Below are 72089 nucleotides of genomic sequence, written 5' to 3'. Positions count from 1 at the left end.
GTGTCTCGAAGAACACCAGGGCCAGCCACTTCCACACTCCCTCCTCCGTCGGTCAGAACCCGTCAGCTCCCCAGAACCAGCCAGCGAACCCATGCAACTGGACAACTCTCGCCTCTCTCCCACCGAACGTAAACGAAGGCTGACCCTGAATTTATGCCTCTATTGTGGTTCTCCTGGGCATGAACTCTCCGCATGCCCAATCCGCCCTCCAAGACCTCTGGTGAGTGCCATCATTCCCTCCATAAAAAAGATGAAACCACTCACCACTGTTGTAAACCTTACTGCTGTAAATGTATCTGTTCCAGTTGTCGCGCTCCTCGATTCAGGGTCAGCCGGGAACTTCATCTCCGGTGCCCTCTGCCGTCAACTCAAGCTCAAAACCTCGCCCTCGCCGTCCATCTACCAAGTCCATTCCATCACCGGAAAGCCTCTGAGCCACAAGAAAATCAGTCGTTGTGTGGGACCGCTGCAACTCCGTGTCGGGATTCTACACGTCGAGGATATTCATCTGCTGGTTCTGGAGGAATCCACCGCTGACGTGGTTCTAGGGCGCCCGTGGCTCGAGCAACACAGCCCCACCATCTCCTGGCGCACGTACGAGATCCTGAAGTGGGGCGAACACTGTTTCTCCAACTGCTTCTCCGGGTTTCCTATTCCTCCTTCTCCACGTCCAAAAGAAATCACTGTCTGCGCTACCTCCATCGAGAGCCCCATCGAGAAGCGATCCATCGACATCCCTTCCTGTTACGCCCCCTTCAGCGACGTCTTCTGCCCGCAACGAGCCTCCAAACTACCTCCACACCGGCCATGGTACTGTGCCATCGATCTGCTACCGGCTGAGCCAGTGCCACGGGGAAGGATCTACCCCCTTTCAGCGCCGGAGGAGAAGGCCATGGAGGAATATATTGAAGAGGCCCTTAATCAAGGTTACATCCGCCCGTCTACTTCCCCTGCTGCTTCCAGCTTCTTCTTCGTGGCTAAAAAGGACGGAGGCTTGCGGCCCTGTATTGATTACCGGTCTCTCAACAAAATCACCGTCAAATTTCGTTATCCACTTCCCCTCGTCCCAGCGGCCCTGGAACATCTCCGTGGTGCCACTGTGTTCACGAAGCTGGACCTCCGCAGCGCATATAATCTGATCCGGATACGCGAGGGGGACGAGTGGAAGACCGCCTTTGTCACGCCCACCGGCCACTACGAATACCTGGTCATGCCCTATGGACTAGTCAACGCCCCCTCCGTATTCCAGGATTTTATTCATGAGGTGCTCCGGGAGTTTCTCCACAAGTTTGTGTTGGTATATATCGACGACATCCTCATTTACTCCCGGAGCATGGCCGAACATCGCCACCACGTTGCGGAGGTCCTCAAGCGCTTACGGCAGTTCCAACTGTTTCTCAAGGCGGAAAAATGCTCCTTCCACCAGTCATCTGTTTACTTCTTGGGATACTTGATATAATTAATTCATCCTTAACACTAGGATACGTGCCAAAAACCTTTAAGCAGGCTATTATTAAACCTCTTATTAAAAAACCTCAACTAGATCCGAGAGATTTAGTAAATTACAGGCCAATCTCGAATCTACCTTTTCTGTCAAAGATACTAGAAAAGGCAGTTTCAACACAACTGTGCTCCTTTTTAGAAAGAAATGGAATCTGTGAGGATTTCCAGTCAGGATTTAGACCATACCATAGTACTGAGACTGCTCTCGTTAGAGTTACAAACGATCTACTCTTATCATCCGATCGTGGCTGTATTTCTCTATTAGTGTTATTAGATCTCAGTGCTGCTTTTGACACTATCGATCACAACATTCTTTTAAAAAGACTTGAAAACTATATTGGCATTAGTGGAACTGCTTTGGCATGGTTCAAATCGTACTTATCTGACCGTTATCAGTCTGTAGTAGTTAATGAAGAGATGTCGTATCGATCACAGGTTCAATATGGAGTACCACAAGGCTCAGTACTAGGACCGTTGCTTTTCACTCTGTACATGCTGCCCTTAGGACAGATAATTAGGAAGCATGGTGTTAGTTTTCACTGCTACGCTGACGATACTCAGCTCTATATTTCCTCGCGCCCTGACGAAACCTACAAATTCACAAAACTAACAGAATGCATAGCTGACATTAAAAACTGGATGACAAGAAATTTCTTATTATTAAATTCAGAAAAAACTGATATCCTAATCTTTGGACCAAAAACTTCCTCACGAAAAAACCTTGAATACTCTCTAACACTTGACGGGTGCTCCATTAAACCTTCGTCCTCAGTTAGGAACCTGGGTGTGCTCTTTGATACCAATCTTTCATTTGAAAGTCATGTTTCTAGTATCTGTAAAACCACATTCTTCCATCTAAAAAATATATCTAAATTACGACATATGCTCTCAATGACAAATGCGGAACAGTTGGTTCATGCATTCATGACCTCAAGACTAGATTATTGTAACGCTCTACTGGGTGGTTGTTCTGCTCGGCTTTTAAACAGACTACAGTTGGTCCAAAATGCGGCAGCTAGAGTTCTTACTAGAACCAGAAAGTATGACCATATTAGCCCAGTTCTGTCAACATTACATTGGCTCCCTATTAAACATCGTATAGATTTTAAAATCTTGCTACTTACTTATAAAGCTTTAAATGGTTTAGCTCCCCAGTACCTAAGCGAGCTCTTAATGCATTATAGTCCTTCACGTTTATTGCGATCTCAGAATTCAGGCCAGTTGATAATACCCAGAATATCAAAATCAACTGAAGGCGGCAGATCCTTTTCCTATTTAGCACCTAAACTCTGGAACAATCTTCCTAGCATTGTTCGGGAAGCAGACACACTCTGTCAGTTTAAATCTAGACTAAAAACACATCTCTTTGCTCTTGCATACACATAACACATTATCAATACACTAACATTTTTCAAATCCGTTAAAGGATTGTTACGCTGCAATACTTAGGTCGGCCGGAACCGAGAACATTTCCTATAACACTAGATATACCTGTACATCAGAATAAGAATGGCATCTACGCTAATATCTGTCTCTCTGCTTATCCTGAGGTTTGCCGGGTGCTGGATCCAGGCCGTATCCAGATCAGATGGAGAACCTGTGTCTGGACCTGCCTACAATGTAGCCCAGGAGACAATGGGCCTACAGATCCAGTTCTGGCTGCATCTATAATTCTGATTTTTAATCCCCGTATCCGCTTACATATATTTATATATAATCTACTTTTAATCTCTATAATAAAATGTATAATTCAGATTTTGATCTCCATATCCATTTACATATATTATATATATCTTCCAAGGGGTTTTTTCCCTCCTAGGACTTTTTTCCCAGTGTTAGCACGCTGGGTTTTTCTCCTAGGGGGTTTTTTCCACCCCTGGGAGTCAGCCGACATTGGCTTAATGTACCACCATCTTGTATATGTTACATATTACCACGCTTGTTGTACAGCTTATTTTTAACCACTTCCCTTTTTTCTGTGCTTCTAATATGTAAAGCTGCTTTGAAACAATTACCAATTGTAAAAGCGCTATATAAATAAATTTGACTTGACTTGACTTGATACTACATCGATCACAGTGGCATCCGGATGGACGAGGGGAAGGTTGATGCCATCAGATCCTGGCCCACACCTACAACCATAAAAGAACTCCAACGCTTCCTAGGCTTCACCAATTTCTACCGCCGATTCATCAAAGGCTACAGTTCCATCGTCTATCCATTAACCAACCTCCTCCGTCATCAGCCCAAGTCTCTGTCCTGGTCCGAAGATGCCACACAAGCCTTCGAAGCCCTCAAACACGCCTTCATCACCGCTCCCCTCCTCGTCCACCCTAACCCTGACCTTCCTTTCGTCGTGGAAGTGGACGCGTCCACCACAGGAGTGGGAGCGGTCCTCTCCCAGCAGCAGGGGCAGCCAAGTAGACTCCATCCATGCACCTTCTTCTCCCGTAAGCTCAACCCGGCGGTGGTCAACTACGACATCGGTGACCGTGAGCTCCTGGCCGTCAAGCTCGCGTTGGAGGAATGGAGGCATTGGTTGGAGGGAGCCAAACACCCCTTCCAAGTACTAACCGACCATAAAAACTTAGAGTATCTCAAGGCTGCTAAAAGACTGAACCCTCGTCAAGCTCGCTGGGCTATGTTCTTCTCAAGATTTGACTTCACTATCTCCTATCGTCCTGGCTCCAAAAATCTCAAGGCTGATGCCTTATCCCGTCTCCATGCTCCTGACGAGAAAAATGAAACTCCAGAACCCATTCTTCCAGAATCCCTCTTCGTGAGTCCCATCCAGTGGTCCGAGGAAACTCTGCCCTCCTCCAATGCCTCCAACCACACTCCGCCGGGTTGCCCGCAAGGACTCCAATACATCACCCGAACACGACACACTCCACTAATCCACGCAGCTCACTCTTCACTTGGCACTGGTCACCCGGGGGTCAATGAGACCCTCTTGCTGCTAAAGGAGCGCTTCTGGTGGCCCAACTTGGCCAGGGATGTCAGAAGGTACGTGCAGGGCTGCAGGGAGTGCGCCATCTCCAAGAGCCCTCGTCATCTGCCGGCCGGCAAGCTCAATCCTCTGCCCGTTCCTGAGCGACCATGGTCACACCTGGGAGTGGATTTCATAACGGATCTCCCACCTTCAGACGGTCACACCTGCATCCTCGTGGTAGTGGATCGATTCTCCAAAGCCTGCCGACTCATTCCTCTTCAAGGTCTACCTACCGCTCTAACCACTGCAGAACTAATGTTCAACCACATCTTTCGTTACTATGGAATCCCCGAGGACATCGTATCTGACAGAGGGCCCCAATTCATCTCCCGAGTCTGGAAAGCCTTTCTGTCCCTCCTGGGTGTGACCGTAAGTCTGTCTTCAGGATACCACCCTCAGATGAACGGGCAGACGGAACGGAAGATCCAGGAGATCGGCCGCTTCCTGCGTACCTTCTGCCACGGCCACCAGGACTCCTGGAACCAGTACCTGGGTTGGGCCGAGTACGCCCAGAACTCCCTCCGTCAACCTTCCACCGGATTAACACCCTTTCAATGCGTACTCGGTTACCAACCCCCACTGTTCCCCTGGGACGGAGAACCCTCCAACGTTCCTGCTGTCGACTACTGGTTCCGGGAGAGCGAGAGGGTATGGGACTCAGCCCACCATCAGCTGCAGAGGGCCCTGCGCAGACGCAGGATGACAGCCGACCTTCGTCGCTCCAACGCTCCCAACTACCAGCCAGGGCAGAAGGTCTGGCTGTCGACTAGGGACATCAGACTGCGTCTGCCATGCAGAAAGCTGAGTCCCCGCTTCATTGGCCCATTCACCATCATCAAGCAGATCAACCCCATCACGTATCGTCTTCAGCTCCCTCCACAATACAAAATTCATCCCACCTTCCATGTTTCCCTGCTAAAACCTCACCACCCTTCTGTCTCTCCCTTCACAGAACCTGACGTGGCAGCCGCCGAGCCCCCCCTTCCACTTCTTCTGGAGGATGGAGCTGCATACGAGGTTCGTGACATTCTGGACTCCCGGCGCCGTGGTGGTCTCCTGGAATACCTCGTCGACTGGGAGGGCTACGGGCCAGAGGAGCGGTCGTGGGTCCCGAGAAACGACATCCTTGATCCCAACCTGCTACAAGCCTTCCACACCAGCCACCCGGACAGACCTGCCCCACGCCCTCGAGGTCGACCACCACGACGTCGGGGTCTTCGGCCCTCAGGAGCGGGCCGTGGGAGGGGGGGTACTGTCACAGACACGTCAGGTTCCACCTCCCTGCAATACCCATGCACTCAATCACCAGAGTTCTAATCACCGCCACCTGCACGTCATCACCACAGCAATTACCAGCACTATATCTGCCACAGTCACACACACAGTCATTGTCCGGTCTCGTACGTATCACAGAGTAATGTATACTTACCTCAAGGACTCCTATCTGCTACTTACCTGCTTCCAACGTCTCCAGTGTCTCCAGTCTTCCTCCTGTGTGCTTCTCCGTGTGTGTGTATGTTCCCCGTCTTCAGTCATCTGGTTCATCTTCAAGGAACTCCATCTACAAACCACAAAGGACAGTATCATTCTCCTATCATCTCATCAAACTCTCCATTTACCATTTACTCACCTGATCTCTGCTGTTATCAATAAAACTGCCATACTTGCTTTTACATCTGCCTCCGTGCCGTCTGTATTGTAACAGTGATTTCATAATCTCAATTAGCCAAATCGTTTAAGAACGAAATGTTATTTTTTCGAATTGTAAGAAGTCTGAAACTCAGTGTGTCCCACGTAGCCAGAGGAACTCTGAACCTCACAGTGATTCAGAGAGCTGAATCTGGTTCGTCATCATGCTTTATGATGACTATCCCTTTAGAACGTTTGCGCCTCAGAAATGCAGTGCTAAACGCAGTCTACTCCCCAGAGATGCGCGTCTCGTAATCAGACGTCCCAACCATTTTTCAGAAAAATTTTCGGAATTCTGTCTCGTTGTGTTAACCCTTTAAGACCTGAAGGCTTTTTTAGAGTTTTTTTTTCTGAGCGTCACACACAAAAGTAAAGACTCATAACTCCAAAACTCTAACAAGGAGAGTCAAAAGGTAGGTATCATTTGATAGAAAACATTTTAAATTTTAAGAAAATATAAACTACATGACATTTGGACATTTTCTTGCTGAGAAACAGCTGATAAATACAAAAAATATATAAAAAATTTTAAAAATAATTTTTCTTTTTTTTTATTTGACATGGAATAACTCAGGAACACAATAAGATCGCTAAAAAATTCTTTTTTGGTGATGCTCTCCTATATGTGAGCTGCATCTGGTTCAAATTTCGTAGTGATAGCATAAAGAATAGTTTGAAAAATTGTTGTTCATTTTTTCCGCAGCCAGGTGGCGCCAACGGGCGGTAAACTCCGGTTTAGAGGTGCTTCTCAGCACTCTGAGTTAGGAGTTTTTCAAAATGGTTAGATGCATTAAAAAGATGAGATTCTAAGCTTTAAAATGATATCTATTTTGTGTTATTACACGTTGGAAAACGAACATGGATGTGTCCGGGAACATTGGATACACACTGCATCCCGGAGAGATGAGAGACATGTTTTTAGCCAAGTATGTTAAATCATTCCGTGAGTAATATCTAGTGATCAACGCAATATATTATATTGATTTTGGATTCATTTTAATCTTGAGAATCTGATATTTAAATATTGATGTGCAATTTTTTATGATCTGTGCATTTTTCATGAAGTTATGAGCACGTGAAATATACATACTTGTATTCAGTTAGCGGCTTTGCTATTTTTGTTGTAAACGCATATTACTCAGACTCATTAGAGGGTGAAAACAACGCAACAGAAGCATGTTGGAGGCTTGATATGAAAGATTAAAGTCTCTGGTTTTGTATTATGTGCTACCTATATGGATTCAATTTTTATTGGCTTTTAAAGAGAGACACGCAAATGGGAGCGCCGACGCTCCATCCGGTCTTAAGGGGTTAAAGCTCAACAAACAATAGTCTTTCACATCATAATTCCTAAACAGGAGGCAAAAATCACTTACTAATAGTTAGTAAAACAAAACAACAAGATCTGGATTTCTCCGTTTCACCTACTGACGCAGTCTGTCATATTTCTCTGCCTTCCTTTCTCACAACAGCCAGTCGCCATCACAAATACCTTTCTAGCAGGAGGGATTTACGATTCCTCGTCCAATAACAAAAGAGATGATCAAACTTGATTGTAAAAACAAGTTTCCAGCAAGTACATTTCAACCAGACAACAAAAACGTTTAAAGGAACAGCGATCGATATGTATGGATATTTGTGAATAACAGTAAACACAGCATACATATTAAATACATTAATTACCCCATATTTATCTGAAAAATTTCACCCAGGTTACATCAGTGTTATGATACAGAGGGGTCGGACACAGATGTAATACAGGTAAGATGATGGCAGAAGATGGCAGTGCAGGAGTGATACGATGATGATAGAGATAATGGTGGAGATGTATGGTGATAGTTACAGTCCTTTTGTGATTGCAGGTAGAGGAGTCTGTGAGATCGCTGGAGCTGGAGAACGTAGGAGACGTGGGAGCACTCACACTGAGACGAAGAACACACTGGGAGATCGGGATGCACAGGAGACAGGTAAGTAGAGAGCGGGGAGTCCTTGAGGTAAGCATACATGTAAGTATAGCAAAACGAGACCGGACAGTGAGTGCTGGGTGTGAGTGCTCTTTATGGTGGTGTTGATGAGAGAGATAATGAAGTGCAGGTGGCGGTGATCAGTACTCCGGTGATTGAGTGCGTTGTGATTGGTGCATGGTGGAGCCTGACGTGTCTGTGACAATCAGTATCTACCAAAAGTGGTCCAAGGAAGGAACAGTGGTGAACCGGAGACAGGGTCATGGGTGGCCAAGGCTCATTGATGCACGTGGGGAGCGAAGGCTGGCCCGTGTGGTCTGATCCAACAGATGAGCTCCTGTAGCTCAAACTGCTCCAGAAGTTAATGCTGGTTCTGATAGAAAGGTGTCAGAATACACAGTGCATCACAGTTTGTTGCGTATGGAGCTGCATAGCTGCTGACCAGTCAGGGTGCCCATGCTGACCCCTGTCCACCGCCGAAAGAGCCAACAGTGGACATGTGAGCATCAGAACTGGACCACGGAGCAATGGAAGAAGGTTCCCAGAATTCCCAAATTCCCCAGATCTCAATCCAATCGAGCATCTGTGGGATGTGCTGAAGAAACAAGTGTGATCCATTGAGGCTCCACCTCACAACTTACAGAACTAGACACCACAGCACACCTTCAGGGTCTAGTGGAGTCCATGGGTTAAGTGTCAAGGAGTTAGTGAGTTGGAGCTCACTATAGATTACTTTTGGCTTAGTAATAGTGTGCTTCGCCATTCAGGCAAGCACCACTACTTACTTAGACAATTAAGCTGCATGCTGGTGCATGCTGGGAGTAATCACACTAAGCAACATTATGTCCAAAGGCTCTTCTGAGGAGCCAGAATGAAAGTTTTTATGATTTTTTATTTTTTGACATCTTCTGCACGTCCGATATAGACTTTCATGGAACCTCCGTACATGGTAAAAAACACCTCCGTACAACAACAAAAAAACACCTCAGCCACAGATCCATCCATAGGCAGTAAAACACACATTAGACAACTTAGCATCTGTAATTCACACATCTTTGGATTGTGAGGGAAACCAGATCTGAAGGAAAGACTTTCTTCCTCAGCTGGGACTCGAACCAGAGACCTTCTTGTTGTGAGGAGACAGTGTTTTCTACTGAGACATGTGTGCTGCTCTTAGACATGGACATAACTATTAAAAAACTATTACTATATAACTCTTTTTTTCATGTTTGTATGAAAAAATTAAATAAAAACATTTACAGGTACAAAACTCTGTTTGGAGAGATGCTGAAATGCACAGCATACACAGCAAAATCCTCAGAGAACACTGATCAGTGTTTATATGAGGTCAGTCTCCACAATGTTAAGAGAAACATTGAAACAGTGTTAATGAGATAATAAAGTGATCAAATAACTGATGTTTGAGTATTTGGTAAAATCAACTGCAAGTAAAAGACATTAAATATCTCAAGATCTCAGCAGAGAAAGATTTAACATCTCCACAAACAGCATTACCAGCTTCACTTATTACTAACCAGACTGACTTTATTTCTGTCAGACATCTACAGAAGTTATTGTTGAGGATTAACAGGTTTAGATGTTGATGTTTCATTTCAAGTCACCATTATGATGATCGGTGTTTGCTTTAGTTGGGATCTTGGCCCTCGTACTTCTTATGTTAGCTTTTATTAAAACAAATACTTATTTATATTTCTAATTTGCACACATCATAATTGTACATACAAATTGTCTATATTATATATTGTTTTTTGCACTTGTCTATCTTGTATATTTGTATATTATTCTTTTATTCCTTTTATTATCTGTGTCTTGTCTTGTCTCTGTTGCACTGTGGAGCTTCTGTCACTAAAACAAAACAAATTCCTAGTGTGTGGAAACATACCTGGCAATAAAGCTCTTTCTGATTCTGATTCTTCTGATTATTTGCCCGCTGTAACTGTGTGTTTGTAAAACACATTTGTTAAGACAAAGAAAGCCAAGATAAAGTGACATCAGATGTTATCAGCTCCTTGTTGTTGTAACTTGTGACATGCAATGTCCAGTGTGATGGTGGCCAGTGACGCCAGTTATGAAAATCTTTGTCTGCGTTGTGGTTGTTGGAAGCAGACACGGGACAGCAGGCGGCAGTTTTGCTGGAATATCTGATAATCTGATGAAACAAATAAGCAGCCTCTCAGATGAAATTGCCCTTATTCTTTCTCTCCCATTAGGTTACATTACAAAAGGGCAAATAACAGCAAAAAACATGAACATGACAAAATTGAGAAAAATATAAAGAAAATATCACAACATAGAAAACATACATGATACACAAAGAACAAATAAGTGTCCTCTCAGATGAAATTGCCCTTATTGTGCTCCATAAAACAAATGTGTCGTAAATTTATCACCATGTGCTCACTTCCACAAATTAGACAAAAAATAATGTTGAAAATTGACCCATTTGTTTCCTTTTTTTTTTTGCATTTATTTTGTACTACATTTTACACTTTGTACTACATTTCCAACAAATCCCAGCAACTTACATTACCATATGGTGTCCTACATTACCCATAATCCCCTGGTCAAGGTCTATAAATAGACCTCATTTCCTTTCTTTGTTCTTTTGCATTGGTGAGGTGTGTGTGTTTGAATGGACACCCAACCATGTCTTTGAGTCCTTTCCTTAGGATGCGTTAATGACTAAAGATTATCCATCCTGTTAATCCTGTCCTTCTATTAACATCTGTCATGTGAATTTGCTCCCTGTATCTCCATGTGCTTTGGGTCGTCCAAAGAATTCAATAAATTATCTCAATAAATTAAAGACTGTAAGGACTAGAACTTTTTCCAGTGTTTTAATCAGACACACACATCTACAATTCTGATGAACTTTGGATATTTAACATCTGATATCCTATATATAATTAAAAAAGTTTAAAATGACAAAAATAATCACACAGATAAGTGAAATAACATTATACACAAGATTTGAGTGAAAATTTGTTTTGATTTGTTTATTTGATAGGAACAATGCATGTTAATGAACATTTGTAAAAATACAAAATGTAAACAAGCCAGATTATAGCAACATTGCTGATTTACATCCGCAGTCCGTAGGCAGGTACACACAAAGACACAAACTCAAATACACACACAACACTACATTAAAGACTAATACCCCAACACATATTTAAAACTTCTTAGTCAAATGTTTACACAACAGATTCATCATAAGCCACTTTTTAAGATGATCTTTGAAGGGGGCATATCATTTTCCCATGTTTAAGTGCGATAATCGTGTCTCTGGTGCATCTACCAGCACAGAAAATGTGAAAAAGGACAACCCAGTAACTTTTTTTGGTAAGCCTTTTTCTACAAGCATGAGAGAAATCGAGCCGTTCTGATTTCGCTCCCCTTGTGATGTAGGAAGGGGCTCTTATTATATATTACCACCCCCTGAATCTGTATGTTTCCACCCACGGCGCCGCCATTGTTTTCTGAATTGGCACGAGTAACACTGGTCCAGGAGTGCAGCAGCAGCAGCTGTCCCGCAGTTTAGATGCAACCCTGATCAAACACACATGAATGTCTTCAGGATTACTAAAGTTACGTGAAGGAAGGTGAGTTATGTCGGAGCAAAACTCTGCAGGACAGCAGCACTCAAGAACGTCCCTGAGCTTGTGATATGTCTCAACATTATCACTGATCTGTTAACGGTTATAATAGCAAACATATGAGTCTCCATAAACTCCTGGCATCTGAGCCACTAAGGACGCAGTGGTTTAATTTTATTTATGAAGGGAATATGTCCAGATAAATTCATATACCAGTATGTGTAAGTCATTAACATTAGAATGCTGCACACGATCGTCAGTAAAACACAGGATTTGCACAGAAATTCATTCTCAAAGATGGATCAACTGATCCAATTTCAAATATTTATTTCTTTTAGTCATATTTATGATGTTTGCTAATTGTCTTTCTGAATGTGTTTAGTTAGCACGTTGCTAATGTACTGTTAAATGTGGCTAAAGTTACCATAGTTTCTTACTGTTTTCACAGAGATCAGGGCCATGTCATTATTTTCATTTTTAACCCGAACGAGTGTTAAAACATTAAAGACATAACATTCAATTCAATTCAACTCACATTTATTTGTATAGCGCTTTTCACGATACATATCATTTCGAAGCAGCTTTACAGAGAATGCATGTCAACATCACAATTTAAAGAATGCAGTTAGCAAATAATGTAATAATTTAGGCAATTAATTTACAATCACTGTTAGCAGTTTAACTGAAGGTAAGCAATGACCTCCTGGAAAAATGAATTACATTAACAATAATTAGGATATAGAAATTGTGAGTGTGCATGTTGATCCAGATGATTGCGTCTTCTGAAGTTGATCTGATGCGTTATGTGAATGCTTGGCTAAAGAGATGCGTCTTTAATCTAGATTTAAACTGGATGAGCGAGTCTGAGCCCCGAAAATTATCAGGAAGGCTATTCCAGAGTTACGGAGCCAAATGTGAAAACGCTCTCCCTCCTTTAGTGGACTTAGATATCCTAGGTACAACCAGAAGTCCAGAGTTTTGTGATCTTAAAGAGCGTGAAGGATTGTAGGGCGATAGAAGGTCGGTTAAATACACAGGAGCTAAACCATTTAGAGCCTTATAGGTCATTAGCAATACTTTATAATCAATACGGAACTTAATGGGTAACCAGTGTAGAGATGATAAGATTGGTGTTATATGATCATATTTTCTTGACCTGGTAAGAACTCTAGCAGCTGCATTTTGTACTAATTGTAGCTTGTTTATTGAGGAAGCAGGACAACCAGCTAATAATGCATTACAGTAATCTAGTCGAGACGTCATGAAGGCATGAACTAACTTTTCTGCATCAGAAATAGATAACATATTCCGTATCTTAGCAATGTTTCTGAGGTGGAAGAAGGCTGTTTTTGTAACATATGAAATATGATTTTGCTGGGTTGCTGTCTAATATAACACCCAGGTCTTTAACTGTCGAGGATGGAGTAACAGCACATCCTTCTAAATGCAGATTGTAGTCTAAGAGATTCTGTGTACAGGTTTTTGGCCCAATAAGTACTTCAGTCTTATCTGAATTTAATAGAAGAAAATTACTAGTCATCCAACGTTTTACTTCTTTAACACACTCTGTCAGATTGGATAATTTAGAGATTTCATCTGGTTGTGTTGAAATATATAACTGAGTATCATCGGCATAGCAGTGGAAACTAATTCCATGTTTTCTTATAATATTGTCGAGTGGCAGCATGTAGATTGAAAATAGCAGAGGGCCTAACACTGATCCTTGCGGCACTCCACAGTTTACTATCGTTATCTTAGATTTTTCCCCATTTATATAAACAAAATTGTAACGGTCTGATAGATACGACCTAAACCACCGTAATGCCTGGCCCTGAATACCAGTGTAATTTTGTAGTCGATCTAGGAGTATTTTATGATCTATAGTGTCGAACTAGTATTGAGACACAGTCTTGGTCAGAAGCTAGAAGTAAGTCATTTGTAATTTTAACGAGCGCAGTTTCTGTGCTACACTGTAAAAAAAATCCCAGTAAAATTTACGGTAAAAAACCGGCAGCTGTGGTTGCCAGAACTTTACCGTAAAAAATACAGTAGCAACGTAAAAAAATCTGTTAAATTTACGGTACAATAACGTATTTCATTAACTGATATAATGTTAATTTACCAACCTAATGATGTTACAATAGGACCAGGCAGGAGACAGAAGATAGGAATAACAGGTTGTTTATTGAACACAAGCAGAGTATAACGATGCAGACAGGTGAGTAGCAGATGCACTTTGGTGATGTACGAGTGATATGGAGAATGACACAGTCCTTTGTGTTTGCAGAGTAACAATGGAGAATGATACTTGCTGAATGGAGTTGATGACTTCAGACAACACTTCACGCCAGATAGGAATCGAGGAGAGGAGCTAGGAAACCCGGAGTACAGGTAAGTAGCAAGAGGAGTCCTTGAGGTAAGCATTCAGGTAAGTCCTTTGATGCAAACGAGACCGGACAATGTGACTGTGTGTGAGTGTGTCTTAAGTAGTGCTGGTGATGAGTGTGCTGATGAGGTGCAGGTGGCGGTGATCAGAACTCAGGAGATGGTGTGCGCTGTGATTGGAGGGTGCTGGAACCTGGCGTGTCTGTGACAAATGAAGTACTAATATCTGTTTTGTACCTTTATAATACACTGACAGTCACCAAACACAGTGGTGATAAGAGTCACATGATGAATCAAAGTTCATCACAAGCAGATTTTCCACAAGCTGAGAAGGACAATACTAATATATAGAAGGTGCACACAGTGTCATTCACACACACACACTAAACACCATCATGGTAACATGCATGAAATTTTAAAAATGCAATAAACATTAATTTAACAACATTAGATGTAACATAAAACCCTAATGTACATAACTGATTATAAAAAAATGAGAAAAACTAAGAAGAAACAGAGTTATTTTAACGAAAATATATCAAATGTGAAGTGTCACGCAGGGAATTGTGGGAATGTCAATTTACGGTTTTTCACTGTAAATTTTACAATGAATTGTTATTTTTCACTTCCAAAAACTGTGAATTTAATGGTATTTTACCGTAAAATTACATTAAATGTACTGTTAGATCTATTACAGTTATTCACCGTATATAGTACGGAAACTTTCTGTAAACCAATTGACAGTTTTTCACCGCAGCATTTTTACAGTCTTTTACTGTTAAAATCACAGTCATTTTTTACAGTGTATGATGAGATCTGAATCCTGACTGATATTTTTCATAGATAGCGTTTTTTTGCAAGAAGGAGCACAATTGGACCGACACCACTTTTTCTAGTATTTTAGACATAAATGGAAGATTTGAGATGGGTCTGTAATTTGCTAATACGTTTGGATCTAATTGTGGTTTCTTAATGAGAGGCTTAATAACTGCTAGCTTGAACGGTCTTGGGACGTGACCTAGAGATAAAGACGAGTTGATAATATTGAGAAGAGGCTCTTCTGCTACAGGTAACAGCTCTTTCAGTAGTTTAGTGGGTATTGGATCTAGTAAACATGTTGTTGGTTTAGTTTATTTAGCTCTTCCTGTCCTATAGTTGTAAAGCACTGCAACTGTTCTTGAGGGGCGATAATTGAGGTTGAATCATAAAACTCTGTTAAAGTTTGTACATTTACAATTGTATTTCTGATACTTTCAATTTTCTCAGTAAAGAAATTTATAAAGTCATCACTATTAAACTGTAATGAAATGTTTTGTTCTGGTGATGTCTGTTTATTTGTTAATCTAGCCACTGTACTAAACAAGAACCGTGGATTGTTTTGGTTATTCTCTATGAGTTTGTGGAGATGCTCAGCCCTGGCTGCTTTTAGAGTCTTTCTATAACGGGACGAGCTGTCTTTCCACGCGATTCTGAAGACCTCTAAATGAGTTTGTCTCCATTTGTGTTCTAGATTGCGAGTTTCTCTTTTGATAGCGCGAGTAATACTGTTGTACGAAGGTACAGTATTTTTCTCTCTAACCTTTTTTAATCTCATCGGTGCAACAGTATCTAATGTACTAGTGAAAATGGTGCACATGCTGCTAGTCATTTTCTCGAGATCATTTGTGTGTTTAGGTACGATGAGCAGCTGAGACAGATCAGGCAGGTTATTTGTGAATTTATCTATAGTTGTCGGGAGAATAGTTCTGTCTAGTTGATATCACGGCGCAATTTGACAAATATCATCAGTATGCAGTACGCAAGTTACAAGGTAGTGATCAGAGACATCACTTTGCGGTAGAATTTCTATATCGGTTGGATTGATTCCATGTGATATAATTAAATCTAGTGTATGATTAAAACGGTGAGTGGGTCCAGTGACGTTTTGTTTGACCCCAAAGGAGTTTAGTAAATCTGTAAACGCAGCCCCTAACGCATCATTTGTATTGTCTACGGCCCCGTTCACACCGCAAGTCTTAATGCTTAATTCTGATTTTTTGCTCAGATCCGATTTTTTGTTTGGCTGTTCACATTACCTTTTAAAATGTGGTCTATATCTGATTCCAGTGTGAACTGTTTGAGGTTTCAAACTAACCCGCATGCGCAAAAGAACAGTAACAATGACGTCAGACGCAGCACGCTGTTGCACTAAAGTTCGGGAGGTTATGGAGGAAGTAAGCATTTTCGCTTTTATTTCAAAATGTTTGTGTAATGGAAGCTGTAACATTAATGAGCAGGTGCTGAAGAGGAGAAGAACGAAGAGAAAGAGCGTTAATAAAGAAATTGGTTATTTTGGCCTTTTGCGGGTTTATGGCTGCAAATTCACTACAGAGGTCTGTGTGGATGCGTAGACGAAGCCAGGAGTGGTGGGAATGTGATGTGAATAGTTTCACTGAGACGCTGTTTTTTGAAAACTTTCGGATGTCGAGGGCAATTTTTGATTATCTCTGTCAGCGCCTCTCCTCAAGACTCCTACGGCAGGACACACAATTTAGGCAACCTATCTCCGTGCGGAAACGTGTAGGAGTTGGGCTGTATTGGCTGGCAACGGGGGTCAGTTACCGCACGATGGGTAACCTGTTTGGCATTGCCAGGTCTTCTGTGTGCGCGATTGTGCACGAATTTTGCAAGGCCGTGCGCCAAGTCCTCATGCCCGAGTTCATAAAACTGCCCGAAGGAGATGCCCTCCGGGAGGTCCTACAAGGCTTCCAAATGAGGTGTGGTTTTCCACAGTGCGCTGGAGCAATTGACAGGAGTCATATCCCCATCATTGCCCCGGAAGAAAATCACGTTGACTACTTCAATCGCAAAGGATGGCATTCTGTCCTTCTGCAGGGAGTGGTAGATCATCAGTTCTGGTAAGCCTGCTACAATTATGAAATAATCTCTCCTGGAATTTTTTTTTACTTTACTTAGTGCTAACTGTCATTGAGTGAAAAGTCTGATTTAGGTTTATAAAATAGTTAAATAATGCTGCCTTGTGATACAATTATGTGGTATGGCTATGGCAAGCCGCTTTAACATTTAATCTTTTAAACCTACTAGTCTCTATTTTCATGCTAGCACTTATTTTTTAGATACTAGTATCTATTCCATTAAGTACTAGTACTTATTCATTAGCTAAATAAATACGTACTAGTACTTAATGGAATAGATACTAGTATCTAAAAAATAAGTACTAGTAGCATGAAAATTTAGACTAGTAGGTTTAAATGACTAAATGTTAAAACGGTTTGCCATAGTATGGCGTGTCGGTACCCCTACTGAAATTAAAATATGATAGCCGCTCTGTGTTTACAGTAACCATCTGTTTGTTTTGTTTTGCAATCACTTACAGATCATTTCAAAATTAGCCTATATTTAAATGTTTCACAGTGCAGTAATGACTGATTTGTGTTTCTTTTCATAATTGTATACATGGACAAAATTATAAAATAACACATCACATGTCCTCATAACAGTTTCACCAACATCTACACGGGATGGCCTGGAAGTGTTCATGACGCCAGGGTTCTTAGGAATTCCTGTGTCTTTGCAATGGCAGAGAGAGGGGAGCTTTTTCCACCAGTAAGTTGTTCTATCACAGTCATGCACACATGTACACACACACACACACAAATCCTATTTGGAAACAGTACCATCTTAGTATAAAGGAGATTAAAATGTTTATAGAAACATATTAGAACATCTAATAAATTAAACTTCTCTTATTTTCCATTGCCAAAGGACACAGTGGAGATCAACGGTGTCCAAGTACCGATCATGCTGCTTGGTGACCCGGCATACCCCATGCGGAGCTGGCTTATTAAAGGGTACACTGACACAGGGAACCTGACAGAGCAGCAAAGGTACTTTAACGAGCGACACAGCAAAGCCAGGGTGACGGTGGAATGTGCATTCGGCCGATTGAAGGGGCGGTGGAGATGCCTGGGGAAACGGCTGGATGTGGACATCTCCACTGTCCCTACCATCATAAGTGCATGCTGCACTCTCCACAATGTGTGTGAGAAGCATGGTGAGGCCTATAAGGGACCTGCTCGAACTATTCTTTAGGACAACAGGATAGCAGAAGGAGGGGCACAAGATGCTGCTGAGCCAACAAGAGTCAGAGAGGCACTGACAGAGTTTTTTTTTTACAGCCAACGCTGATTCACAAAATAAACTTTAATGGACTATATGCACGGAGTGTTCTTTAGAACTTCCGCATTAATATAAGCCAGCTCGAAAACTTCCGGTGAGAGTCATTTGCTGGTGTGTTGAGCATCAGTAGTGTAATACTTAGTTTATAATCAGAATATAGTCACTTAAATAGTCAGGCATAGCATTAATTTAGTTATTCAAACATAAGACAGCATAGAAAATAAATAAAGACGTACCTCATTGTTCCTCCTCGGCTAAATTCAATTCGACCATTAGTTTTCACACTTTTATGTGAAAAAAAGCTTCAAAAATTAAATATTTATTGTGCACTTTAGTTAGATTAATTGAATAAAATGTGTGTTTTCACAAGTGTGCTGAAATCATTGATCTTGCGCTGCACTGACTGACAGCTGCTGTGATTACAAAGGGAGAGAGGTGCTCGCTTTCTGTGTAATTAATTCACAATAAAAGTTATTGTTTTTCATAAGATTTTGTGAGTATTTCATATTTCACATTGACAAAATGAATTTTAAACCTAGTTATTTTATGTTTAATATTTAATCAAAAACGAAGTGAAAAATGATTAGAGGAAATGGCTGATATGTGTGCAAATAAATGCTACTTTGCCGCCACCTGCTGGTTAAAGTGGTAATTATTGTCTTTTTTATTTTTAAATAAGTGTTTTCTATCAAATGTTAAATTTCCTACATTTTTAAACGTTCGGTTTTACAATGGGGACAATCTCAGAAGGATGAACAAATAATGTTTGTGGTCATCACATTAAAAATAACATTTGAAGTGCTGGGGAAAAAATGTGTGTGTGTGTCTAATTACAGGCACAGCATATTTAAACAGTCCCAATAGCTTCGTCTTTATTGCAATCAATAAAACTGGTTTATTGGCAAATTAGGTAAATGTGATAACTGCATTAAAATATAAATACAACCACTGTTGGGAACGTTACTTTAAAAAAGTAATTAGTTATAGTTACTCACTACTTGTTCCAAAAAGTAAGTGAGTTAGTAACTGAATTACTCTATAATAACAGTAACTCGTTACCAGGGAAAGTAACTATTTGTGTTACTGTTAAAAAAAAAAGTTGCTATATGTCAAAGAATTTGTATTTTTTTTAGCAGTTTTCACAAGTCAGTTGAAATGAGTAGAACAGACAGGTGTTTGTACATAACTTCTGATATTTATTATTGCACGTCAACAGACAGCAAGAGTTTTATCCTGCACTTCAAGTATTATCTTTGTAAGAAAAGTAAACAGTTACACCATATAAAGTGCATTTAACTCTAGCAAATTAAATCAAACTATCTCAACCTGAGACAACTGGTCAAGTAAACAACCTGTACTTCCAAGTGTTTTGTTCACAACAAAAGTAAACTTTTAAACAACAAAAAAGTGTGTTTAGCTCCGTAGTCTTATTCTTAATTAAATAAATCAAACTCCCAATGTCAGACAACTGGTCTGGTAGACATTCTGTACTTCAAGTATTTTCTTCAAAAGTAAACAGTTAAATAATATAAAGTGCGTTTGCAGTGTAGGGCATCGCTCAACAGAACTTACCAATGACTTTATCAATGAACAACGTGATCGAACAAAGCTTCATTTGACAAAGCATTCATTTGCTGACACCAAAATCCCCAGGGGCACTGGATAGCTCCTAATTCCAGCTAGTCAGCATTAAGAGAAGTGGTAACGTGACTTAAGAACAGAGAATATCTGTTCTGAGGCCTTCCTGATCACATTAAATTTATAGACGCTCACAAAATCCTTTTGTATCAAACGAACAGAACAGGAAACACTAATTAAACGGACCTGAAAAGAACAACGGATCCACACAGACATCCTCCTGATTAGGAGTCCGTTTTGACCCGGTCACTTGTGACTCTGGTCGCTGTTCAATGACTCTATGCTTACAGACTCAATCTTCAATCTCAAAAGGACAATTGTTGATATTTTAAAATATTAACTATATCTAGAATAACACATGCTATGATGTGATTACTAACATGTTGGAGTCAATGCATTATATGTTTGTATTCCCGTATGCATTTTTTTTTCTCTTGTAATCATTGTTTTAATTAGGTCAGTCTAGTAATATGTGTGTAAGAAGTGTGTCATGCTTGAGTTCTAAATACAGAATTTATAATTCTCTGTAATTCTGTGTGAAATTCAAATTCAAATTGAAATTCAGTATCAGGAAGATATTAAGAAACGTTATAAAGTTGTTAATAAAACAGGAGAATGTGCCGTGGATATCACGCAATGTAATCAATAGACAATAGACGGGGCGTGTCTAATCTCCGTAGCAACGTCTCATTGGAGGATCGCATCTGAAGGATGGAGCCAACTTGCTCCTTTAAAGGTCCCGTTTTTCGTGGTTTTTTGAAGCTTTGATTGTGTTTATAGTGTGCAATATAACATGTGTTCATGTTTCGCGTGTAAAAAACACAGTATTTTTCACATAATTTACTTATCTGTATACCGCTGTTTCCACTGTCATAAAAACGGGCTGATGACTTCCTTGTTCTATGAAGTCCCTCCTTCAGAAATACGTAACGAGTTCTGATTGTGCCAGCGGTTCCTGTGTTGTGATTCGACAGCTCTGAGCGCACCGTGCCCGGAAAGGTCACGCCTCTTACCATAACGTGGAGATGCATGCGCTCAGTGTTATTGTAAACATGTCTTTAATTTTACCCTATCAATTTGAGCCGGAATCAGACCCGGTGATTGGACTGCGGGATGAAAATAACAGCGTTTCGACGACATGGCGACAAACACACTCTACAAACGCAACTCTTGTGTATTCCTGTGGGCGGAGGTTAGTCAAAAAACTGTTTTAGTGACATCATTAAAGAAGGAAGTAGAGGGATGTAGTCCAAACTGGCCGTTCGATGTAGGCGACTTCTGTTAAATAAAATATCTCGCTTGGCATTGAACTTTGAGCTTTAAAATTTTACAGATTTTATTTATACTCTAACAACAACATTACACACTAACTAAAGTTTGAAACATGGGATCACGAAGAACGGGACCTTTAAAACTATGCTGTTCGAAGTCGTAGTCATCGAAGTCGGTCAGTTGAAGTTGAAGTTGAAGCACAGTAGTTGAAGAACCGCTACTTTGACCACGGCTGAAAAGTTGCTTGGGTCATGCTGAAAAGAAGAAGTTGAGAACTGATCCTTTACTGGGGCTGATTTTCCATCTAACAGTCGCCGACTTCGTCCACGAGCCGCGCTCGAACAGCCGTCACATCCAGACTCCAAAACACTCCGTGAAATATCTGACCAAAGTCTCCAAAGAAGAAAACTGCTCAGAACAGCGCGTTTCACCAGCAGGCAACTTCCTTCAAAGCTTCCGCGCTAACCAACGAAGGGCTTCCCTGAGAAGACGTCACCGCAACACAGCCAATCCGAGTTGGGATTCCGCTCAACAAGAGCCACGAAACACCCACCTACCTCAGCTGTCAGAGTGAACGCAGGTACAAGCCAAACTTCTCTCTCTCTCTCGCTGGAAACTGGTGAAACTCCTTTAAACCGAAAGAATCAAGCCAAAGCTCTGCTTTTGTGATTTTCCTCAGGTTGCGATGTTTAGTTAGTATTTCGGACTTTCTTCATAACTCATATCAACTCCACGAATGTGTATGTGTGTGTGTATGTATGTGTGTGTGTTTAGCCTTAGTTTCTTGTAATCATTAGAAGTAGTCAATAAAGCTTGTTTTGATATTCACATATATGAGTTTCTTGTGCTGTGTGTCAAATTACTGTCTTAAACTCAAAGTTAAGTTACCTCTTGCTTATAATAATCATAATAAAATATTGTTACTGTTGGCCACAGAATAATATTTTATCCAGAATTGGTAAAATACTTTAACCTCAATTTTTCGCTGGATGAATAATTGATGAAGTGTTAAATATTAATTCTGAATCATTTACAGTGAATCAATTATAGTTGATTCGATTCTTATTCCCTAACTTAATTAACCCAGCTCCTAGATATTCATCTACCCATCCAAACACTCATCTATTCATGTGTCCGTTTTGTATCCAACTGACCCATGTAGCCTAACCATCCTACCCTTCAAACCACTGATTGTATCTAAGAAGCAGCAGCATTTCAAACCTCTTGTCTGTCAGCCTGTTTCTCTTTGGGGTGAAGACCAGCTTCCCCAGGCTAAATAGTCTCTCTGCTGGGGCACTGGATGGAGTGGCTGCATTGTATTTAATTGAAATCTGTTTAGAGTGTCCATCCCTTGTGCTCCTGATTTTAAATAGTCAGCGACTTGGCTTTCCACAGAAGCAGAGGTGTCCTCCTCATCCTCAAAGGAAAAGAATTCATCTATGGCTGAGTCGGTGCTGAGGCTGTGCGTTGGTGCGTTGGTGCATTGGTACCTGTTGGCTGGTCTTCTTGGGCACTTTTTCGGCACTCCGCCAGCAGACATGCCTTGGCATTGTCCTTCCTTTCTTGTGTCTGCAGCCAACGTAGTTTAAATCTGGGCAGTGTCACCGCAGCCAAGATGGCAGTCTCACTTTCCAGCACCTCTGCAAATCTATTTCTGATTGCCTGAAATGAGACAGACACACACATATTACATTAATGCATTTGGCAGACGCTTTTATCCAAAGCGACTTACATTGCATTTCAAGGTACACATTTACATTCCTCTCAGTTCTTGCTTTCCCTGGGAATCAAAAACACACACACACACACACACACACACACACACACACACACACACACAGAGACAGACACAGAGACACACAGACAGCTAAGAGATATACATTTCATTTTACTTTGATTTCATAATTAATACATATTTCATGTATGAGAGTATGTATTCAATGTATTTACCTTGACAACAGCCTCTGGAAGGTCACCAAGGATTTGGAGGCCAGTCTTCAAGTCCAGGGTCTTGGAGATCAATGTCTCCAGTGTGGGTAGAAAGGTGCCATAGAAGCAGTTGTCTTCGCCCTGAAGAATGTCAAGGGCTACCGTTAGTGGCTTCATCACTGTGCAGTATTCCCTGAGGAACAGGTACTCCCGATCTGTGATGGCCTTCAACCCAAAATTGTAGGAAATGGTGTTCAGCTCGGCGATTGGGAATTCACAGACATGAGCAACGGCATCATGAAAGGAGTTCCATCTGGTCGTACATGGGACAAGGAGCTTCCTTTCAAGGACTTCATCCACGATCTCTGCAGCCACTGTGGAATGGCTGGCCTTGTTCCACAAAGCTGTGCATTTGGAGGTGGCACTTCTGTACACAGCTTTTATGTCTGGCCTTGAAAGTAGCCACTTGTCCACATCAGAGCATGAAATAAGGTTTGCTGTGTGCGATGCACATCTGTGGTGTGGTGGCAAAGTCACAACATCCTCTTCCACACCCTCTTCCACATTCATGTCTTGTAAGACATCATGAAGGTCGACAAAAGTCACATCATCATCATCTTCTTCCTCCCCAGAGTCATCTCCCTGAACGGGCTGGTAAACTTTAAAGGCTTTCACAAAATTCGAACCATTGTCTGTGACAGTAGCTGTGATTTTGTTAGAAATACTAAAGGATGAGTGGATATTGTCCAGTTCAGTAGCAATGCTGTCATACGTATGACGGCCCTTGAAACGTCTGCAGGCCAAGGCTGCTTTCTTTCGCTCTAGGCTGTGTGGATCTAACCAGTGGGCAGTCACGCCGAGGTAACTGCGGTTGTGCGCAGTCCAAATATCTGCAGTTGTAGACAAAAACTCCAACTCTTCAAAACTCTTTTTAAGCTCTGTGTTCATTTTGGCATACTCAACATCTAGGTATTTAGCAAAAGTCTTTGAGCATGGCATACAGACCCCTGCTTTCCTAGGTATTTTAGCAATAATGGCTCGGAATGAATCATCCTCCACCGTCGATAATGGCAACATACTTTTAACAACATACCTGCCTATCATACGGCTGACTTCAGCCTGTGTCATCATAGGTCTTTGTTGTAAGGCAGAAAGATCTAGTTTTTGCTGCTTGGAGGACTTTGCTCCGAGTCCTTCTTTGCTAGTGGATGGCGAGCTATCATCTGTGGTGGAGGAGGTATCGGTGTTTTTGGCCACTAGCTTTGTAGATGCGTGTGTTGTTGTGAGATGCTTCATTAAATTAGAGTTGCTTACAACGGATGTCGACAAAGTCTTCGCTCCTGGACATAATTTACACATTACATGCACGTTCTTGCCTTTGACCACAATGAATTTGAAGTAGTGCTTATATCTCCACCTTGAAAATGCCAACTTTTCATCGGATTGCTCCTGACTCGCCATTTCTGCTGCTGCTGCGAATCTCTGTTTAGCTGTTGTGTGTGTGTGTGTGTGTGTGTGGCGCCGCTGGCGCGTGTGCTGGCATGTGTGTAAAAACACTGGCTCTGATTGGCTACCGTGAAACACATGACTCTGCCTTAGCCCATCATAATCGCTTATCTCGTTATTAACCCACCTCCTCACTAGCTGTGTGAGCCAGGGACGTTCGGATTACACAGTTTATTCAATCAATGCGTAGTAACGCACTGCATTTAACGTCCAGTAATGTTAACGGCGTTGTAAAAGTAATTAGTTAGATTACCCCGTTACTGAAAAAATAACGTCGTTACCTAACACTGTTATTCCAAACACTGAATACAACATTAAAAAGTCAACCATAGATGGTTTTGTGTCGATGTACAACGACTAGAGAATGAACAGCTAACAGTTCACCGGAAGTGCCCGAGCTGGCTTAACGACAACCAGGAAGTAACCCGTGCATATAATCCATTGACAATGTTTAAACATAACATTCTCGAAGTGTGGAGTAACAAAAAAATGTTTTCAACACTAATGATGAAATGGTCAGTTTTGTTCTGAAAAAATAAATAAAAATGAAATGCATCCCTGTAAAATTAGTTGTGCAGGTGTATGTAAACAAATAATCCATATAAAAATAGTCATCAAATTTTCCACACAAGAATTTTTCTCGGCTAAAAAATAAGAAAACCTGCTAACTTCCATGTTCTACTTTGAATAATTACTCTGAAAATGTTCATGTTCAAAATAAAAATTATTCTGCTATAGTGCAAGTCTCTGTCGGTTTAATAACACTACATAACGTTCAAACTGTAACCTGAAATCAAACTGTCAAATATAATCTGAACTGTAATTAACCTTTATAATGATGGATACACTTTGCATAGATTGACCAACAATACTGAAAGCAATTCACAATATCGTGATCTAATTTACTTTTCCTCATCATCTGGAGGTTGGTAGAATGGTGGATGTGCTGACACCTGGCTGAAGGACTGAGGTAGATCTGGAGGATGTGCAGGAGGATGGTTGAAAGGTTGAGCCAGATCTTGCAGAAAAGATACTGGCTGGTTGGTTGTCTGGTTACATGGTGGAGGCTGAGGAGAACCCATGCTAAATTTCGGGGGCTGAGTAAAGTTTGTAAAAGGTAGGCTGAAGCAACAGTTGTCTTGGGTTGTACTGTGAGGGCTGGACTGGTGCCTGGTAGATAGGTGGAAATGGGGAATTTGATCTTGCAAGAAACTGTGTGAACATTGAGAGCATTTTGAGCTCATGCTCATGCTGTGCTGCTCAGTAATACAGTACAGTACAGTAATAACAGAATACAAAAATAGTAATGGATAGGTTAGCTAAGCGAATACTTTACTAATGATTTAGCAACAGCTTGATAAAAACATGATGATTCTTACTTCCAGAGGACTTGGTGGCTGTTGTGCTTCTTCCAGTGGTCTCTGTAATGCCTGCAGCTGATGAGCTTTCTCCAGATGTAGATGGTGCAGAAGACACAGAAGATGCAGATGGGAGTGACTCGGTGCTTGTATCATCTGGTGCAAGCAAACATATCATGTAATGCTATAATGTGATGTATTCAATTCAAATATTATGAGCTGGTTCACGTTACCAATTGACATAACACCCTCAACACACACGTTACCCTGAGAAGATGAGGATAACATGGTAGCCCCCCTCCTTATATGTTAGGTTATAATATGGGATTTGGTTCTGCAGAGCCAGGTTACCGGTGCACTGGATCAGATCGTAGATAGACTGTGTACATTTTTGAATGACAAGCCCGATCTCATGAAAATGCGTATCTATACCAGTAATTCATTGAGGGATTTGTCAGTGTGATTGATAGATTAAGTATTTCAAATGTAGGCTATTATATACACACACACACAACGTTTTTTTTTCTCACCATCTTTTGGGGGTTTCTTGCTTTTAGACTAGTCGACTAGTCGGATACAAAACTTCCGTTTAAACGACAGTAAAATTAGTCGTCGCGCACATCCCTAATAGATACGCACTTTCATGAGTGTTTGGAATGACAGTCACGTAAAGGGTACTAATCTCTGCTTCTCTGGTGGGTTTCCGAGTTGTGCAAAGAATACTGGGAGCAGCAGACTGGCTCGTTTATTCTGTGTCCGATAACAAACACGTCAACTTTCTAGTCTCTTTCTACAGTATATGCGTAGGCTATGTATGTCAAGACTGAAAACATACCCGTCTCGCCATCTATATCCAGGCTGTCTGCCGAACTCCTCGGAGTTTCAGGCTCCTCTTCACCTGCTTCGTAGCTATCCAGCAGCTCCAACGGCTGACAGCTGGGTTTATTGCCCATAACACGGCTAATCTCGTTATAAAATGGGCAGGTGATGCGACCATGACTGCTTCGGTTGTTAGAATCATTTGCTTCTTTAAATTTACCTTTAAGACTCTTCACCTTCCTTTGGCACTGAAGCCACGTTCTTCTGTGTCCCCGTTCTTCCATTTCGTATGCTATTTTTTCAAAAACGGAGCAGTTATGGTAGGATCCTTCTAGTTTAGCTTGAATTGAAGTATCTCCCCATATACTAATTAGGTCTAACACCTCACTCTCCCTCCATTGACTCGCTCCATCGCTGTTCTCCATATCTAGTCAAGTTTTTAATGTTACTGTCTGTGTCTGTTGTGTCTAGGGCTAACTCGCCGGCGCATAATTGTGACAAATGTCGACGTAGATTGAGGTAAAGGTCGCATCAAATCCGCCTTGGTTGTTGTTCACACTGCGGCTGCATTGAAAAAAATCAGATATGGGTCTGATTCAGGACCACATATGTATGTGGTCTAAATCTGATTTGAAAAAATCAGATCTGGGCAAGATTTGAGTGTTCACACTACCTCTGAAGAAGTCTGACCTGGTCACTTGACCCCCCCCCAAAAAAACGGATTTGGGCCACTTTTGCCTGCAGTGTGAACGTGGCCTACATGAATGTTAAAATCTCCAACAATCAGCGCTTTATCGACGTTGACCAATAGGTCTGAGAGAAAGTCTTCAAACTCTTTTAGGAAATCAGCATAAGGCCCTGGAGGTCTATAAACGGTAGCCAAAGCAAGAGATAGTAGCGACTTTTTACTTATATCTGAGAGTGTAACATTTAGCATAACAATTTCAAATGAATTAAACCTGTAGTTTGTTTTCTGAGTAACGTTAAGATTATCTCTATAGATTGTTGCTACACCACCGCCTCGGCCAATCAGACGGCATTTATTTTTATAACAGTAGCCAGGTGGACAAGACTCATTAAGACCGAAATAATCATTTGGTTTAAGCCATGTTTCAGTAAGGCAAATTACATCAAGACTATTATCTGTGATCATTTCATTTATAATAACCGCCTTAGGTGTCAGTGTGTCACGAATACGGTTTCTGTGGCTCCCTCCGATCGCCACCTGAGGGCACCCTCGCCCGAATACTAACCTGTCTGGACTACATTTCCCAACCACGTACCTGGACTGATTACACACACACCTGTTCCATATCTTCCCCGGACTATTTAAGACTGCCATTCCCCATCATGCTTCGCGAAGTCTTGTTCTGCCTAGTCTGACATTTCTGAGCGTTTATCCTGTTGTTTGATTACCCGTGTATTACCTTGGACTGTTTATTACCTCTGCCCCTGGACCGCTGCCTGCCTGATTACCTCTGCCTGTCTTACTGGATTCTCCTGTCTTGTCTGCCGCCTGTCCTGACCCATTGCCTGGTACTGATTCTGATTACGTCTTGCCTCTGACACTGTCTCTGCTGTTCTCTGACCCCTGCCTGTACGACCACGATTATTGTTAATAAAAGCTGCACATGGATCTCTCTGAGTCTCCCGCCTTGTTACAGAAGACTTCGCCAGATCACGATCCAGCAGCTATGCATCGTCTGTCTACGGAGCTATCCACTCAAGCCAGCGTGTTAGCTGTTCACCAGCAGCAGCTCACTCGACTCACCTCTGTCACCGAGGAGCTCGTCAAGACGCTGCAAAGTATGCGTCTCGCTCACGCCGATGTAAGTCCGCCATTAGCCACGCCGCCCGCGGCAGCGGTCCCTCCACCAGCCAACACCACAAGCAACCCTCGTCTGGCTTTCCCCGAGAAATACGACAGATCGCCGGCTCGTTGTAAGGGGTTCCTGCTGCAGTGCTCTCTTTTCATCTCTCAGCAACCTGCATTATATCCCTCGGACGAGAGTCGTATTGCTTTCATCTGTTCTCTGCTGATGGGTAAAGCTTTGGAATGGGCAACCACGGTGTGGATTAATGGTCAAACTTCGTTTTCAACACTGACGGAGTTTCTGCAGCGGTTCCGCGAGATATTTGAACATGCTGAAGGAGGGAAGGAGGCTGGGGAGTTATTGCTGGCGCTTCGCAAAGGTAAACAAACCGCGGCAGAGTATGCTCTCACATTTCGCACATTAGCGGCACAAACTGAATGGGTGGATGACACGCTCAAGTTGCTTTTCTGCAAGGGCTTAAACACTGAACTTCAATCTGAGTTGGCTTGTCGTGACGAAGGAAAAACCCTGAACAGTATTACTGACCTGGCTATTCGCATTGACAACCTGATCAGATCTCGACGCCCAGGGAGAAACTCATCTTTGCTTCCCGTCACCACGCCAACCACCTCCGAAGTCGAGCCCATGCAGGTCGGGACCACTCACCTGTCCCTGGCAGAGAGAGATAGACGGGTACAACAGCGTCTGTGTCTATACTGCGGTCAACCAGGCCATATGAGAGCTTCGTGTCCCACTCGCCCCACCACTCGTAACCCCACGGCAGTGAGTTCAGTTTCATCCTCTCTCAACATTGAAATCTTAGCTGAATTGTCAGTAGATAAGAGGATCATTCAGACACAGGCTATGATAGACTCTGGAGCAGCTGGCAATTTTATGGATGAAGATTTCGCTGGAGCTCATAATATTTCTCTAATTTCCTGTGACACTGTGTTGTCAGTGGCAGCGCTAGATGGGCAGCCCCTGGGGATTGGACAGGTTCATCACACCACCGCTGATTTGACGCTGCAGATCGGGTCCATGCACAAAGAACTCATACGATTCTTCATCATTAAATCTCCTCAGATCCCTGTCATACTCGGGCTACCCTGGTTACGTCTGCACAACCCCCAAATCTCGTGGATCGAGAATCAAATCACGCAATGGTCCAGTTACTGCCAACAAACCTGTCTCCAGTCCCCGCAACGTCACAAACCAGTCACATCACCCAAGAATGAACTACCTACCGAATACCAGGACCTGTCCGAGGCCTTCAGTAAGACCCGAGCCGCCCAACTGCCACCTCACCGTCCTAGTGACTGCGCCATCGACCTGATCCCTGGTTCCATGCCACCCAAAGGACGCATCTTCCCGCTCTCTCAGCCTGAGTCCGAAACCATGACGGCCTACATCGAGGAGGAACTAGCCAAGGGCTTCATTCAACCCTCAACATCTCCAGCATCAGCGGGTTTCTTCTTCGTGAAGAAGAAAGATGGAGGATTACGGCCCTGCATTGACTACCACGGATTAAATGATGTCACCATAAAATACCGTTACCCTTTGCCTTTAGTCCCTGCCGCCCTGGAACAGCTCCACACAGCCCGCTATTTCACCAAGCTCGATCTCCGCAGTGCATACAACCTAATTCGCATCCGGGAAGGAGACGAGTGGAAGACGGCCTTCTCCACCACCACTGGCCACTATGAGTACCGGGTCATGCCCTTCGGCCTGTCCAATAGTCCGTCCGTCTTCCAGGCCTTTATCAATGACGTCTTCCGGGACATGCTGAATAAATGGGTAATCGTGTACATTGATGACATCCTGATTTATTCCGATGACTTCGAGGATCACGTTCGTCAGGTCCGGGCAGTTCTTCAAAGGCTCATCGATCATCAATTCTATGCCAAGCTGAAAAAGTGTGAGTTCCACCAGACATCAACTTCGTTCCTGGGTTACATTATCAGTGCAGAGGGGGTTGCCATGGACGACAGTAAAGTTCAGGCGGTGGTAAATTGGCCACTACCCACCACGATTAAGGAACTGCAACGCTTCTTGGGATTTGCAAATTTCTATAGACGTTTTATCCGAAACTTCAGTCTCATCGCAGCTCCACTAACGTCTATGCTCAAAAAAAGGACCACCAGGCTGGCTTGGTCCACTGTCTCCAGGGAAGCGTTCCACAAACTCAAGGATTTATTCACGTCTGCCCCAATTCTGCATCACCCAGATCCTGAACGGGAATTCATTGTGGAGGTCGATGCTTCTAGCACTGGTATAGGTGCCATCCTGTCCCAACGTCGAGGCAGTCCACCCAAACTATATCCGTGCGCCTTCTATTCACGCAAGTTAACACCACCAGAACAGAACTATGAACTCCTGGCCATGAAGGCTGCTCTGGAGCAATGGCGACACTGGTTGGAGGGGAGCAAACATCCGTTCATCGTACTCACTGACCATCGTAATCTGGAATACTTACGCTCAGCCAAACGTCTCAACCACCGTCAAGCTAGATGGGCTCTATTTTTCACAAGATTTCAGTTCACTGTCACTTACCGACCGGGGTCCAAGAACATCAAAGCTGATGCCCTCTCACACCAGTTCGAAGCCAGCTCCACACCGCTCTCCAACGAACCCATCCTTCCAACATCCATTATCCTTGTACCTATCCAATGGGACATGATGACTGAAATTACAGAGGCTCAACGAACCGAGCCACCGCCAGCCAACTGTCCTGCTGCCCGCACTTATGTGCCTCAGTCTCTCCGTCAAAGGGTCATTCAGTGGGTCTGCTTCATCTGTCAGACCACGAAATCCTCTCGTCTGCTACCGGCAGGACTCCTACAACCACTCCCTATTCCACAGTGCCCTTGGTCACATATTGCCATTGACTTTGTAACCGACCTACCCAATTCTCAGGGACACACCACGATCCTCACGGTGATAGATCGATTCTCGAAGGCCTGCCGGTTCATTCCGTTACCCAAGCTACCCACCGCCTTAGAAACTGCAGAACATCTCTGTAACTTTGTGTTCCGTTTCTACGGCATTCCAGAGGACATCGTCTCGGACAGAGGACCTCAGTTCACCTCCCATCTATGGTCTGCATTCTTCCAAAAGCTTAACGTCAATGTCAGTCTAACCTCCGGCTACCACCCACAGGCCAACGGCCAGGCTGAGAGACAGAACCAGGAACTCATCCGCTATCTCCGCTCCTACTGCCACCAGAATCAGTCAGACTGGAACCGTTACCTGTTCTGGGTGGAGTGCGCCCAGAATTCTCTCGTAAAGCCAGCCACAGGACTTTCACCATTCAAATGCATCCTGGGCTATCAACCGCCTCTATTCCCCTGGTCAGGCGAACCCACAGATCTCCCAGCAGTCGATCAATGCTTCATCGAAGTGAAGAAGTTTGGAATGAGGCCCACGTACACCTCCAACGCGCAGTCCGATGACAGAAGGAACAAGCAGATCGTGCTCGACGCCCGCATCCCGACTATCACCCAGGACAACTGGTATGGTTGTCCACTCGGGATCTCCGTCTTCGTCTCCCTTGCAGAAAGCTCAGTCCCAGGTACGTGGGTCCATTCAAAATCACCCGTCAAATCACTCCAGTTTCATATTGTCTTGCTCTGCCTCCAGAATACCATATCTCACCCTCTTTCCATGTCTCTTTGCTTAAGCCCGCAGGTGGTTCGAGAGGAGTGGAGAACCTAGAGGAAACCGGTGACCAGAGACCTCCTCCCCTCATCGTGGAAGGCGAGGAGGCTTACCAAGTTCACGAGCTCATGGATTCCCGACGCCGGGGCCGACGTCTCCAATATCTCGTCGACTGGGAGGGGTTTGGCCCGGAGGAACGGTCCTGGGTCAATGCCGACAACATCCTAGACCCAAACCTCATTGCCGAGTTCCATAGGACCCATCCGGCGCGTCCTGCCCCTCGTCCTCGTGGAAGACCCCGGCGTCAACCGCCTCCTCGCTTCAGGAGCCGCTCGCAGGGAGGGGGCTCTGTCACGAATACGGTTTCTGTGGCTCCCTCCGATCGCCACCTGAGGGCACCCTCGCCCGAATACTAACCTGTCTGGACTACATTTCCCAACCACGTACCTGGACTGATTACACACACACCTGTTCCATATCTTCCCCGGACTATTTAAGACTGCCATTCCCCATCATGCTTCGCGAAGTCTTGTTCTGCCTAGTCTGACATTTCTGAGCGTTTATCCTGTTGTTTGATTACCCGTGTATTACCTTGGACTGTTTATTACCTCTGCCCCTGGACCGCTGCCTGCCTGATTACCTCTGCCTGTCTTACTGGATTCTCCTGTCTTGTCTGCCGCCTGTCCTGACCCATTGCCTGGTACTGATTCTGATTACGTCTTGCCTCTGACACTGTCTCTGCTGTTCTCTGACCCCTGCCTGTACGACCACGATTATTGTTAATAAAAGCTGCACATGGATCTCTCTGAGTCTCCCGCCTCGTTACACAGTGATCTAATGTTTAGTAGCCCTAGCTTTAGAAATTGTTTCTGTTCAGTAATTTTGCAAAATTCTGGTTTGATCACGATCAGGTTTTTTCTAGATCCTTTATTTTTATTGTTATTGCTAAACCTCACTATTCGGGGAATAGACACAGTTTCTATAGACTGTACTACACTCACATTTCTATCAATTAAGTGGGCAGAACACAGACTGTGATTTGAGGTTTGACTTACTAGTCATTCGGTGCGAAGTGTCTTGGAGATGTTCTCTGATAGAAGATCAGCTCCGATGCTGCTGGGGTGCAGGCCATCAGCACGGAAGAGCCTAGGACGCTCCCAGAAAAAATTCTAATTATTTATAAAGAGCAGCTTCTGTTCATTACACCAAGACATCAACCATTCATTTAAAGCAAATAATCTACTGAACCTTTCATGTCCTCGTCGGTACGTCGGAAGCGGTCCGGACACGATGATCCTCATCGCGGGTGATGTGGCTCGTACCGTTTCGATCAGGCTCCTGAAGTCCTGCTTCAGCACCTCCGTCTGCCGCAGCCCGGTGTCGTTCACCCCCGTGTGCAGCACTACAGCTCCGATGGTCTCAGCACCGTTGAGGATCGCGGGAATCTGCGCAGTGACATCGAGAACACGAGCACCAGGAAAACAGTGACTGCGCACCTTACCTTTGGTTGTGGTAGCGTGGACATGGCGGACGATGGAGTCTCCGATGACCACGGCATCACGTTCTGCGTTGCGGAGAGGGGAGAAGCGGTTCCGCGTCGAGACCTCGAAGACCGGGGGCGGCGGATGAGGAGAGGTCCTGGTCCGAGGCCTGGCTCGCGTCTTCCGCTGCTGAAGTGGTGTGAAGCTGTGGTGCATGGTTAAGATATCTCTGGATTACATTCAGGACACTTTCCAAAGGGGAAATATGAACTGCGTTGAATAGATAAGATATCTCCGGAAGGGGGATTAGGGCTGTGTGGCACAGTTTGAGGTGCCTTGGCAAAAACTCCCTGAAACTTCCTAGCTCTTTCATCCAGATAGCAGAATTCTCTGTTTTTACTGTTATTTCTATTCCTTATGCGTTCCATTTTTATTATTATGTATTTGGTTCTTCTTTATGTAAAGCACTTTGAATTACCATTGTGTATGAAATGTGCTATACAAATAAAATTGCCTTGCCTTTCCTATGTTTTGTTGGTCTTTGTATTTGTATTTAATTTTAATTTCTCATCTGTAAATATTGTAATTGTCTGTTTGCATAATAAAAAAAACTGCACATTTTAGAACGGCCTTTTATTGTGGTCAGCCTAATGCATACCTGTGCAATAATCATCCTGTCTAATCAGCATCTTGATATGCCACACCTGTGAGGTGGATGGATTATCTAAGGAGTGGCTTCACAACAACTCTGTGACTGTTCTTGAATGGCCCAGCCAGAGCCCTGACTTAAACCCAATTGAGCATCTCTGGAGAGACCTAAAAATGGCTGTCCACCAATGTTTACCATCCAACCTGACAGAAATGGAGAGGATCTGCAAGGAGGAATGGCAGAGGATCCCCAAATCCAGGTGTGAAAAACTTGTTGCATCTTTCCCAAAAAGACTCATGGCTGTATTAGATCAAAAGGGTGCTTCTACTAAATACTGAGCAAAGGGTCTGAATACTTAGGGCCATGTGATATTTCAGTTTTTCTTTTTTAATAAATCTGCAAAAATATCAACAATTCTGTGTTTTTCTGTCAATATGGGGTGCTGTGTGTACATTGAGGAAAAAAAATGAACTTAAATGATTTTAGCAAATGGCTGCAATATAACAAAGAGTGAAAAATTTAAAAGGGTCTGAATACTTTCCGTACCCACTGTAATAACACTTCCTACCATATAACAGTGAAAACAGTGAAACCCAGAAAATTCTGTCAATGACGGGGAAAGAGATAAGGAAATCAATTCCAGGCCCCTTAATAGAAAAGTTAATTTCTGTTGAGCATATATTGACACTCAATTGAATTTAAGTGCTCATGTGTATAATCTCATGTATGTGGCATTTCTCTCCAGGTGAGAAAAACAGATGTACTACAAAAGGCACCTTCACAATCACAGGATGGATGTAATGCATCTTTTTGGATGACACTTACTGCTGTAAGTGTCCCATTCTCATATCATAAGCTGAAGTTGACCTTTGTACTTTAAGTATTGTATTTTTACTTTTGTGTACCTTTATGACTTTGAGGTTTCAATTTCTCTTGTACTTTTTGTGAAATATGCAAAGGTTTCACATTGTATTAGACATCTGCTAAGATTCCAGCTTTGTATCACTCCACACTTCACAACATACAGGTTGTGAAGATTTAGGCTAAGCCATGGCTCATGAGCCCTGGCTTATGTTTTCACCCAGCCTCTTGGTGACTGTGTGAGCAGTTCAGTCTTTTCTGTGGTGTCAGTCACACAATCTTATGTAACTTGACTGGCATTAAACAGTTTCAGTTCCTCATAAAAATACTCGCAATTTCTTCTCAGTACTGAAATAGACATGCAGAACAGAGAAGTGGCCACTGTTCATTGTGAGGCAAGGACAAAAGACAACCATGAAGAAACTACAAAGAGATAGAGATCATATTAATTGTGTCTAATCCATCACACATTTTAAACAACCAACAATAACTTTAAATGCTTTGTAGTGCAGAGTGTGTTTGAGCTGTGTGCCTCAGAGCTCGCACCCACAGCAGCATAATTTCTCCGTCCCTGTGAGTGAATTAAAGGGATAGTTCTCCCAAAAATGGAAATTATCCCATGATTTACTCACCCTCAAACCATCCTTGGTGTATATGACTATCTTCTTTCTGACGAACACAATCGGAGATATATTTAAAAAATATCCTTAGTCCTCCAGGCTTTATAATGGTTGTGAATGTTTTTTTTTTTTTTTTTTTTTGCATCCGTCCATAAAAAAATTAATCCATATGACTCCAGGGGGTTGATAAAGGTAAAGTGAATTGTATCAATGAAGTGCATCAATGGGCTTGTTTAAAGGGTTAGTTCACCCAAAAATGAATTTAATAATTATTATAATAATTTAATAATTCCATAATTCCAAGGTCCATCAACATGAGGGTGAGTAATAAATGACATTATTTTCATTTTTACCTTTTTCATTTAACCCTTTAAGACAAATATCCTTATTTAAAAATTTATAAAGTAAAATAAAAAGCTTCCGATGGGACAGCCATACGCATTTGATGTACGTCCAAAAAGCGTTAACTTCCGTGACACTGTACACAATGCCATGATATTTTACACTACGCCATGATGTACTGTGCTAGTACATCATGTCATTGTGTTGAACATCATTTTTTTTATGAATGGATGCATTTTTTTTTTTGTCTTCATAATTTGGGCAGTCTTTCACAAACATTATAACTCTTAGAGGACTAAGGATATTTTTTAATAGATCTCCAAATGTGTTCATCAGAAAGAAGAAAGTTGTATACACCTAGGATGGCTTGAGGGTAAGTAAAGCTTGTGGTAATTTTAATTTTTGGGTGAACTATCTATAAGTGGCCCTAACATGATATTACATGATGGGCAACTCTAATGTCCAGTGCGGTTCCATTCATTCAGTGCGGCTTTCTCGAGAATGCGGTTGTGAATCCTGAAAATGTGAAGGCTTCAGTTCAGCTAGATTATGCAGTTGTCATGCTCAAAATATAATAAAATACTCTATGAACACAACCGTATGAAGTGGTGTTGCCATACTAGCCTTTACCTTCTGCTCTCATTTTGTGTGAAACATGACAGGAACTAGATAAAGTTTGTCGAGACAAACTTTAAGTTGGCTTGAAAAAGCTGGTCCAGAAAGTTTGAAGTAGTTTTAAAAGTTTTCAGTTTGAAAGTTTAAGTTTTAGTAAAGTAGTTTTGATAGATAGATAGATAGATAGATAGATAGATAGATAGATAGATAGACAGATAGACAGATAGATTAGTAGTTGTCACAGATGGATACTATAGAGAGTTTATAGAGTTATTAGAGTTTATAGAGTTTTTATAGAGTTATTAGCATGTTCTTAGCCCACTTTAGCACTTAGCTAATCACTATTAGCATGTAGCTATTCACTGCTAGCATGTTGGAAGTCCAGATTCCTAGCATGAGTCAAAAGAGCCAACCGCCATGTCTCTACGATGTTCTGATGTAGAGATATAGATTTTGCAAAACGGTTGCTAGGGAACTCTGTTTGGTTGCTAGGGAGTGGCTTGGCAGCTACCAGTGATGATACTCCAAAGGCTGCTTGACAATATAAACCAACCCCCATGTCTGTATGATGTTCTGATGCAGAGGTATAGATCTTGTAAAACGGTTGCTAGGGTACTCTGTGTGGTTGCTAGGGAGTGGCTTGGCAGCTACCAGTGATGATACTCCAAAGGCTGCTTGACAATACAAACCAACCCCTATGTCTGTATGATGTACTGATGCAGAGATATAGATCTTGTAAAACGGTTGCTAGGGTACTCTGTTTGGTTGCTAGGGAGTGGCTTGGTAGCTACCAGTGATGATACTCCAAAGGCTGCTGAACAAAATAAACCAACCCCCATGTCTGTACAATGTTCTGATGCAGAGATATAGATCTTGCAAAACGGTTGCTATGGTACTCTGTTTGGTTGCTAGGGAGTGGCTTGGGAGCTACCAATGATGATACTCCAAAGGCTGCTTGACAATATAAACCAACCCCCATGTCTGTACGATGTTCTGATGCCGAGATATAGATCTTGCAAAACGGTTGCTAGGGTACTCTGTTTGGTTGCTAGGGAGTGGCTTGGGAGCTACCAATGATGATACTCCAAAGGCTGCTTGACAATATAAACCAACCCCCATGTCTGTATGATGTTCTGATGCAGAGATATAGATCTTGTAAAACGGTTGCTAGGGTACTCTATTTGGTTGCTAGGGAGTGGCTTGGGAGCTACCAATGATGATACTCCAAAGGCTGATTGACAATATAAACCAACCCCCATGTCTGTATGATGATCTGATGCAGAGATATAGATCTTGTAAAACGGTTGCTAGGGTACTCTATTTGGTTGCTAGGGAGTGGCTTGGGAGCTACCAATGATGATACTCCAAAGGCTGATTGACAATATAAACCAACCCCCATGTCTGTATGATGATCTGATGCAGAGATATAGATCTTGCAAAACGGTTGCTAGGGTACTCTGTTTTGTTGCTAGGGAGTGGCTTGGGAGCTACCAATGATGATACTCCAAAGGCTGCTTGACAATAAAAACCAACCCCCATGTCTGTACGATGTTCTAATGCCGAGATATAGATCTTGCAAAACGGTTGCTAGGGTACTCTGTTTGGTTGCTAGGGAATGGCTTGGCAGCTGCCAGTGATGATACTCCGAAGGCTGCTTGCCAGTATGAATGATATAAACCAACCCTAAGATGTTCAGATTTGAAGCTATCCTTCTTTGGGTTTGGGTTGCTAGGGTGCTCTAAATGGTTGCTAGGGCAAAGCTAGACAGTTAGCAGGCTTAAACTAATAGACTGCATGTGTGCCTAAATCAAAAGAGCCAAACTCACATGTCTCTATGATGCTCTGATTCATTTTATCTCTCTATCTCTCTATCTATCTATTTTCAATGTTAAGTCTATGGGGTGGTTGCTAGGGTGCTGTATGTGGTTGCTAGGGTGTGGCTATGATGAAGATTTTAGGTCATTACCTATTGGCTGCTTGATCAGATGTCAAATGAGTGAGAGACAGTGAGAGAGAAAGAGTTCCTCAGGCCCTGTGTGTGTGTGTGTGTGTGTGTGTGTGAGAGAAAGTGACAGTTGAGACTGACGGAATGTTCGTGAATTTGAATTTTTCAATGTAAGTCTATGGGACTTTTTTGGCCGCTTTTTCATCCGCTGTGCGAACATCGTTGGTCCGATCACTTAGAAAAGTCATAGCACACCTCTCCTCAATGAGCCGGTCGATTTGACACCTCATTCATGGGTCTAGGAGGAGTAGCGCGCAGAAATTTTAGTGGAAGAAGAAGAAGAAGAAGAAGAAGCAGCAGAATAACGGCTGTTTCTCAATATGCGTTCTTCAGCGATCTTGCGTCCTTGTGTTCTTGCTTTACATCATCATCAACCGTCGAAGTTCGTTCCAATACTCAAGAACGCAAGAGCGGAGGACGCATGAAAGTATCCGGATGTGTTCTTGATATCGAGGATGCATCGAATGCAAACTTGAGGGAATCGAACCGTTAAAAATCCCAGAAGACGCTGCGGCAGTCGATGTACGGAAGCCTGTAAGCTTTAAAGTTCTCGTGAGATTCCAGCTACAAGCTCACAAATACATGACGGCTCCTGAAAGTAAACCGTTTGTTTTGCTTAATTTTAATAAAATGATAACCTGAAGAAAGCCTGCAGTATTTTTATTAGCATATAAAAAATAATCTTAACATAAAGCATAACAGCCAAAGGCTACTCATTTTCATAAATACACGCGGTGAAATAAAAAGATATAAAATTATATGAAAACAATGTCTATAATAATATGAAAGAATTTTTTAACAGGTTATGACATTTGTTTGTGAGGTTATGTTGTATTTATTGTGCATTAGCCTCTTATAATATGCTGGGACGGTCAGTTGAGCAACAAGATCGCAGCACATCTCAATTCTCAAATGATGCGTTCTCTGTCCTCGCGTCCTTCCGAGATCGTTCTTTCAAGGTCGCCTGGCAAGACCGGACTCCACGAGAACGCAAGTCCGTTCTCTGCGTTCTTGGAATTGAGAAACAGCCAATAAGTATGCAGGAGAACTATAATGATGCTTTGCCTTTGGCAAGCACCATTAATAATAAGTTTAATAAGCATTTCAGTAAGTTGGCTTTTTCAAGCCAACTTAATTAGGGATGTACCTGACCAGCGTGACGCCTCGACACATTCCACGCAAATTAATGTATTTTTTAATGTATAATTTACATAATTGATTACATCGACACATCATTGCAGCCCTACATGATTTGTTAGAAAATCTTGTTCCAACACTAAAAAAAAAACAAAAAAAAAACAAACAAAAAAAAAAAACATATTTTGGACCAACTTTTAAAAATACTTTAATTTGTTACAATCAAATTTATTAGTTCTCTCTCTGTAACTGTTTGGTTAATACTTTTAGACAAAACATTAATACAAGTAAATGATTATTTATTATAACTGAAAAAGTATATTTACTTGATTTAATCATACATCTGTTCCACATGAATCAATAAAGTAACACCAACATAATCATTAACACTTTATTATAGAGAACACATTCACTATTAACTCTGACTTTTCCCTCAATAAACTCCTTATTTACTGCTTATTAATAGTTAGTAAGGTAGTTATTAAGTTTAGGTATGGGGTAGGATTATGGGATGTAGAATAAGGTCATGCAGAATAAAGGTTTTAATATGTACTAATAAACAGCCAATATCCTAGTATTCATGCTAATAAGCAACTAGTTAAAAGACCATAAAATAAAGTGTTACCACATAATGTTCACAACTTCAGCACATTAATTAATTATTTTGAATTGACCAAATCAAGTAGTCTAAAATCAATTTTAAATGTTTTTTTAATCACTCAATTATAAGACACTACTAGCTAGTTAATTAGTCAAACTGTTAATGAGCAATAAATAAAACATATATTAGCATGTGAAATGCTAAGCTATGCTATTATATATAAATGATAAATGATAATAACATTTAGATTGAGGCAATCCATGCAAAAAAATGCAGCTTCTTGTGTGTTTATATATGCATTAATGCATGCAAGAACTGTTGTATAAGAGACACATCAGACAAATGTATAAATTCAACAAGAGGAACTACCCAGATATTTCACGACATTGAATGCATTGGAAAAGCAATGTTTTCTGGAAACTTAGAATGAAAGAGAAACTAGAGTCCAAACAGTTCCCCAAATGCAAAAGAAGAACCTGAAAATGTTGCAATGGCAGTACATTTTACAGATGTGAAAGGTTGTTGTTCCTTATGTTCTCATACTGAAATTAAGCTGGGAGGGATGATAAAGTGCATAATATAAATTGAGCAGTATTTCAGTCAGAGCTGATCACTCTTCACACGCTGCAGGTAGGAACATTTATAACTCTTTATATCTAGCCAGTTTGTGTCTCCAATTGATTTGACAGCATTATATTCTTCTTAAACACAGATGATTATATAGTTTGTTTGTTAATGTACAAATATTACATTATAAAATAGTAAATTAATTGTTTCAGAGAGGAAACTGTTGAAATCTTCTGTGAGATTCACACATTCAGCCCAGCAGCTTTTAAAGATTTCAGGTGAGTTTAATGATTTATAAAACACATATGAAGAAGGACTCCAAATACAATATATGCACATTCTACTTTAAAATTACATTTCCTTCACTAATGTTGTGTAAAAAAGTCAGATACAACTCTTCTTTAAAACTTTGTGGGTGAAAATATTTCACAATGTGTTTCAGACTATGAAATATAAAAAACTTTGAAAAAAATCTGGGGGTGGGCCTTTCCAATCCTGGAGGACCACTGTCCTGCACACTTTAAATCCATCTAATCAAACACAACTGCCTGCAATTTTCAAGCAATCCTGAAGACTGTGGTTAAATGTATCAGCTGTGTTTGATTAGAGATGAAGTTAAACTCTACAGGACTGGAAGCGCACACCCCAGACATCGACTGCGTCTACTACTATGTGCATGTAAAACTATCAATGATAATCATTTTGGGGCAGAAGTAATGTAAACACAGATATCGGATACCAATCGCATCTAAAGTGAATGTAAACACACTGGCCAAAAAAAAAAAAAAAATATTCGGAGATGGTCATAAGGGCCCGTATGTATAAAGCCGCTCAGAGTAAAATTTTAGTCTTAAGTGTGTCAAAATTCTAAGAATGACGTAATTCTACTCTTATTCTTAGACTTAAGAATAAATGTGATTCATAAAAGGTTCCTAAGACTAGGTCTCAGCTCTTAAATTATTTAAGAGAGCTGGAGAGGTGTCTTAACCTAGCTAAGAGTAACAAGATGGCAGCAGAGAAGAGACACACGCTCTCCAATGAAGATATGATGTATTGGAGTTATACGATGACATGGAGTTGATAAAATGATATAAACTTGATTGACAATTCTTTTTGTAACTGACCCAATAAGAAATGTAACTTTAAATTAATGTAATAAATGTAATAAATATTACTTAAACAATAATAATGTTTAATGCATTTTAACACATTTAAAGGTGCTGTATGTGATTTCTCAAATTTGTTGTTGAACACTGTTGATATTTGAAATCAACCCAAACAAACACACCCCTCTCTTCATTGCTCTAACTGTAAATGAGTAGACATATCAATAGAAAAAGATTCCAGAAAAGATAACCTCTGAATCAGCCAATAGCGAGCCTGGAAGGGTGAAGTCACAGCAGCACAATACCAGTCATTTAATGTTATTATAAAAAAACAAAAAATAACAATAATATATATAAAAAAACACAAACGTTTTAATATTTAAATTGATTTAAAAGCAATAGCTTTACATTGTGCAAAATGATCACAAATTAGTATTGATGGTGTGGAATCTTTTTCTATTGATATATGTCTCCTCATTTACAGTTAGAGCAATGATGTGTCATGAGTTCATCAACAGCTCCAACAGCTCCAGGGAAGCCCACAGTCAACATAAAAGTGGCTTTCTTTTGCCACGTGGTTTGATGGTCAGTTGGAAAGTCAATGAACTGCCATAGAGTAGAGGCCAAATGTGATGTCCAGCCATATGAAAACTGACATCTTCAACCTTAATTCAACTTAATTACACTTTTAAAAATGTGTTAAAAGATGTAAGCACATCGACTAGCTGTGCTTGGAGTCAACTGTTTCATGTGTGATAATGAAATTTCAAATTATGTTTGGCCAGTCTGTCATACAAAGAAATTATGAACACATGCAAAAACAAGAGAGAACCAACTAAATATTAAAAACGGATTTTGTTGTATTCAATGTCATATTTTAAAACATTTAAATAATATAAAAATAAAAATATTTTTTCTCATATTTTGATGGTTTAAGCAAAATTGTTTCTGATTAACAAGAAACTCTTGTTTGTATTTACTCTTGTGTACTGTATGTACATCGTTTGTGCTTCCTTGTCGTTCGTTCATCATCTGCGCTTTATTTTTCGTGAAGCATTTTGTTTCATGTCAGCTGTGATGAACAGACATCCACTCTCATTGCGTGTGTAATAGTGGCCAGACTCTGAGAGTATTGCAGGTAAACCACTGCACACTGACGCCCGCTAGAGAATGAGGTGTTTAACGTCATTGGTAGTGCATTCGCCTCACACGCCAGCAGCGATCGGACCGGGGTTCTTGACCGACTCAGAGCAGGGTGGCGACTCAGAGGTTAGGATTGGACAGTGAGTTTTGGAGGCGGAGCAATGAAGAGAGGGGTGTGTTTGTTTGGGTTGATTTCAAATATCAACAGTGTTCAACAATGAATTTGAGAAATCACATAAAGCACCTTTAAATGAATTAAAATGCATTAAACATATTATTATTGTTTAAGTAATATTTATTACATTTATTACATTAATTTAAAGTTACATTTCTTATTGGGTCAGTTCCAAAAAGAATTGTCAATCAAGTTTATATCATTTTATCAACTCCATGTCATCGTATAACTCCAATACATCATATCTTCATTGGAGAGCGTGTGTCTCTTCTCTGCTGCCATCTTGTTACTCTTAGCTAGGTTAAGACACCTCTCCAGCTCTCTTAAATAATTTAAGAGCTGAGACCTAGTCTTAGGAACCTTTTATGAATCACATTTATTCTTAAGTCTAAGAATAAGAGTAGAATTACGTCATTCTTAGAATTTTGACACACTTAAGACTAAAATTTTACTCTGAGCGGCTTCATACATACGGGCCCTGTGCATTAAGACTTGCAGTGTAAATGCAGCCATCAAAACTCAGTGTGTGAATCTCAACAACGGTGACCATCAAAAGCATGTTGCAGTGCATTTTTGATACTGCAAATCAAAACTTGTGGCATAAATTAATTACAAGCTGAATTGTTTTAGTAATTTCATTTATTTTAACTATTTGATTTTTGCTGTTTTTATGTAGCTTTTTAGTACCTTGTTTTGTGATGTTATTAGTTAATTATCTCATTAACTTTAACACTGCTTCAATGTTCATTTTAACACTCTTGCCTGTGGACTCAAACCGCAGATTGGTGACCTTATTAAACAGTAGTATCTCAGTATTTGGCACCCTTCTTCAGTGAAGCATGTGTCAATTATTTTATGATTCTTTTTTATTTTTTTATTTTGGCATGATGGTATAGAGGACCAAATTACTCAAAATGAAATAAATAAATAATAAATTCAATAAAAACAATTTAATGTAACAGTTTATTGTGAAATAATTAAAAAATTCATTTATTTAATTATTAATTCAATTATTAAATAAATTAATAAATAAATCTATCTATTTATTTTGTAAAATTCCATGAACACAACATGTATTGTTTAATATATTTCACAATATCCTCTTTCACACACTATTATTGTGTTTAAATATATATTTTTTCATAATTAAATGTGCTTTTTCAAAAAGCTGTTTTTCATAATAATATGCTGCATTTTTTTTACAAATGACACCTATTTGATGAATCATGTATTCCCAAGCATGATTTTCCCAAAGATTCTTTTAATAATTATAGAGGACATTTCACAAATGCCAATCAACAGGCACTAGGCGGTGCTTGACGCTAATTGGTTTAAAGTTGGAGAGCGGACAGACACGACAAAACGATCTTCATGTGGTCGGTGACATTAGTCACGGAACGCCATGTTCCACCCTCAGGAAGTTTTTCTCCTCATTAAAATCAAATGATCAGCAATGATTGTATATCAAGAGCGGGGACACGCTTGTGTGCATTTTGTTTTGTGATTACACCGGAAAGAAGCGGCATTAGCGATAGATTGACACACACACTCATCTGTGTGAAGACTGCACGAGCCGAAAGAGAACGTTCCGCCACTGATAACAGCTGCAATGAACACTCAAAATCAACACATCCCTGCACCAGATTGCCTCTTTTTAACACAAATTAATGTCAACTGGATATGTTTCATTTGCATTAGGTATATATATGTACAGTGAGATTTGTACATATTTGCACGTGTCCTACCTGCAAATTACGCCTGTCACATAATGACTCATCTACAAGAACTCTGCGTTCAGTGCTGGTAAAGTGTTCAATATGTAGGCTAGTCATCAATTTCTAGATCCTCTGATGCACTTATTGCCACTAGCAGATAATCCAGATAATAGAGCATCACCAAACAAACATTCCCTTCTACTTCATCTGCAAACGAAAGCAGTGCGTTTTTTAACTTGATCAAGTCCTACAGCCATATTCATTCCCAAGGCTTGTTCGAGATGCATCGGCGCTGTGCAGGCCCATCGCAGTATGCATTTGGAGAGCATGTGACTCGTTATGCATTAGAATCGCTCTCACGGTACGTTGACATCATATGCCGATCGGCCTGCACAGTGCTGACATAGACATAAATGAATAAATAATAATAATAATAATAATAATAATAAGTATATATATATATATATATATATATATATATATATATATATATATATATATATATATATATATATATAAAATATATATATATTTAAATATATAAATAATGTTTATTATAATGTCTATGAGTTCCGATGCATATCAAACGTTCAGTTCACCTCGCTAGACCTAAGTAATTCATTCTAAAGGATTAGCCAATTAGCGTCAAGCACCGCCCACTGCCTATTGATTGGCATTTGTGAAATGTCCTCTATAATTATGAAAAGAATCTTTGGAAATACATGATTCATCAAATAGGCGTCATTCGTAAATTCAGCATATAATTATGAAAAAATAATTTAAACAATAATAGTGAAAGAGGATTTTGTGAAATATATTAAACAATAAATGTTGTGTTTGTGGAATTTTACAAAATAAATGGATACATTTATTTAATTAATAATTAATTAATTAAATTACTTTTAATAATTATTAAATTATTTCAGAATAAACTGGTACATTTAATTGTTGTTTTATTGTATTCATGATTTATTTAATTATTTCATTTTGAGTAATTTGGTCCTCCATATGATGGATCCATTAACTTAAATGTTTATGGTCAAACAAATCAGAGTTAAAGGATTAGTTCACTTTAAAATAAAAATTAGCCCAAGCTTTACTCACCCTCAATCCATCCTAGGTGTCATATGACATAAGTCATATGACTTTCTTCTTTCTGATGAACACAATTGAAGAAATATTAATAAATATACTGACACATCCAAGCTTTATAATTGTAACGAACTGCACCGGGACACAAAGGCTGAGGATCTAAATGCAGGATTTTTTGAAAGGGTAGTCCACACTCAAGGTCAAAAATGTGTAAAACTCTCGCAGTTCAAAACATGTACACTACATTTATGATGGATGGATGTGGATGGAGACACTTTCTTCAAATCATACTCATGACCCCTCTTCACTGCCATTTCTCATATTATGTTCATCAAAAAGAAGATAGTCATATACATGTAGGATGGCTTGAGGGTGAGTGAATCATGGGGTAATTTTCATTTCAAAGTGAACTAATCCTTTAATTAAACTCTTTTAGTTATAATCAACTCTGAGTGAGTGAACTTTTTTTTTCCTTTTAAAAGTGTTACTGATTTAACACTAAGACAGAGTTATATTTATACTGGAATGAGTTCAAAGACATCTCTGATCCACAACACTGTTCATTTTTCAACACCAGAATAAAGAGTGACAATTTAACACTATTAATATGTTTTAACTCTATATTTTTAACTCCAGTGTAACAAGCAGCAGACATTACTATGGAAGTTTATTATTGGCAAATATTTTTGAGGAAACTGTTGCTCGCGCTGTGTGTGTTTCCCATGGCAACAACAATCTCGTGTTGTTTATCTGCACCCGCATGAGCTTTCCTTTCCCTTTTGATCTCCGTTTTGAGATTGCTTGGGTGTGGAAGAATCTGTTTTTTCCTGCATCTGTTTACATCAGCATGTAATTTATACAGATTTCAAAGCTTTGGTCCTGCTCGTATATGACTGGACATACGTGGCAGTAGATTACGCTCTGTGCTCCCGCCCTAACCCCCGCGGCACTCTTTATATCGTGTTTGAAGCTGGGTCGATGTTGAGTTTGTTCCATTATTTCAAACCTTTCTGTTGTCCCGCATCAGGCTTGATAGTGAGTGCATACTTTCAGTGTGCATGAGTGTGGCAGGCCTTATTTACATTAAGTCCTCTGCTCTTTCTCGTCACAGGTTGAGTTTGAAGGTTGCCTCAATTTTGTGAGATCTGTTATCATTGGTAGCGACCTCAGCTCCCTATAGAAAGGATTAAAAGGGGCATTTATTCATTTCAGGTGTCTTACATCAGGCCTGAGGCTGGACCGAGGATGTGTTTTTTCCATCATTTGGAGTACTTCTGTGGATCCGGCACATAGCTTGTTAGTCAGCGCGTCCTTTCAGACTGCAGAGTATGGCAGGCCACTTTTACATTTAGGCCTCTGCTCTTTAAGGTCTCAGGTTGAGCTTTAGGTTACCTCTCCTTTCGTGAGAGCCATCTGAATTCAGTGACATCTGCTCCCTGTAGAAATGAATAAAGGGGGTGGTTATTCTTTGTGTTAGATTACGTTACATATGTGTGTGTATGTATGTATATATATATATATATATATATATATATATATATATATATATATATATACAGGCCTTCGGGGCCGCCCTGATAATCCTTCTGGTTGAGCGAGTTGGCTTCCTCTCATTGGAGAGAGTCTTTTTGCTGAAGCCACTGCTCTGCTGAGCTCCAGGTAATATCACGATTGGGATGTATGGCCTTTGATAGGCCCCCTCAATACCTTCCTTAGGTCGAGTGAAGTGGGTTCCTCTCGCTAGAGAGTTAAGGGCGATATGATGAAGCCTCCGCTCCCCTGAGCTCCAGATAGATCATGACAGTAGGTATTGGGCCTCTCTGGGCCGCATTGACATCACCCTGTGGTGAGTGAGCAGGCTTCCTCTCTTTTAAAAGTTTCTATTTGAAGCCACCGCTCCACTGAGCTCCAGGTGGTAAGCTCACCTGTATGTTATGAGCTGGCCTTCTTTCTTTAGAGTCGTTAGGCTGAAGTCTCCACTCCTTTGAGGTCCAGGGAGGTCATGAGTCCGTGTGGGTTGGCCCTTCTTTTTGAGCTGTCCCTATATCTGGCATGCCATAGCTTAGAGTATGCACATAGACTGTAAAAAAATATGGACGTAGTGTCCGTGACGTCACCCATAGAGTTCTGAACAGCAGTTTTGACGCAAAAATGAGGCCGCGGCCATCTTAGCAGCACGTCATCGCACGTCACTCCCGGATAACTGAAAATGGGCAAAGAGACGGGAAGGTGGTTCCCATGCACATGCATGCACATCTACACAGATGCACATCAGTCTCGAATATTATGCAGCAAGCCATATTTTATAATTGTATAAAATAATCGAGAAAAAAGCACAAATACGGCTGAGATGCCAAATTCAGCAGCTGGAATTAGCTGAGGTAAAGTGACGGCTCACAGACAGCAGCGGCATCTACCTGTCACTCAAGTGACCACGCCCTTAATTATGCAGAACTTTAAGGCTTAATATAATTTAAACGAATGAGTTAGAAAAAAATTCACCCCCCTCACAGTTGTCATGAAGGGCAACATTATCAGTATAGACCAAAACACAATTTGAACCAACTTGCAAACATGTTTTTTTCTGCTATAAACTTGGCCAATTTAACATGGGACTCTATGAGATTCTGCTGTCTTTTGGAGCCTGTCCCTAGCGGCCAGTCGATGAATCGCAGTTTAAGTCACTTCCGTATTGGCTTCACGAGAGACTGGGGGAGGTTGCCGCTTGAGTATGCAACACTTAGGAGAGCCTGTCCTGCTTAGAACTGGCAGCTAGTGATCCAAGAATACCTCCTCTCAAGTGGCCGTACTTCATGTACTCGGCCTGGCACTAAGGAGTGAGGAGGGGTATAGTGAAGAGATAGGAATTAATAACCTATAACTCATTATACCTCATAAAGGAAACAACAGTTGCTGGGATTACTGTAGTCTTATACAGAGAGGGAAGATGGTGATGGTAAAATAACTAAAATAGAGTAAAAATAGAAGGACCTTTTAGGAAACTAAAGGTGGAAAGTAAATACATAAATTGGTTTAATTAAATTTGAAATTTAAATAAAATTCAACTTGGCGGAATAGAGATATTCAGGCTTAACCAAAAGTAAGCGAATTAAATAAAATAAAATAAAAAAACAAGATGAATAAAGTCAAAATAAAAAAATAAAATCAGAATTTCTTTATAGATCTAGGAATCTAAAAGGGAAGGTAAGTAAACAAACTGATTTAATTAAATTTCAAAATTTAATTAAATTCAACTTGGCTGAATAGGGATATTCAGGCTAAACAAAGTGAGTGAAGGAGCTTTGGAGGGAAGGAAGGAAGCTTTGGTACCCGTGCGAATTATTTGTCTTGAATCAGTGATCCGAAGAGTGTATCAAACTACTTGTCAGGGTTCTGTTTGTTTCCTTCTGTGTCACATGTTCTCCTTTGTTTCGTTTTCCCGCCTTTACTTAGTATTTCCTTGGTTACAGACTGATTTGAGTTTGAGTTCATTTGTCCCAGCTGTGTCTCGTTGATTATCTTGTTAGCGCCCCTGTCTGTTCTTGTATTTAAACCCTGTGTTCTCCCTCAGTCCCTGTCGGTTCTCGTCTCTGTTTGGTAGGCCTCTATTTTACATTTGTGTTTATGGTGATTCTCTTGCTTCCTGGATTGTTAATTAAAGTCTTCCTTATCATGAGTGTTTATCCACCATGGCATGTGACACTGCTAAAGTCAAGTGATTTCAGTAAATAAGGCTTTGTGATGCGTCATAGCTGTTTCAAAATTATTTGATATTTCAGTGGTTCGTCTCTAGGTCTCATGAATGTCTATATATGATTTGTATTTGAAATGTGTATAACACATTTAAATGACGCATTTGATAAAGGAAGACGCTTTAATTTAGATGATTTGTTGATATGCTGCCGTCGGTGATTTGTAATCACTTTTGTTGATTACAACTTCAATAAAACATTTGAATGGTTTATTAAAGATGTCTCGTTAAGTTTTCGCTGCACTTACTGTTCTGACCAGCAGGGGTCACCAGCTTGTGGTGCTTTTGAGCGGTTCGAGCGGTCTGCCCACATGCTCTGTTGGCATGTGTTGTCAAGAGACCAATGCCAGCTCACAACACAACTTGAAGGGAGCAGGTCAGGCCATGCTGCGAACACGCATTGAGAAATCAGTCATGAAGTATTGTGCGCAACTCACAAATCACAACAGCACTGTAAAACCTAATAAGTTCAGAGTACTCAATTTTTGTAAACACCGATTACATCAAACCTTTTAAGTAAATCAACTCAAATTTTTTTTAAGTAAACTAATATATATATATATATATATATATATATATATATATATATTATAATCGGAAGAGGATTAGGGCCAAGCAATAATAAAAAAATAAAAACATCTTGAGATTAAAGTTGTTAAATATCGAGAAAAAACTCATTAAATTTCGAGAAAAAAGTCGTTAAATTACGAGAACAAATTCATTAAATTATGAGAAAAATGTCATTAAATTTAGAGAAAAAAGTCGAGATAAAATGTTGAGAATAAACTCATTAAATTATGAGAATAAAGTCATTAAATTATGAGAAAAAAGTTTTTTTTCTCGGAATTTAACAACTTTAATCTCGAGATTGTTTTATTTTTTTATTATTGCTTGGCCCTAATCCTCTTCCGTAAATAACAATTGTCAAGCTAATTTTTTTTTACATTTTTTTTTTATTTAATGGTTAAGTGCACAGTACTTAAAACTGTTTACCGTTAATGTTAATTTCATTTCTCACTTATTTTGATGCAGTGGTACTTTATTAAATAAAAAAAATACACCTATGCATAACTCAGGATAATAATTCATCATGCTGAAGTTAAAAAAAAAAAAAAAAAAAAAAAAAAAAAATACACACACAACTTTGGCTATACAATTGAGGATATTTTATTCAACCTTTTTAAAACCTCCTGACTGTGTATTTCTCAACATGTCAAACGCACTGGAAGATCATCTTCCATCACAACTGCAGTGCTTGCAGGACTTGGAGGTTTCGTTGTTCATGATGACAAACTCAACAGGAGTGATGTTTGTGTCAGTTGATGTCTGGCTCGGCCAACTTTTCCTGGAATAAGCATAGAGGGTAAAACTGTAAATTTAAAGGATTAGTTCACTTATGAATGAAAATGTCCTGATAATTTACTCACCCCCATGTCATCCAAGATGTTCATGTTTTTCTCAGTCAAAATAAAATGGTTTTTGAGGAAAACATTCCAGGATTTTTCTCCTTATAGTGGACTTCAGTGAAAAAGGCTTACGCTCGTTTAACAACTGAAATTATGATTTCTTCGATAATTTCAGATTAGTTTCTTCGTACAGTTTAAACATGCATTAGAGCATCGAGGAACTTTCTGCCATTTGAAGGAAGGTGCATTCAAGCCACAGGTTTGCTGATTATATCATATGCATGTGTAACCCCTCTACCCAGGTCCTTCTTGCCCCACTGATTCGCCCACACATGATTGATTACTGGGTCTGCAAACTATTTTTTAACATCCATGCTAACAAAGGTGGTTCATAAAGTAATACTAAATCGCTGTTTAGTGTTCAAATGTACGATACTTGCAAAATGCCTTTAACTGTTGAGGAGCATCAGATCTGCAGGCTGAGGAGAAATCCTTGATGGTTTGGTCCAAAGTTGTAATCAATATCTTCTGAGTTGGGTGAAGAAATATGAAACAACTTGAGCTATTATTTGACACTTGTAGCAGGTCGAGGACTACAGGCCCACAGGCAGTTTTTTTTTTCTTTTTCTGCTGAACTGTGTCAGCTGTCATAGGTTTGATGATGTTTACAGGGCAGCTTGCAATTGCTTACTCATTACATCACATTTTACAATACAAGTAGACTTCTTGTTACATTGTAAGTACATTTCCTAATGTTTGTGTGGACAGGATTTTAAAGCAGTAGGTGAATCCTGTAAAACCTGTAAATAACCACACACTCTCTAGAGCACAAAAGGTGCAAAGCAATTTACAGAATGAAGATAAATGCTTAGGGTTAGTGGTTTGTTTAAGTCATATTTCCTTAAAGGTGCTTTAAGTAAGAATGACAGCTAGTGGTTGAAATGGGTACTGCGGTTCAAATTCAAAATATTGTCCCCCCCCCCCTCTCAGACTCAACAATCACGCAGGTTGCCAGTTTAAAGACATGCAACAGGAGCGAGCTCAATTGACATTGGAAGGCGAGGAGACTTACACACTGTAAGATAATTAGTTGATTTATTGAGTTATGATGAGTTGATATCGCGTTTTAATATGTTCCCGTTCATAGAAATGTTTAGATATAAGGCTTTTTTTTTGACGTTGGGTAGAATCTGCGATCTCTGACCCATTTTGTTTGCTGGCTTCCATGGCTGCAATTCGCTGCATGTGTTTTCTGCCAACTGGCAACCCGGGGTGGAGAAATACTATTGGGTAAATTGGCACAGACCAAAACAAAAACAGAAAATCCGACACGGAAAGCAAATTTCAAAGTAAAATAATTGGCTGTAGCATTGGTTTTCAGAGAAACGAGTATGTGAACTGAGCATGTTTATTAAATATCTGCAAACATATTATGGTATTTTTATGCTTTAGTACAGTCAAAAACATAGAGCACTTTAATTTTAAAGCACTAATGTAAAAAGTCTATCATATCTTGCAGATTCATCTTCTACAATGTTGAACAATAACAGAGAGAAGATCAGCTCAGTGTCTGAACAAACTGAAGCGCAACATACACAAATCAACAAGTAAGTGTCATAATACACTTCTAATCTATCACATAACAGTTTTCATTCTTAACATCAGAATTTGAAATTAACACCTGCCAATCTTCCAAATGTGGATGACAATCAACTGTGGTGGGTAATGCATATGTATGTGTTCACAAGTATAATATATATGTATAAACTAGCAGTCAAAATGGTTCTTGTTATAGAAGCTTTTACACAGCAGTTTTATTTAAAATAACAAACTTAGTTTATAAATATAAACTATAATATAAATATGGAAACTGTTAGTCACACCAGGTGCAAATAACCCCTGACCCAGGTGGTACACTAAAGCATAAGTGGGTAAAAATAATACATTAGACCTTAAAAATAATATCACTCAATTACAGACTCAGTGAACACCCTTCACACCACAGCAGCCAAATTCACTACAACACCACACTTGCACCACTGCTCCTTCAGTGCCACTGCCTGGGAAACCAGAAGTTCTGTAACTCATTAAAACCCCACATCTAAAACAACAGTGGTGTATAAACTACAGATAGCAATCAGTGCCAGTCTTTATCTTAGTTGCTCACGTTATCCAATGTAACAGTCATCTGCCCCGTTCCTGAGTCATCAAGCTAATTTAGTGTGCATGATGATTCCTAATATATTAGTATAGTCATTGAATTTCTATATCCTTTCTGATCACGTCTCATGGTGTTCAGTTTAATTTCATGTTTCATATTTTATTTAATTTCATATGTTGGTAATAATTCAGTGTTTATAAGCCTTTTAAAGAATTTTAACCCAAACTGACTGTGTTTCTAGAAAGCAAAGGTTTTGTGATAAAAGTGGAAGACTTAAACACAAAGTGTGTAAAATAAACTGTGAAAAGGATTTGATGATCACTAGTGATAGTATTTTATTAATGTACGTTTTGTTTTAACAAAGCAGCTGATATTGCCATAGAAACTAGTGGACTGACGACTCACTTTCACTTTTTTATTGAGTGTCACTTCTTGTAAGTGTATTTCTGTCATGACAACTCTCGGAGTGTTTGGTATGGTAATGGGTATGACAATGTAGATATTTTTGGTCTTGGCGGAATAGATCTGCTACGCTGCTGCTGCTTAATTGCTGCTGCTGCTGCTGCAGAGCAAGTACGGGACTTGCTACTGCCAATACATACACAACACGCTGCTGTGAGCAAGTAGACATGCTGCTGCTGTACAATATAGCGTACATGAATAACCCCCCAACAGAGCAGGTGACATGATATTGGACAATACAAGCCGGTGTATTGTATGTCAGAGATCCCCCATCAAAGCAGAAGGCAAGATGATGATTCACCCTAACCCCCCAGCAGATCTACCACCAAAACATATGTACTGCTGCTGCTTCGAAGAGCCATAGGAACCGTGTGTATGCTATCTATGTGTGCCTGGCCCATTTTTGCCACGACAAGTATTTCTGGGCTGTAAGGCTTGGCTCTAGTGGTCTATTAGACTATGTGTGCCTGGTCTACCACGCCGAATGGCTTAGCTCTAGTGGCCTATGTCTATGTGTGTCTGAGCCAAAAGGCTCAAACATACCAATTAGAATGCGCATTATGTGTGGCTTTAACAATGGTAAAACGTTGCAGGCTAATAGAGATAAGAAACCCTCCACGACCACCTGAGCAAATAATAGTATAATGATGTAGCATCGTTTGAAAATGTCATTGGACCCTGTATACTCCTAAAAGTAAACTCATTCAGATGAATGGAAAATTAATGAGCAGGACTCCAACATGCATCAGCTGACCCAGCCCGAACACGTAGGTACATGAAACATCAGCCTTGAAGAGTTGTTGAGTTGAGCAATACTATGAAACATTTAGATTTACAGTCATAATATGAGTGAGATTAATAGAAACTCAATATTTTTAATTAATATTCTATCTTGTCTAAGTTGCATTCTAATGCATTTCTATTATATCTTTGTCCCATATAAAATGGTTATGTCAGTTGATGCAATTTGACAGTGAATCCCATAACATCAATTCTCAGCGTGCAACTGACTGTCGGTCCTCACATTTAAACACAAATGAAACGTATGGCCGCGAGCGTGTAAAACGTTCACTTATCTCAGTAGCGAACTCAAAGTTCCGCTACGTCAATGGCTGACCACCACACTGCAAAGTGTCTTTTATTTACGCTCCTGTTAATGAATACCTCAGCATTTTAAGCAAAGAGAGAGATTTCTGACAATCATGCAGCCACCGCTCAGATCAACAAAGCATGTCCATAATTCGGCTACACTTCCAGCCGCTGCAACACACCGCATAGAAAACACCTGATGTTATCCAGAGTGCAACACATTTATACTATACAGATTATAACACAAAATACATATTAAGCATACTGAGGCGAAAACGCAGTGATATAGTGTAAAACCCATGTACTTATGTTAGATGATTTCTGAAGCATGCTGCGCTACTAAGCAATGTTAACTCACGTATTTAAAGATTAAGCACGCAGCTCATTGGCTACTAAAACAGCAGGAACCAATCATCTGTGACCTATAGATATTGATGTGATAATTAGCAGGTGTGTTAAAGGACCTATTAGCCTGCGCCATCTAGAGTTTCATGCCAGAACTTTGTATATTCTTTGGGGGAAATAGAGAGGGTGCATTTGAAGTCGCTTTCGAATTACGTCAGCCCTCCTCACGCTGCAGTGCCACAATCGCACTTCAAAGGCCGTTTTTTTCCCCCAGTTTTCTCAAAAAGGGGAAAATAGTGCAAAAAATGGGTACATTAAAATTTGTTGATATACTTTTTTTTTTTTAAATGTCACTTTGTCAATGAAACAGCCTAATTTCTATACAGCTTTTGTGATGTAAGTTAAAAATGAAATGCATAAGTTGTATATTTATTTTTTATTTAAATTACAATTGCAAAAATAAATATTTATTATTTATTTTTGTAATGTAATTTACTTGTAAATGAGCCAGAGTAATTACTGTACATTTTTTTTTGCCATGTAACAGATATTTTCAGAAAGGGGAAAGAATAAAAGATATTAACTCTCAAACTCAAATCAAACCATGAAATATTTCAACATGCAAAACAGATCTATGGTCCATTCAAATTTTGTGTTAGGCATCCTATAGCTTTACAATTGTGTTGCCTGTTACAAATATTTGTGGTCAGCAGGTATATTTTAAGATATGTCAGTGCAAGTTTCTTTAAGTTAAAACAACTCAAACATGCATTTTAGTCATTTTAGTCACCACAGAATACAGAAAATCTTAAGCTGACACAACATTAGAGCTATAAAATAATTTTCATTTTTAGTCAGGTTATTCTTTTAAATCTAAATTCTAGACTTCTAACATATCATTTAATAATAAATATATTGAAATGTAAATCCAAGCTGTGATTCTGATCATTTTTATTTATTTATTTATTTGGCTTGTAGAAGTTCTCAATGGTCTGTAACTTGCTGACCCATGGTTAATTCAAAAAAGCTCATTTCAAACCATGCATAATGTGTATTGATTCCGTTCATTTGAAGAGCTGTAAAAAAACCCAAAACAAAACAAAAAAAAAACACATAACATAAACAACTGCCCTAAAACAGGCACTGTATATGCTAATAAATACAGTGGGGATCGAAAGTTTGGGAACCCCTTTCAGAATCTGTGAAAATGTGAAAATTTTTAACAAAACAAGAGAGATCATACAAAATGCATGTTATATTTTGTTTAGTACTGTCCTGAGTAAGATATTTTACATAAAAGATGTTTACATATAGTCCACAAGACAAAAAAATAGCTGAATTTATTAAAATAACCCCATTCATAAGTATGTGAACCCTTGATTCTCAATACTGTGTGTGGTTACCTGATGATCCACGACTGTTTTTACACAAGCTGGTGAGGTCCAAATAATTAGGTACAAACCTTCTATAGTATCCCGCCAGCCCGAGGAACTGTCTAACCTCCTTTTTGGTCTTGGGGCGCGGACAGGTTGCAATCGCTGCTGTCTTATCAATTTGGGGACGCACCTGTCCACGTCCCAAGTGGAAGCCCAGATACCTTACTTCCACGCGCCCAATTGCACACTTCTTCGGGTTGGCCATGAGCCCAGCCCCCCTCAGCGATCTCAGGACGGCCCTCAAATGCTGCATATGCCGCTGCCAGTCATTACTGAAGATAATAATATCATCCAGATAGGCAGCAGCATATCGTCGCTGCCCGATGAAACTCACGTATGTCCAAAACGGTTACTTTTCAGGAAGTGAAAAAAACACCGTATTTCAAAAGCAGTTGAATGTAGCGTTGTCATACTTGGTACGGCATCTTTACATGTAACCATATTCTTGTCAGTGTAATGATATAATCCACACTTGACCAAAATTGAGTTTAAATGGACATACGTGCATATTTTACAGTAACGGTGGTCGATACGCGTTCTTCCGATCATTAATTAGAATGGCCAAGTCGCGTTTCATATTGACAGATGAATACGCTCAGTTTATTAAATAGCCTACGTCTTAGTTTATTAAATACGCTTAGTTTATTTAATATTAATTATAAATTTATTAAATGTCTCTTGCAAACTATGAAGGGACAATGAATCAATACACTGACATGGTAATGCTAGACAGATAAATTTGTTTGCACAGTCCTACCGTAATTTTGTCACTCCTAGACGTACGTCTGGCGTCAGGGGGGAAACGTTTACTTGAGAACAGTTGTCAAAAACAAACGTTTGCTGATACTTTACCTCACAGTGTTATTCGGCTATCCAGTGTTGAGCTTCGATGAAACTTCACGAGACCGGCGAGATGCTTCCACAGGGCGGGAGATACGCGGCGTGATTGACAGCTTTGACACCAAATGGATATACGTGAAAATCAGATGACATGATTTCACAACTTTTCATTGGCCATTTAGATATGTGAAGCATACTGTATACGGAAATGAACCTGGACATTCAATCCGTCGAAAAATCTCAAAATCGGCAAAATGGACATACGTGGTTTTCATCGGACAGCGACGATATGCACCATGGGGCCACAAAATTTTATCCATGAGATGCTGAAAGGTGGCCGGTGCCCCAAACAGCCTGAACGGAAGTGTAACGAATTGGTGAAATCCAAACGGCGTCGTGAAAGCTGTCTTTTCTTTGGATAATGGTGACAAGGGGATCTGCCAATATCCCTTTGTTAAGTCCAGTGTCGAATAAAATCGAGCCGTACCGAGCCGGTCAAGCAATTCGTCCACCCGTGGCATTGGATACGCGTCGAATTTCAACACTGCGTTCACCTTGCGGTAATCCACACAGAACCGCACTGAGCCGTCTGTTTTGGGAACCAAAACTATCGGGCTCGCCCAGTTACTGCTGGATTCTTCTATTACTCCCATTTCAAGCATTGCCCCTAATTCTGCCTGAACTACCTTTTTCTTGTGTTCAGGCAATCTATATGGCCGGCTCTGAATCACCACTCCCGGCTCTGTCTCGATGTGGTGCTGAATGAGGTCGGTACGGCCCGGTAGGGGAGAAAACACGTCAGCAAACTCTGCTTGTAACTTAGTTAAATCAGTGAGCTGGGAGGGTGAGAGGTGATCTCCCCCCGGGGCCAGAGCGAGGGATTGTTTTTTGACATTCGCCTCTGGCCCGAGATCATCCTCTCCGCTAATCACCGTCGCCAACATCAATGATTCTGCCTCATTCCATTTTTTAAGGAGATTGAGGTGATAAATTTGACGTGCTCCTCTCCTATCGGAACGTATCACCTCATAATCGAGCTCGCCAATTTGCTGCGTAACCTCAAATGGTCCTTGCCACTTTGCAAGTAATTTTGAACTTGAAGTGGGGAGCAATACAATCACTTTATCTCCCTGAGAAAATTTGCGTAAATTAGTCCCCCTGTCATACAGCTGGCTCTGTTTGTGCTGGGCTTGTAACAAATTCTCCATGGATAGCTGCCCCAAAGTGTGGACTTTTGTTCTCAAGTCCAGCACATACTGAATTTCGTTTTTGGCCTGAGATGGTCCGTCCTCCCAAGTCTCCCTTAGGACGTCCAGTACCCCGCGGGGGTGGCGTCCAAAGAGAAGCTCGAAGGGGGAAAACCCCGTGGATGCTTGCGGGACCTCTCGCACCGCGAATAACAGGGGTTCTAACCACTGATCCCAATTTTTGGCGTCCTCTTGAACGAATTTACGAATCATGGATTTAAGCGTGAGGTTAAAATGTTCGACCAGCCCGTCTGTTTGTGGGTGAAAGACGCTGGTACGAATCGATTTAATGCCCAATAACTTGTAAAGTTTGCGTAATGTGCGTGACATAAACGCCGTGCCTTGATCAGTGAGGATTTCTTTCGGAATCCCCACTCAGGAAATTAGACTAAACAGTGCGTCCGCAACACTCTTAGCGCGTTCTCGTGAATGCCCGGCCAAAAGAATTGGGTCATGAGGTGATTTAGTGTTGTTGTTTGTCCCAAATGCCCAGCCATTGGATTAGAATGAGCCGCTTGGAAAAGCATTTCCCTGCGGCTCTTTGGAACTAACAATTGGGTTGTATCTTCCTTTGTCTGAGTGTCTTGGGTCACTCGATACAACCTATCGTTTATGATCGCAAAATATGGATAAGAAAGCGGACGTCCAGGCTGGAGAGGCTGACCATCGATGGTGCTGACCTTTTCAAAGGCATGTTTTAGTGTTTCATCCTGAGACTGCACCAGTGGAAAATCATCACGGTCCGAAAGAATAAGTCTTCCGATTTCGCTCTGTTCCCCTGAGGCTGTACTCATTGGTCCCCAGTCAGTCTCTCCCACCTGCACCTGCGCATCCCTATCCCGCGTCTTTTCCCCCCAAGAGGCATCCGAGCACAAATAACCCAATAATTTGTTAAATGCTGGCCAATTCGTTCCCAGAATTATCAGATGCCGGAGGTGCGGATTAACGGCCACCTCAACATTATGCTTTTGACCCCTGAATTGAATAACAACTGGCACTATAGGATATTCCACCACATCCCCGTGCACACACCGCACCCTAACCATGCGGTTTGTATCCAATGCCCCGGACAAAATCAGGCTTTGATGAACGGAGGTTTGGTTACAACCTGAGTCCACCAAAGCCTGATAGGTACCCCCCTTGATACTCACAGGTATTTGGTACCAGCCAGCTTGACCAGGGTCAGCCTGCGGTTCGTCCGGGACCCAGATCATTGTCCCCACCTCAATAACAGGACACCTGTCCACGAAATGCTCCAGGTCCCCGCAACGCCAACAGGCCGGCCCAGACCTACCCACCGCTCTCGTGGCAGAGAGTGGGTTAAATTGTTGGCACGGAGAGAGGGGAGAAACAGGAGCGGGGTCCAGCCCGGCAGCAGTCAGTCCCGCCCTCCTGGGCGGGGCTCTAGGTCTGGAAAACTGTCCCTGTTCAGTTCCTCCCCGCCCCCGGGGCGGAACACGAGGCGGGCCAGGCGGACGAGGGGAGAGGGACAGGTCTAGAGAGAGAGAGGGGAAGAGAGGGAGAGAGAGAGAGATAGATGGTAGGGGTTCGCCGACCCCTGGGCACGCCACCATATGGTCCTCCGCCAGATGGATGGCCGAGTCCAGTGACGTGGGCCGGTGGCACTGGACCCACTCGGCGGCTTTCTTCGGGAGCCGAGTGGTAAACTGTTCCAGTACCACCCGATCGATGACTTGCTCCACGTCGCTTCCGTCGGCCAGCAGCCATTTGCAGCAGGAGTCCCGGAGCTGTTGGGCCATCACGAATGGCCGGCCGGACTCCCCTAGCCCCAAAGAGCAGAAGCGCTGGCGGTGTTGTTCTGGGGTCCGGCCGACGCGTTGGAGGATGGCCCGCTTGAGGTCGTCGAAGACCAGGAGGTTCTGTACGGGGAGCTGCTGCGCCGCCACCTGCACCTCGCCGGATAGTAGCGGGATCAGGCGCAATGGCCACTGACCCCGGGGCCACCCAGAAGCCTCCGCCGATCTCTCAAACAAGTCCATGAAGGCCTCTGGGTCATCCTGTGGCCCCATCTTGTTCAGCGGCAGGTGGGTGGGCGCAGCGAGTGGTCTGGTGGTCTTCGTACGAACCTCCCAGTCAATCCAGCTCCGGAACCTCTCGCGGTCTTCCTGCTGGGCTCGTATGATGGGCTCGTACGATGGCCTTGAAGCGGCGCTCCTGGTCGGTACGTAGGTCCAGCAGGGCTTGATGATGTTCCTGTTGCATGACCGTGAGGGATGAGATGATTTCCGCAAACGGCTGGGCAGAGGTCGCCTGCATGGCGGCGGCTCCCTTCTTCCTTCCCGGGTTTTGGCACCAGTGTAATAAGTTCAAGTTCGCAGGGAAGGAAGGGGACAGGGTCGGCTTTGACTGCTGACTGAGCTTTATTCAAAGTAACAAAATTGTCCAACAAAAGTCTGTGCAGCGCACAACAACAAAATCCACAATCCACAATAGGGCTTCACTCCAGTGTTGCTGTCACGATCAGCGTCCTCAGTCAGCAGTCCCTCTCTCTCTCCCACACTCCTGCTTCTCCTGGTGTTTTATCCTGTCTCCATGCCAATTACTGGAATTAGAAACAGGTGTTTGTGATTTACATTTAACCCACTCACTCACCATGTGTCTCCCGGCTCTCTCTCCAGTTGCAGACTCCGCTGAACCATGCCCCCCTCGCCACAAACACATGATGCATTGCTGTGTCTGTTATCCCATAATTCACACTTTTGGACACTTTTGCTTTAACGGACATTAGAAAACACTGCAAAATCAAGCTGTTTTATTCATATATTTATTGTCCAACAAAATTGTCCCAATTTTTCTGATGCATGTCCTTAATTTAATTTCATATGTTGGTAATAATTCAGTGTTTATAAGCCTTTTAAAGAATTTTAACCCAAACTGACTGGGTTTCTAGAAAGCAAAGGTTTTGTGAAAAAAGTGGAAGAATTAAACACAAAGTGTGTAAAATAAACTGTAAAAAGGATTTGATGATCACTAGTGATAGTATTTTATTCGGTGTTGTCATCATTCAGGTTGGATTTCAGCTTTAATGTACGTTTGTTTTAACAAAGCAGCTGATATTGCCATAGAAACTAGTGGATTGCGACTCGCTTTCACCACAAAATGGCGGAAACGCAGAGCTGCTGCTGGAGCCGGTGTTGCAATGGAACCTTCTATTCGGCCACATCTCATACCACAAGAAAACAACAAATGTTGCTAATATACACACACGATGTGGTGTAATACTATCAAAAAATAATAATCATAACCTTTATCTCCATACCAAAATCCCAGATGGCCAGACAGTGATTCATCTTTTATAAATCGTTAAAATATTAATGTCTGTGACGCTGCAGCATGGAGACTGTTGTGTAGACTAAGTATTTTAAATGTTTAACTTTTTAAAATGTTAAATGTTTAATATGAATAAATAGCGCTCATAAACGGCCGTCACAATGGCGTTCTCAAGTGAAACAAGTTGAGGCTTGGACCCAGAAACGGCGTTCCTTGCATCAACGCCTTAACAAGCGGATTGACTGTCGCTTCATGTTAGTGTATATTCTTTGCTTCCATTCATGAATCGTCAGCGGAAAAACAAAGAGCGGAAGTGGAAGAACAAATCTCATCACTTCCTTTTATAGAACTGAGGCTGATGGGATTTGTAGTTCCTGAAACATGCCCCGTTACATAGATAAATACAACAAAGTTACAAAGTATAAGGTCTAACTGTAGTATTAATTTTCAGGTACAGAAATGTAATAATTAAATATAAAATTAGACTGTTCACTGTATAAATTTAATAGACCAATCTTTGTTAAAGCTGTGTTTTGTTGTTTGATTTACATGACAGACAACAGCAGGTATTTATAGGTTGCTGTCACTTTAAGAGTAAGACCCCATGCACGCGCACATCCGATAGATACACATCCGAATTCTCACCTCGTTCAATTAAGACATAACCGAGTGTGTTTACGAGAATACTTGCTGAGAGGGGTATTTTGACGGACGTAATGCGTGTATGTGTCCATCAAAGTACATTGAGGAGGCGAAAGAGAAATCAATTTAAAGTTTGGTGCTATCTGGACCGCGCTCTCTCTCTGTGTGTGCACGCGAGCCTTGAATGTGCGTCATGTGTGCACCGATAACAGCGCTGTGTGCAATACCGAATTAAATCCTCTTTTGCCTCTTCTAGTGCTGGAATGGTTTTATATCTATTTAATGTATAAACTAGCAAGTCAAAACACATGCAAATAATAACCTTTCACTCTATTGCAGTTAAACTTGCAATTGATCCGTGAATCACATGCGTGCCGAACCGTGGGGCTTAGTCCGTACGGATCACGGATCAACAACGATCCGTTTAACCACTATAAAATAGTGTCTGGTTAGGACACGTAACGTGATTTTTTTTTTGTTTTGCAGATCACATCATGATGCCGTCCTCATCATGAAATCTTATGAAGGCCATCCGGCACTTTATCAACTGAACACAGAAAAAAAATATATTGATACGATGAATAAAAAGGTCAGACAATGGACGTATGGAAGAAGAGACAGAAAAAAGCAAAACAAAGTCATACTGATGGTGGGAGAAACCGGTGCTGGGAAAACCACCATGATCAACACCATCATCAACTACTTTCTGGGAGTGAAGTTTGAGGATGAAGAGTTTTATCAAATCACAGAGGAAGAAAAAGATAAAGATCAATCACAATCCCAGACATCTGCAGTCACTGTTTATGAGGTGTTTGTTGAAGAGAACCCAACATCTCTGACCATCATTGACACTCCAGGATACGGAGACACTGAAGGATACGAGAGAGACAGAGAGATTTCTGAGTATCTGATCAGATTATTTTCAGATGAGGATGGGATTCATTATATGGGTGCAGTGTGTTTTGTGATGAAGGCGTCTCAGAATCGACTCTCTGGAAAAGAGCATTACATATTTCACTCAGTTCTGTCTCTGTTTGGTAAAGATATAGAGAACAACATAGTGTTTCTATTCACACAGTCAACTGGAGTTCCTCCAACAGATGCTCTCAATGCCATTAATAAAGCAGAAATACCCTGCAGAAAAGATGAAGACAATCTACCTGTTCACTTCTTATTCAACAACCAGCAGAAAGAGAAAAGAGACAAACGGTATAAGCGAGTTTTGAAATCAGCCTGGGAAATGGGAGATGAAAGCATGAAGGAGTTCTTCACACTCCTGGAAGAAAAGAACAGAAAAAGTGTTAAGATGACATTAGATGTTCTGAATGAGCGAAGGCGACTTGAGGCCTGTGTCTCTAATCTGATGGACCGAATCTTTGAGAAGGAGTTAAAAGCTGAAGAACTGAACCAGATTAAGGAAGCCATCAGTCAGAACAGAGACAAGATTGAAAAAGGGGAAGACTTTGAGTTTACATTTAAGAAAGTTGTCAAAGAAAAAGTCCCTATTGAAAATGAATGGTGGTGGAACAGCATGGCAACCTGCTGCTCCGTCTGTAAGGAAAACTGTCATGAATGGAACTGCTGGTGGGTCGATCCCGAAGAACTCCAGAAGTGTGAAGTCATGAAAGACAACAAATGCACTGTGTGTACAAAGAAGTGTCCTCACGAAAAACACATAAAAGAGGACAAAAAATATGTGACAAAGGAAGAGATAGTCTCTATGAAATTTAATGATCTTAAACAGATGCGCTTTGTTGAAAAGTCTGAGAATAAAACAGATATAGAAGAAGATCTGGACAGTGATCTGGAAAAGAATAAAAATGACAGGTCCAAACTGCTGGATGAAGCTTATGTGACCATCATGAAACTGTCCACGATCGCATTAAAAGCAGACAGTGCTTTCACTCTTCAATATCTGGATATCTTGATTCCCAGACTGAAGGAGGAGAGAAAAGATGAATGGATGAAGAACCTGGAGGAACTGAGGAAAGCTGGAGAAGAGAAGAAAAACAAGTGGGCCATACAGCATCTGTTGGATTTTAGCAGGCAAAAATGGAAGCAATGGTCAGTCGTGTTCAGCAAAGACAAGTAGGCGCTACATAAATTAACCATTTACAAAACACCATGCCAGGAATTAAAACAAGCTAAATTATGATAAAATACAACAATATGAAAAATATTTTACAGATATCTCTAACAACCCGTAGAAGACTAGAGCTAGTAGTTACCAAAATAGTATTTACCTTTGCATTGTACATCCCATTGTCATACATTGTGTTGTGTCTTAAAATGTTAGCATTTTAAAAATAAAGTTTATTTTAGGATACAGCTATAAGATGCAGCTGAGAGAGCATTTTAATGATTTTTATTCTATTTTTTTTACTGGTAGAAATTTAGGTGTAATACTACACTTTAAAATCAAACACTTGTTTTAACTAGTTAACCCCTGTCTTAACTTTATTGTAAAAATCTAGTATGTGAATAATTGTCACGTAAGCACAGAGACAAGATATTAAGATCCAAGTGCAGCTTTAATGGGGTAATCCAATAAACATAATCCAGGCAGGCAAGGGTCAAAGTCCACAGAACAGTCCATACAAAATAAAGCAAACACAAACGGAAGCAGGTGACATGAAATGAAACTGCGATAACAAAAGCAAAAACAAACCAAGTATAAATAGACAGACACTGATGAGCAAACACAAAACAGCTGGTTGCAATGACAGGATAATGAGTCCGGGAAGTGTGTTATGGGAAATGAAGTCCAAGGGGTGAAACAAGAGCCCTCTAGTGGCCGATTAGGGCACTCTCACTAGTAATCATGACAATAATGCAGTAATCTGCACTATTCACATACTATGCTTTTTTTTTTTTTTTTTTTTTTTTTTTTTTTACTCAGAAAACCCAAGTTATGTATAACTGATTGAAAAAAAAAAACTTACAATACAATACAGCTGAATAGTTTGACAGAACATAAATTCACAAATTGATGTTGATTTTTCTAAAATATTTGACCAAAATCTTGTTTGTTCACAACCATCTTGTGAAACTTTTAATTGGGTTAATATAATCCCTCTATATTTGTGACAATTGACCATGCAGACTTCCACATGCAGCCTACAAAACACAACAATGGTAACAATTAAATTTTATATAAAGTAAATAATCAAGTACTCTCTACATTTCTTTTTTAGTTACTAGAACTCTTGTTTAAGTGAACCATACTAAGCTTTTTTCAGTACAACATACTATTCCTATTTCACTTACATGATTTTTGGGACAACCACTTTGCATGCTTTGCATTGCATGCAAGTCTAACTAATTAGATTTTACAGTGTACATAAATTAATTTAAATTTTTTTTATTGTCATTGTTACTTATTATCATTGAAGCTGTCTGTCATTTCACTATGAAAAATGTACATTTAATAAGAGAATATTATTTTTTTCCTCTTTAAAACTTAGGTTGTTGTTAAAAATGTATCTGCATCTCAACTCAAGCTCAGTTTTACTGTCAAATGTACGGTGGCCGAGAGAGCTCAACGCGCTGCAAATGAAGAAAACACATGCAAATAGAAAAAACACCAGCAAATAAAGAAAACATCTTCATCAGTTTGACAACACATGCGCTGCAAACTCCACAACACTTACAAATAGTGAAACGCGCTGCAAACTCCACAACACTTACAAATAGACAAAGATGTCTTTTTGTAAGTGTTGTGGAGTTTGCAGCGCTACTACTTTTGTGTGCGCTACTGTCATCATTATGACGGCAAACATCTTTATTACTTCTCTGATAGTACACTTATCAATTAATGTAATTAATTCGAGTGTATTTGGGTTTATAATGGGTCTGCTTCTCACCCTATTGATGCACAGGAATTGTAGTTTGCGAGTAAAGCTGCAAATTCCTCTATTAACGTCAACGGCTGTAATAATCCTCTGATACATGCAAGTGAAAATCGTTGTGCAGCATAAATGATAAATATATTAGGCAGTATCTTAGTGAAAGTGCATTTAGAAAACAGCAACATTATAAAAACAAATATTTTTGTTGTTGCTTATTTCTGTGCATGATTCCACACCCCTCCTCCTCATCGCCGGGAAAAACTCGAAGAATCACGAACATATATAAGTGTCAGGATATAATCCGCCATGTTAACTTTATCATGTGACCTACAATGTTATCACAAGTGCAACAACTTAAAAGATATGAGTGACAGCTTATATATTTCACGAACATATATAAGCTTAATCCTCATTTTTTATTATGAAAAAAATATAAAAGATTAAAAAAAAAATAATTAGGAGAATGAATTGTGAGCAACTTACTGCCATTGTGTCAATAATATGTAATAATAATAATATAAATGGTCAATGTTTATGATAATGTCTTTATTTTTTATTAATCTTTATATATTCTTATTTTACATGCTATTGATTTCTTTAATCATTTATATATATTCTACTACATTCTCTGATATGTTTGAATATTTCCAGATGCAAGATCTTTTGGTGTTTCTTCTGTACTGTAAGATCGAGTGGGTGTATTAACAATTATTTACTTGATTCATTTGTTTCTCTTTTACATTTTTACTTAATAAATGTATTATTCCTCATTTAAATTTGATCTCTGACATAATCATTGCTGAACTGCCTGGATCTGGGACTACTCCCATATATTGCAAGAAAGTTTTTACGCTCGCATGGTGGTTTTTCAGGCAATTCAAAAAAGGAATATTTTGCACAACTGTAATGGAAACAGTTTTTTCGCATTTACAGGTCTGACGTACAGTGCCACCATCAGTCTGTAAAGATAGCGGGGTATGTTTGTTCAAAGACGAGACGGGGTGCTTTTCTTTTCTTATTTATGCATGTCTTTCCTCATGCCTCAGCTTCACTTATAGATGCAATGGGAGGATGCAAGAAAAGAAAACGAGTACGGTGTAATCGAAGGAAATCTTATTTGTATATTGGAATATTCTTGATGCCTCGAGTGTCACTTCAGAGTGTCATCAGCTGCGCTCAGGCTTTGAGGGATCTGGGAACCACTAAAGTTTGACATCTAATAGTATTAACTTACAATTAATAATTAACATAATAGAAACTAATAGTATTAGATGCCTGTGCACCTGTGCATCCTCGCTCCTCACCTCCTCGAGGAAGCATCCATTGGAGTATTAAAAAGTGCCCAGGGAAGCATATACAGTATGAGGGAGAAGGACTTCTAAATCTATTGTGAAATTGATTTCTTTATATTTATAATTAGAATTATCCACACTGCAAATTCCTTATGTGTTTATTCAAATTGCCCACACAACTAGGGGTGCGGGGGGTGTGGCCGCCCCCCCTCCCATACGCCCCCCATCAGCCTCCCTGGCCAATAATATCCATTAATCCAGCCTGTGGAGGAGAGAAATGTTTCAGGACCTGACGTGGTGCACTCAGAGGTGCAGCGGCGAGAGTTGTTCTTGTTAGTTCTTGAGGCGGCCCATCATTTTCCATTTCATCTGTCTAGATGCATATTATTGATGAATGCGATGTTTATGTTTCGACCCTGCTTGAATAATTAATCAGCAGGTCAACTGAGAGAAGGCCCACTTTTGGAAAAGTGTGAAAGCCCTTAGGAGCGCAAACTGTTCTTTTTCTGAATGCTGTATGATATGTAATAAAGGCTTGATTTATTCATTTATTTCGTTTCATTTTCTTAACAATTAAGATGCTTCATGTGTTTATCCAGTCTAATCGAAGTGTGCGTCTCTCCCCCGACTTTCCCAACAAAAATCTCGCCCCATCTCAGAAAATACATAAAACTGACATTACTGAGAAGTAGCCTATTAAAATGGTACAATGGCATTGCTCAGTTCAACGTGTTGGGAAATCGGGCATTTTGTCCCGCGTCAGCATTTATTCAAAAGTTAATAACGCTCAACATTCAAAAGGTAAATAAGGATTTCCCACTTGTATTAGTAGGCTTAGGCTATTTCGCCACGTGGATGCCCAATTGAAGCTCTCACAAACACAAAATGCAGGGATAGAATATGTTAATAAAGTCTTTATTAACGCATTTTAGACAAACAAAAACAGGTAGGCTAAGCCAAAGACTGAGGCTACAATATCCATAAATAAATGTTCACAAATACCCATGAAAGTAAAACTGAAAACTGAAACACACAGTAAACTTAACTTGGGCTTAAAAAGAAGGCTAAAGGGTGCCACTTGTTGGTAAAAAAAACGTAGGCACCCGCTCATTTTGGATCAACCCGCGCATCACTGATGGACATCTGTTGATGTTGATCTATGACAATTTTTATGAAGGTATTTTTAGTGCAAACTTGTAGATTTTTTTTTTCTCTCCCACAAACACAACACAACAGTTATACCTTCTCGAATCCTTAAATGCAGGTGCATGGAAAATCCTCATAAAACATGAAAACACAATAGACTAAAAGCTGTTACAGAAGTATACTCCGAACACAGATCGACGCGTGGCCTGTTTGACTGCAGTCACTTGCTGGATGGTGAGTACACACTCGAAGATGATGGAGGACGAAGACGAGGAGAACACGCTGCAGAAACACAGGAGATAAATACTGGAAGACGCTGGAGAAACTTGCTTGGAGAATTCGTAGGAGAAACAGGGAATGAGCCCATTACATGTAAACGAGGCCGGACACTGGAGTGAGGTAAGGTTGCTTTGGAGCTTTACAAATCTTTTGTTTGAATCGGTGGTTCGGATCGCGTGTCAAACTGCCAAACTTCTGAAATCACGTGACTTTGGTGCTCCGAAACAGTGATTTGAACAAAAGCTTCAAAGCTTCATGAAGCAGTGTTTTGAAATCAGCCATCACTAGATTTTGTTTAATAAAGTCGTTCTTTTTAGGGCTTTTTTTGTGCCAAAAATATTCTTGTCGCTTTATAATATTAAGGTTGAACCACTGCAGTCACATGAACTGTTTAAGTAACTTTCTGGATCTTAAAAGGTTCAGTAACATTGCTGGAGATAGAAGCCTCACTTTTGTGAGTATAAAGGGTTAAGTTCTATATTGCCATCTAGTGGTTATACTATATTAGTATATCATTTTTTTTAAATTTCTTTCAACCAGATAGCGTTAATCTGCTTATTTTAACTTAAACGCACTGATTTAATTGAAAAAAAAAGGATGAAATGTGTTTATTTCAAATATTTGTATTATCGTATACATAAATATATGATGTATAATTTATAGTTTAGAAGATATGAGACTCTTCTTGTTTCTTTTTGAAATTCCTTGCCATGGCAACACTGTTTGAGATATCCATTATCCATTTAACCCTTTCGCACGTAAGTTTTAAATATTCTGTCTGACCCCCCAGCGTGAGTTTTTTGAAGCGACCGTTATTTAGAACGTATCACTTTATGGTTTCCATGGTGACGCGTCATTGCTTGTTATGTGACACACCGCAGCACTGTATGAAAGATGGTCTGCTTTCATTTAATTTTTCCTTTGTTATTCAAAATATTCACAAATTTGTTGACTATAGCATGAAATATCTAATATTCCGATTGACAAATATGTGCAAGTGGATGTGTTTTGCAGTTTAAACACCTTTATAACGATCGTGTTAGTTGAGCCATATGCTCGATGGACGCCACCATGTTAGTTTGCGCCGCACAGAGAATCGGATCTGTTGGATTTACAACCCGTGAATTTATCCACTTCTCCCGAAATACATGAAAGTAAGTGAGTCGGTGAACTGAGGAAGAATAGAGTAAGCTTTAAAGTTACTTTCACAATGTGTCTGATATGAATAAAACGTGTCGTCTAATTATAATGGAAAGGGTTGTTATTTCCGCTTCTATAGACATTATTGTGTATTTTACAAACTCTAAATATATTGTTTTGTTAGTACTTATGTGTATTTAAATGTCTGAAACCTAAAATAAACATTATTTGGTTGAAAACACTGCATATATGTAATATATGAAAAGCGCTGCGCGCATCCGTCTCTGGTTTAGCGCCAGCCAAAGCGCGCACGCACATTTGAATTTGGCAGTTGATCACGCGATGCACTGAACGTTCTAATCACACCGGTGTGATCGTACGCTCCTGGGACCAGCCAAGATTGATCACACCGGTGTGATCGTACGTGTTAAAGGGTTAAAATCTTCATTGTCTTGCTATCATGTTCAGAAAGTTTGGTGTGAATTGTATGAACCTGCTGTGAGGAGTAGTTAAAAATTCAGAGCCTCATTTTTCAAAAAATTCACATTCAAACCAAAATATCTGACTGCCTGTTGGTCGGAGCTAATGACTGTAAATTAGAAAATTATCTGGCTTAATGAGACCAATATGTGTACAGAGTTTGGTGACTGTAGTTAAAACTAACCCCTTAACTTTTTGTCAAAAGGTGGCGCTATTGAGGCCCTCCTCCTTGCCCAATTCTAGGATTTTGTCCATGTCTACTGCATAACATCTCTGATGTGTGTGTCGAGTTTCATGCAATTTGAAGCATGCTAAGAGCCTCAGAAACACCTGAAAAGAATATTACAGTTTGATGCATAGCCATGGTAACAGTATTTAAGATATCAAGAATCGTTTTACAGGTCTACGTCTGCCATGTTTTGACATTATTTTGACACAGTTTGAAGTGAATTGTGTAAAAGTAAGATGTGATCTCAAAGCATTTTGAAAGTGACACACTTCCTGTTGCCAGCTGGTGGTGATATAACTTTGACTCACAAATTGGCTCCTACAATGAACACACAGCTGAAGTTTCATCCAAATCAGTCAATGTATGGAGAAGTTATAACACACTTCCCGTTTCCCTTTTTTTTCTTTAATTAATTTCAACGCCACAGCCAAACTGTTCAAAAATCTGTCTCAGTGTCTTGGCTTCATGATGACAGAGTTTGGTGGTGATCGGCTGAATTGCCCAGGAAAAGTGTATCGAATTCTAGAGCATGCATTTTTCAAACAACCCTAAATTCCCAAATTCCTGTTGGGTGGAG

General features: G+C 40.6%; 2 protein-coding genes across 2 annotated transcripts; both read left to right on the top strand.

The window, feature by feature from the left end:
* The first annotated feature begins 16757 nt into the window (after positions 1 to 16757).
* On the top strand, positions 16758 to 21813 carry LOC137035600 (uncharacterized). Its single transcript, XM_067409052.1, has 4 exons — positions 16758 to 17047; positions 17651 to 17756; positions 17916 to 18204; positions 21551 to 21813. The coding sequence occupies exons 1-4, from the start codon at positions 16758 to 16760 to the stop codon at positions 21811 to 21813; spliced, it is 948 nt and encodes a 315-aa protein (XP_067265153.1).
* Positions 21814 to 41184: 19371 nt separating this feature from the next.
* Positions 41185 to 66757, top strand: LOC137035932 (uncharacterized). Its single transcript, XM_067409758.1, has 4 exons — positions 41185 to 41260; positions 41410 to 41475; positions 53105 to 53192; positions 63585 to 66757. The coding sequence occupies exons 3-4, from the start codon at positions 53119 to 53121 to the stop codon at positions 65188 to 65190; spliced, it is 1680 nt and encodes a 559-aa protein (XP_067265859.1). The 5' UTR covers positions 41185 to 41260; positions 41410 to 41475; positions 53105 to 53118; the 3' UTR covers positions 65191 to 66757.
* The last annotated feature ends 5332 nt before the right edge of the window (positions 66758 to 72089 follow it).

Source organism: Chanodichthys erythropterus, chromosome 14, assembly GCF_024489055.1.
Source record: "Chanodichthys erythropterus isolate Z2021 chromosome 14, ASM2448905v1, whole genome shotgun sequence".
NCBI lineage: Eukaryota > Metazoa > Chordata > Actinopteri > Cypriniformes > Xenocyprididae > Chanodichthys > Chanodichthys erythropterus.
Note: the sequence above shows the minus strand (reverse complement) of the source record. Positions and strands in the feature narration are given on the sequence as shown.

Excerpts from the sequence above, each read along its gene's own strand:
- LOC137035600 (XM_067409052.1), top strand. The coding sequence starts at position 16,758 with ATGGGTAACCTGTTTGGCATTGCCAGGTCTTCTGTGTGCGCGATTGTG. Across the intron at positions 17,757-17,915 it reads GAGGGGAGCTTTTTCCACCA|GACACAGTGGAGATCAACGG; the intron begins GTAAGTTGTTCT and ends CCATTGCCAAAG. Across the intron at positions 18,205-21,550 it reads CAATGTGTGTGAGAAGCATG|TCGCCGACTTCGTCCACGAG; the intron begins GTGAGGCCTATA and ends TCCATCTAACAG.
- LOC137035932 (XM_067409758.1), top strand. The coding sequence starts at position 53,119 with ATGTTGAACAATAACAGAGAGAAGATCAGCTCAGTGTCTGAACAAACT. Across the intron at positions 53,193-63,584 it reads CAACATACACAAATCAACAA|ATCACATCATGATGCCGTCC; the intron begins GTAAGTGTCATA and ends TTTGTTTTGCAG.